We start from the raw sequence: 72,089 nt of genomic DNA, 5'->3' as shown, positions 1-72,089 counted from the left end.
AGAGATAGGTTGCAGAGTTCCAGCAGGCCTTTGATGTTCTGCTTTGATACGACGGCAAACGTCACACTCAGCAACATAACGAGCAATGTCTTGCTTCATATTAGACCACCAGAATCTCTGTCGGATGTCTTGATACATCTTTGTACTACCAGGATGGATACACAGAGGCGTATCATGAGCTTCTTTCATAACTTCCTGTGTCATATCCAGGTTTTTCTCTGCACATGGCACCACTAGGCGGCCCTTGAAGTATAGGGTGCCATCTTCAGAAATGGTGAAGAATGAGGGCTTTCCTTCTGCGAGGTAGCGCTTAATCTTGTGGGCTTCAGAGTCATACCTCTGTAGCCTTTTGATGCTGTCCTCGAGATCTGGTTTAGCAACTAGGGTATTGAGGGAACCCTGGGTAACAACGTGGAGGTTCACCTTGCCAAATTCCTTAGGAGGGGGAGCGAGTGCACCCGGAGGAACAATATGGAGGTTCAGCTTCCTGAATTCTTCAACAAGTGAGGGCTGAACTTTATGAACCTGGAGGTGGTTGCAGTAAGACTTGCGGCTCAAGGCATCAGCCATTACATTAGCCTTGCCTGGCGTATAGGAAATACCCAAATCAAAGTCTGCGACAAGCTCCATCCATCTCTGCTGACGGAGGTTCAGGTCTGGCTGAGTAAACAGATACTTCAGACTTTGGTGGTCGGTGAAGATCTCGCAACGATTACCGAGAAGGTAATGTCGCCACTGCTTCAGCGCATGAATGACGGCAGCAAGTTCGAGGTCGTGAACTGGGTAGTTCTCTTCGTGAGGGCGCAATTGTCGAGAGGCATAAGCAATCACTCTGCGGTCTTGCATTAGGACACAGCCTAATCCTTGACGGGAAGCGTCGCAGTAGATGACGAAGTCCTTCTTAGTATCAGGTGGAGCTAGAACTGGGGCAGAAGTCAACTTGTCTTTGAGTGCCTGGAAACTTTCCTGACATTTGTCTGTCCATTGGAACTTGACGCCCTTATGCAACAGGTTAGTCAGAGGCCTGGCGATCTTAGAGAAGTTCTCGACAAATCGACGGCAATAGCTGGCGAGACCGAGAAAACTTCTGACTTGCTTAACGTTCTTGGGAGGAGTCCAATCAAGAATAGCCTGAACTCGCTCGGGGTTGACGGCAATACCATCCTTAGAGATGACATGCCCAAGATAGGTGACTTCCGGTAGCCAGAATTCACATTTGGAGAACTTGGCATATAGTTGATGTTCTCGTAGCTTTTCCAGCACAAGTCGAAGATGTTCAGCATGTTCTTCTTCGTTCTTGGAAAATATCAGGATATCATCCAGATAAACCACGACGAACTTGTCGAGGTAATCCATGAATATGTAGTTCATCAGACGAGAGAAGGTGGCTGGAGCATTGGTTAAACCGAAAGACATGACGGTGTACTCGTATGAACCATAGCGAGTCACGAAGGCGGTCTTTGGGATATCCTCTTCGCGAACACGGATCTGGTGGTAGCGCAACCTCAAGTCGAGCTTAGAGAACACTGACGAACCCGCCAGTTGATCATACAGATCATTGATCCGAGGAAGAGGGTATTTATTCTGAATGGTAGCTTGGTTTATAGGACGGTAGTCTTGAACTAACCGGTTTGTCCCATCCTTCTTCTTGACAAAGAGAGAAGGTGCTCCCCAAGGAGAGCAACTTGGGCGAATGAATCCTTTGCGAAGAGACTTGTCGATTTCCTCCTTAAGCTCAAGGAGTTCATGCGGCGGCATCTTGTAGGGTCGCTTGGCTATAGGAGTGGTGCCTGGTTTCAAGTCGATGATGAATTCGACAGCTCTAGCAGGGGGAATCCCTGGAAGTTCTTCAGGGAAGACGTCGAGGAATTCACGCACGACGGGAATGTTTTCAATACCCTCGAGTGGTGCAGCGTTCAATGCATTCAATGCATAGAGCCTTGCCTCGGCATTTTGCACCAGATGGGCTTGGTAAGTAACTATCTCATCTGAAGGGTGCAGCAGATGGACGGTCTTAGTGGTGCAAACGATTGAAGCAGTATGCGCTTTTAACCAATTCATTCCTAGAATGAGATCAATGCTACAGGACTTCAGTACGATGGGAGAGACAAAAAATTCCAGTCTTTCAATTTCAACAGTAACATCGCGACTAACCATAGAGGTTTGACATTGGCCCGCAGGGGTGTGTACCACTAGCGGAGTGTTTATCTCTTCGTAATGAATGCCATGCAGGAATGCAAATTCTGCTGATATGAATGAATGGGATGCTCCTGTATCAAATAAAATGGATGCTGGTACTGAATTTACGAGGAGTGTACCCATCACAGTAGCAGGCTGGTCTTGAGCTTCGCTGAGATCAACGTGGTTGGCATGAGCGCGACCATGAGACTTAGCATTGTTGTTGCGGGGCTGGTTGTTACCACGGCCAGCTGCTGGAAGGGCCAGTTGATTCTGGTTCTGATAGCAGTTCCTGGCAAAGTGACCCGGTTGACCACACTTGAAGCACAGACCATTATCGGGAGTGGGAACAGGAGCCCCAGGTGGGGGAGCTGGTAGCTTTGACTGCTTAGATGGTGGAGGAGGCAGACGTGGTGCAGCATAAGATTTCCTGGGAGGTGCATTTGGACGATACATGCTGTTTGGGATCCATATCTTACGCTTCTGTGAGGGCGAGCCCGAAGATGAGCCCGTGTCACGGTTGCGCCTCTGAGAGCTCTGGTATTCCTGCAGACCAGTCTCGACATTGATGGCCTTATTCACCAAGGTGGCGAAATCGGCGAAGTCATGCACTAGAAGTGCGAGCTTGATGTCAGCTTGTAGTCCATCTCGGAACTTCTCCTGTCTGCATGCATCAGTTGCAATGTCTTCTTCAGCATAGCGGGACAAGTCCAGAAACTCCCGCTGATAAGCTTCGACAGTTTTGTTGCCTTGGGTGAGGTTGCGGAACTCACGCTTCTTCCGGTCCATGACTCCCTGAGGAATGAAGCGGGCACGGAAAGCAGCTTGGAAGTCTGGCCAGGTGATGATTGTTCCAGCTGGCAGAGTACGCCTGTGGCTGTCCCACCATTGAGCTGCGGGTCCCTTCAAGAAGAAGGAAGCAAAATTGACATAGCTGGCAGGGGCTACATCAGCAGACTCCATCTCATAGGTGATGTCACGGAGCCAGTCATCAGCATCCAGAGGCTGAGTTGAGCTGCGATAGATGGTTGGGTTGAGGCGTATGAAATCTTGAAGAGTCACTTGGGCTGGCTGCTGGTTCATATTGGGGCGAGGAAACTGAGCCATCATATTTTCCATGAATTGGCGGTTCAGTTCAAACTGTTGGATCATACCCGCCATGTACTCAGGTGGTGGTGGGGCATTGCCACCACTTCCACGACCACCTGGTCTAACCATCCTGCTAATATATAACAGGGGTGGTTCAGCATTGAGAAATAATTGCAAAGACAAGAATTGTTCATGATGAAACATGCATAATGAAAGGAGCACGATAGCTACTGCATAGTAGTCGGCATAACTTACAAAAGGGGTCATGCATAGAGTTCAGTACATAGAGTTTAGTACATGGACTAAAACATCATAGGCGGCACACAGGCTCGCGACGACTGAAACTAATACTACCATCAAGCCTACATCAGTCCCAAGAGGTACTGTGGAGGTAATCGTAGCCCGACAGCTGGTAGTGAGGCAACGGATAGCCCTCCACGTCAGCAGACTGGGGGCCGCGGATACTCAGGTGTAGAGCCCGGTGCTCAGGTGGCAGAAAAGGTCCAAGTGCGGGAGAGTAGCCTCCCACCTCTGGCCAACCAACACCGTGGGGCATCACGGTCCTGGCTGGGTAGATCGCAGAACGCGGTACCTGTCCAGACCGGACAAAGGGGTGCATCAGCGTCAGAGCACGGTAAAGGTGCTGACGGGTGGTGTACATCTCGTGGCGAAGAGCTCGGTTAGCTCGATCCAGCCCATCAGCATGCAGAACCAGGTGCTGATGGTAGAAGGGCTCTCGGGTGACAGTGGAGTAGGCAGCAGTATAGTATCCCTCTGCACCAACATCAGAGGCGATAGCAATGTGCCTGAAAGGGGAGGTGTCCAACTCCCGATACTCTCCACGAAGACGTGTCAGAGCAGCATAGGCTGCATCGTGGACAGCCATATCGATGGTCACACCAACACCATGTGCGGTGTGCAGCACAGTAGTGGAGTCGTACTCCCGAGAGTAGAGGTGGACGATGGCACGGTACTGCTCCTGGTTAAAGTCCTGGTACTCCTCGTAGACGGTGTACTCAGGGTGCCAGCGATAACCCAGATAGGTCATCATCTCAGCTAGCACCGCAGGTGATCCCGAGGCACCAATGGCCATCGTGTGGCGAACAACCTGCCTCGTGGGTTCCATCTGAAAGCAAAGACGTTTCAAAGGAGTCAAATGACAGTGTGTGAATTGATCAAAATACTATTCTGAGAAACATCTATGGTTTATCCATCTTTGGGGTGAACGCGGTCACGGGATCCTAGTGTTAGAGTTAGTAAATTCGTTTAACCCGAGTAGAAGAGAGTTCAGGGTCCCAGAGTACAGGTCGAGGAGTAAAAGATCCTAGTACCACCCAATGGCGACGTGGGCCCGTAAGCCGCACAGCCATGTTAGTAAACGTTTGCAATGTCTAGACTCGACTTCGGCCAAGGAGTGTGGAAGGGGGTTTCCTACAGGCAGTCGGCTCTGATACCAACTTGTGACGCCCCCGATTTGACCGTACACTAATCATGCACGCAAATGTGTACGACCAAGATCAGGGACTCACGGGAAGATATCACAACACAACTCTAAAACATAAATAAGTCATACAAGCATCATAATACAAGCCAGGGGCCTCGAGGGCTCGAATACAAGTGCTCGATCACAGACGAGTCAGCGGAAGCAACAATATCTGAGTACAGACATAAGTTAAACAAGTTTTGCCTTAAGAAGGCTAGCACAAAAGTAGCAACGATCGAAGAGGCAAGGCCTCCTGCCTGGGACCTCCTAACTACTCCTGGTCGTCGTCAGCGGCCTGCACGTAGTAGTAGGCACCTCCAGTGCCGTAGGTGTCGTCGTCGACGGTGGCGTCTGGCTCCTGGACTCCAACATCTGGTTGCGACAACTAGATAGAAAGGAAAGGGGGAAAAAGAGGGAGAGAAGCAACCGTGAGTACTCATCCAAAGTACTCGCAAGCAAGGAGCTACACTACATATGCATGGGTATATGTGTAAAGGGGTATATCAGTGGACTGAACTGCAGAATGCCAGAATTAAAAGGGGGATAGCTAGTCCTGTCGAAGACTACGCTTCTGGTCATCTCCATCTTGCAGCATATAGAAGAGAATAGAGTGAGGTCCTCCAAGTAGCATCGCATAGCATAATCCTACCCGGCAATCCCCTCCTCGTCGCCCTGTTAGAGAGCGATCACCGGGTTGTATCTGGCACTTGGAAGGGTGTATTTTATTCAGTATCCAGTTCTAGTTGTCATAAGCTCAAGGTACAACTCCGGGTCGTCCTTTTACCGAGGGACACGGCTATTCGTATAGATAAACTTCCCTGCAGGGGTGCACCACATAACCCAACACGCTCGATCCCATTTGGCCGGACACACTTTCCTGGGTCATGCCCGGCCTCGTAAGATCAACGCGTCGCAGCCCCACCTAGGCTCAACAGAGAGGTCAGCACGCCGGTCTAAACCTATGCGCGCAGGGGTCTGGGCCCATCGCCCTAAGCACACCTGCACGTTGCGAACGCGGCCGCGAGCAGACCTAGCAACCCACACGATCACGGCGGTTACGTCAAAGCGGTCCAACACGGCGCGCGCCACTCAGTCGCTGACGTCAAAAGAGCTTCGGCTGATACCACGACGTCGGGATACCCATAACTACTCCCACGTAGATGGTTAGTGCGTATAGACCAAATGGCCAGACTCAGATCAAATACCAAGATCTCGTTAAGCGTGTTAAGTATTCGCGAACGCCGACCAGGGCCAGGCCCACCTCTCACCTAGGCGGTCTCAACCTGCCCTGTCGCTTCGCCACAAAGATCCACTTGCGGGTACTCCTACGAGCCGACCCGACTTTAGTCATCTCAGGTGTCATGTATATAATATATGAGTATATGCCCGTGTCCACCGCCCAGGTGATCACGGCCCGATAGTATAGCACAGCAGACGGACAAGAATGTAGGGCCACTGATGGAAAACTAGCATCCTATACTAAGCAGTAGGGTAGCAGGTAAGGGAAACAACTGTAGCAACAATGACAGGCTATGCAACAGAATAGGATTAACCGAAAGCAGTAACATGCTACACTACTCTAATGCAAGCAGTATAGAGGAGAGTAGGCGATATCTGGTGATCAAGGGGGGGGGGCTTGCCTGGTTGCTCTGGCAAGTAGGAGGGGTCGTCGACTCCGTAGTCGAACTGGGCAGCAGCAGTGTCGGTCTCGTAGTCTACCGGAGAGAAGAGGGGGAAGAAACAGTAAATACAATGCAAACATAAGCATGACGATGCGTGACATGACAATGAGCGGTGCTAGGGGTGTCCTAACGCGACAGTAGGTGGTACCGGTGAAGGGGGGGAACATCCGGGAGGTATTCCCGATGTTTCACGTTTTCGGACAGACGGACCGGAGGGGGAAAGTTGCTAGTTCGATAGGTTAGGGAGGTGTGGTGGACGAACGGACTGCGTATTCGGATACGTCTCGTCGTGCTGAGCAACTTTCATATAGAAAACATTTTCATCCGAGTTACGGTTTAAAAGATATGAATTTTCAAAGTTTATTTGAATTTCTGGAATTATTTAATTAACAGAAAAAGGGACATGACGTCAGCATGACGTATGAGTGACGTCAGCGGTCAACAGTCCGGGTTGACTGGTCAAACTGACAAGGGGGACCCACCTGTCATAGACAGTGGGTTAACAGAGGATTAAACTAATTAGTTTTTAGTTAATTAACTACTGGGCCCACCTGTCAGTGAGAGATTAATTAAACTAATTATTTTTATTTATAAAACATTTTCTTTTTCTTTTTCTTTTTTTTAATTTTGCGGCGGGGCCCGCATGTCAGTGGCTGGGCCTGCCCAGTCAGCACGTTGACTGGGTGGACCCAGTCAACGGGGCCCACGGGCCCACTGGCAGTGGCACTGGGGGGGCCAGGCCAGCCACGTCGGCGGCCGGCGCCGGCGCAACTCCGGCGACCAAAACCGCGGCGGTCCCTTGCCGGAGTTGGCCGGAATTGCGCTACGGGGCTCGGGGAGGAACGGGGCTAGGCCCATTCGAAAGAACTCGCAGCGCCGCATCCAGGGGTGGCCGGGGCTTCGCCGGACTCGGCCGGAATCGGCGCCGGCGAGCGGCGGAGGCGGCGGCGCGCACGGGTGCCCGACGGAAACAGGGCTACGGCAGGCGGTCGAGCAAGCGGAGGGGCTGGGGAGCTTCTACGTGCGGTGGGGAGCGCTGTGAGCTTGAGCCCGTGACCATTTGGTCACCGGAGACCCGCCGGCGGCGAGCTCCGCGGCGCGGCGTTCGGGCGCGCGTGGGGGAAAAGCTAGGGAGCGTGGGCGAGCTAGCGGAGTGGGGGAGGAGGTAGAGGAGCTCACCGCGTGGCGCAAGAAAGGCCCGTGGGTGCTTAGGAGCAGCAGGTCGGCGCCGGGGAAGAAGGGGGTCGCCGGCGTCCGTGGTTGAAGGCGAGCTCGGGGAGGCCGTTGCGGTGGCTCCGAGCTTCGACGGAGAGGCGGAGGGGGTGTAGTCGAGGGCGGCGACGTCGTACGACACGGCGGGGTGGCGAGTGGGGCACGGTGGCCGCGAGAACGACGGGAACGGCGGCGAGCGCGTCGGGCGTGGGGAAGAGGGGAGCGGCGCGGATCCGGGGGAGAGGCGCAGAGGCCGAGGGAGTGAGCGGGGTGAGTGGGAGAGAGGCCCGAGGGAGCGGGGGGGGGGGGGCGCTGGCGCCCTTATCCTCTCGCGGGGTTCACCGCCGGCGAGGTGGTGCGGCGGCGGCGCGCCCCTGTTCCGACCGGGTCGGGGGAACAGGGAAGGGGCGAGGGAGGAGGTGGGCTGGGCCGGGGGCGCGGGGGTGCGGCCTAGTTTGGGCCGGGGGGGGGGGTTCGGTGCAGATGGGCCACGGGTCCAGTGGGGGGGGAAGGCCTGCTCCCCTTTTTTTTTCTCTGACTGTTTCTGTTTTCTGTTTTCTTTTTATTTGTTTATTTCCTTTTCTGTTTTATTTCATTTAAAGTATTTAGGCATTTTATAAAAAGGAGTTTTCTCCACCATAATTGCCAGTGTATTATTTAGCACCCACAGAACATTTTTGTTTGAGTTTTTGAAAACTTTTATTTTTCACTTTAAATGATCAAGCCCTGTTTAGCAACATGATTAGCTTAATCACAGGGGGTTACTGTAGCATGATTCTCAGGGTGTTACACATGGATACTAGGTTAAACATATTTACACAAACAGAACAAGTCGAGTTCATACCAGTTTCTCTTCGCCATGGCCAGTTCATCGAATATCGTCATTATTGCCTTTCACTTGCACGACCGAATGATATGAAAATAATAATAGTGCAAGAGTGCCGTGGACTAAGCTGGAATCTGCAAAACATTTTATTCAATGGGAGAAGACAAGGTAAAATGGGCTCTTTATTAGTTCACCAGTTATTCATATGAGAGCCACTCAACATTTTCATCGTGGTCTTCTCCCCGGTAAGACTTGAATAAAAAGAAAAGAAATTCAGAGAAACACACTGAAATATTTTTGGAGTTTTTGGTTTTCTTCAACAAGCAAATAAAAAGCAAAAACGAGAAAAACTATTACACGGGAAAGCTCCCAACAAGCAAAAGAAGAACAAGGAAATCTTTTTGGGTTTTCTTTTTAGTACTACTACTAAGCATGCATATAAAGTAAATTACTACAACTATTTTTTTTGGTTTGTCTAAAGTTTTTCAAACGCGCAAGAAGAAAGCAAGAAAATAAATCTAAGCATGGATGATATAATGAAAAAGTGTGAACACCGACAATGGAATGATATGTGAGCATGAATATAATGTCGGTGAGAAACACGCACTCCCCCAAGCTTAGGCTTTTGGCCTAAGTTGGTAATCAATCAGTAGCCTGGAGGGTAGTAGTCGGCATGGTAGCTCACTGAGGCTCTCGGTGCGGATGCCTCAGCACGCCGTGCCGCCAACACTGCTGCGTTGTGAGCTCGGGCCTCGCTCTCAAGAACAAAATATCTTTCCCTTCTGCTATAGTCAAAGAGAGTAGGTACAGGCAAATATGTGTCCACAACATGTGATTGGTTAAACAACAGATTATAAGTGAAGTTATCAGCCCTTCCCTTGAGAATCTTATGATCTTTTAAGGTCTCAAAATCTAAATACTGCGTGGGTAGGATAGGATCAAAGGGTAAAGGCGAAACACCCAGCCCTCGGGCTAAACGCGTGGCGTAAATTCCACCATAGAACCAGCCACTTTTGGCGTTATGCTGAAGTCTACGTGCAACAATCACTCCAAGGTTATAATTCCTTTCACCAGTGAGAGCGGTCTGAACGAGGCTCAAGTCTGGCGCACAAAGTATGCTACAGTCTTGCTTGCCTACTATGCACTTCCCGTTAAATAATGCAAAATACTGAATTGCGGGAAAGTGAATGCTCTTTATTCTTCCTTGTCTCACTCCTCTATTTTCACCGTAACAAAGGCTAGTCAAGAAGGACTCATACTCAGCCTTTGGTGGCTCATCAAGTGAACCCCAAAATGGAAGTCTGCAATGGTAAGCAAAGTTCTCTAGTGGAATAGTAAATGGATTATCATAAAGCATAAACGACACCCTAGACTCACATGGGAAATATTTAAATCCTTTGACAAATGATTCACTGAGAAGATGGCGTTGTTCACACTTATCTGAAAGGTAGGGACCAAGACCGGCATTGTGAACATATTGCTCAAATTCCTCCTTAATGCCCACTTGCATCATATACTCATCGCAAGGCCATAAGCATGTTTTGGTGGCGGCATCTCGTGTGGAACTTTCACTTGGTTCAACATAAGACCGGCGAGCAGAACTGTCACTAGAGGATGTCCCCGAGGATCGTCTCCTCGAAGAACTCCTTCCAAATAGGTTCATCATGTCCGCGTACAATTTTCTGAAAATAAAAAATTTTGGGGTGACAAAAATTTGTCAACAAAACTTTACAAAATTGATAGCAACTACTCATAGGGATACATAGAGGCCATAGCAAGCATTCAAACTACTTAGAACACTAAGATGTAAACATACAAGCTCATCTACAGCAGCACCAAGAGTAGCTAATTATTCAAAATATAAACCACTAAAAATCTAATTGGACAGACGGTGGAGTCACATACCAAGCAACAATCCCCTGAAACAGTTTCGAAAACGGAGCTTCGAGCAAAGAGATCAAAATCCACGGGTTTGAGCTCAAGAACACGGGAGAGAGAGCAATGACGATTTTTTCTGGAGGTAAGTGATGATGTGGGATGAAGAGGTAAGTGAGGGGGCCCACGGGGGGACCACAACCCACCAGGGCACGCTTGGGGGTCCTGGCGCGCCCAGGTTGGTTGTGCCCACCTGGTGCACCTCCCTCTGGTATTATTTGCACCAAAAATTCCTAAATATTCAGAAAAAAATTGTATAAAATTTTCTGGGCATTTTGAGAACTTTTTTGGGTCATTTTTTTATTGCACGGGAAATTCATAAAACAGACAAAACATGGCATTTTATTTTATTTAACTAATAAAAAGAAAGAATAAAAAGTAGGGACAGAAGGTAGTGCTTACTAAATTCATCAACTTCATACCGCTCAAAAATGATTCATTAATAAGGTTGATCAGGTCTTATTAACAACCACTTTCGATTAGCATGAAACCGAAGAACTTTCATAAATCACTAAGTTACCTCAATGGGGATATGCATCTCCCCAACAATAAGCATTTCATATTTCTTTTTGACAGTAGGTAGAGGTATTTGAAAACTTCCAACAGTGATTTTCGGAGATTTTTCAATAACATTAATACCATTCACTTGGAATTGTTTCTTTGGAAAGTGCACCGTATGCTCGTTACCATTAATATGAAAAGTGACCTTGCTTTTATTGCAATCAATAACAGCCCCTGCAGTATTCAAGAAGGGTCTACCAAGGATAATCGACATGTTGTCGTCCTCGGGCATCTCAAGTATAACAAAGTCAGTCAAAATAGTAACATTAGCAACAACAACGGGCACATCCTCACAGATACCGATAGGTATGGCAGTTGATTTGTCAGCCATTTGCAAAGATATTTCAGTAGGTGTGAGTTTATTCAAATCAAGTCTTTTATATAAATAGAAAGGCATAACACTAACACCAGCTCCTAAATCACAGAAAGCAGTTTTCACATAGTTCTTTTTGATAGAGCAAGGTATAGTTGGTATACCCGGATCTCCAAGTTTTCTAGGTACTCCATCTTTGAAAGTGTAATTCGCAAGCATAGTGGAGATTTCAGCTTTCGGTATTTTTCTCTTATTAGTGATGATGTCTTTCATATACTTTGCATAAGGAGGCATTTTCAAGATATCAGTAAGCGAGTACACAAAAAGACTGGCCTCAGCATTTCAGCAAAGCGTTCAAATTCTTCATCATCATTCTTTTTAGTTGACTTGGGTGGAAAATGCATAGGTTTTTGAACCCACGGTTCCCTTACTTTACCGTGTTTTCTAGCAATGAAGTCTCTTTTATCATACCTTTTATTTTTTGGTTGTGGGTTATCAAGATCAACAGGTCGTTCTATCTCAACATCATTATCTGGTTCTTTATTATTATTTGTTTGAGTGTCTTCATGAACCTCATCATTATCTTTTTCATTATCACTAGGTGAGTGTTCATTACCAGATTGAGTTTCAGCATCAGAGATAGAAGTTTCATTATCATTATCAAGAGGTTTTTCTATTTCAGGTTCACTAGAAGTGTGCAAAGTCCTATCATTTTTCTTCTTCCTTTTCTTTTTAGAAGGACTAGGTGCAATAATGTTGTTCCTTTGTGAATCTTGTTCAATTCTTTTTCGATGTCCCTCGGGATAAAGTGGTTCCTAAGTCATTTTACCTCCTCTAGTTGCAACTCTGACAGCAAAGTCATGCATATTATGATTCATTTCATCAAGTAATTCTCTTTGTGATTTAGCAACTTGTTCTAACTGAGTTTGAACCATAGAAGCATGTTTTCCAACACCTCTATAATCATTTGAAATTCTAAATAACAAGTCACTCAAGTGAGCAATCATATCAGAATTATATTTCAATTGTTTCATAACATTTGCATTGAAGTGATCTTGTTTTCTAATGTAGTTTTCAAACTCATAAAGGCATTGACTAGAATGCATATTGTGAGGGTTATCATTTTCATTGAACTTTATAAGAGAATTTACCTCTACCACCTTAGGCAGTGGTGGTGTATTAAGCCCATGTATTTCTTCAATAAGGAGATAAATTTTTAACATCCTCGGCTTTAATACCTTTTTCCTTCATAGATTTCTTTGCCTCTTGCATATCTTCAGGACTGAGATATAATATACCCCTCTTCTTTGGAGTGGGTTTAGGCGGTAGTTCAGGAAGAGTCCAATCATCATAATTTTTCAATATGTTATTAATAATTCTTCAACTTGAGCAATGGTTCGGTCCCTGAAAACACAACCGGCACAACTATCTAGGAAGTCCCTAGAAGCATCAGTTAGTCCATTATAGAAGATATCAAGTATTTCATTTTTCTTAAGAGGATGATCAGGCAAAGCATTAAGTAACTGGCAAAGCCTCCCCCAAGCTTGTGGGAGACTCTCTTCTTTAGTTTGAACAAAGTTAAATACTTCCTGCAAGGCAGCTTGTTTCTTATGGGCAAGGAAATATTTTTCAGAGAAGTAATAAATCATATCCTGGGGACTACGCACACAACCAGGAGCAAGAGTATTGTACCAAGCTTTAGCATCACCCTTTAATGAGAACAGAAATAATTTGAGAATAAAGTAGTAGCGTGTTTTCTCATCATGAGTAAAAGGGTGGCTATATCATTCAACTTAGTAAGATGTGCCACAACAGTTTCAGTTTCATAACCATGGAAAGGATCAGATTCAACCAAAGTAATTAACTCTGGGTCGACAGAGAATTCATAATCCTTATCAGCAATAAAGATAGGTGAAGTAGCAAACTTAGGATCACATTTCATTCTAGCATTCAGGGATTTTTCTTTATACTTTTGTAGTAATTTCTCGAGATCATCTCAATCATTGCAAGCAAGAATATCTCTAGTTGCTTCTTCACTCATAAAATAACCTTCCGGTACCTTAGCCAATTCATATCTAGCAAGGCTAGTTCTAGCAGGTGTTTCAGGAGTTTCAGTTTCAAGCTCATCATCAGATTCAACAACATCATGTTGTATTAGTCTAGCAATTTGTTCGTCAAGAAATTCACCAAGTGGCACATCATCATTATCAAGCAAGGTACTAGCATCATCATAAGCATTATCCATAGCAGAAGTAGCATCATCAATAACTTGCGACATATTAGAATTGATAGCATGTGGTTGATGACCCACAAGTATAGGGGATCTATCGTAGTCCTTTCGATAAGTAAGAGTGTTGAACCCAACGAGGAGCAGAAGGAAATGACAAGCGGTTTTCAGCAAGGTATTCTCTGCAAGCACTGGAATTCTCGGTAACAGATAGTTTTGTGATAAGGTAATTTGTAACGGGTAACAAGTAACAAGAGTAAATAAAGTGCAGCAAGATGGCCCAATCCTTTTTGTAGCAAAGGACAAGCATGGACAAACTCTTATATAAAGGAAAACGCTCCTGAGGACACATGGGAATTATCGTCAAGCTAGTTTTCATCACGCTCATATGATTCGCGTTTGTTACTTTCATAATTTGATATGTGGGTGGACCGGTGCTTGGGTACTGCCATTCCTTGGACAAGCATCCCACTTATGATTAACCACTCTTGCAATCATCCGCAACTACAAAAGAAGTATTAAGGTAAACCTAACCATAGCATGAAACATATGGATCCAAATCAGCCCCTTACGAAGCAACGTATAAACTAGGGTTTAAGCTTCTGTCACTCTAGCAACCCATCATCTACTTATTCCTTCCCAATGCCTTCCCCTAGGCCCAAATAATGGTGAAGTGTCATGTAGTCGACGTTCACATAACACCACTAGAGGAGAGACAACATACATCTCATCAAAATATTGAACAAATACCAAATTCACACGACTACTTATAGCAAGACTTCTCCCATGTCCTCAGGAACAAACGTAACTACTCACAAATCATATTCATAATCAGAGGGGTAATAATATGCATAAAGGATCTGAACATATGATCTTCCACCGAATAAACCAACTAGCATCAACTACAAGAAGTAATCAACACTACTAGCAACCCACAGGTACCAATCTGAGGTTTTGAGACAAAGATTGGATACAAGAGATGAACTAGGGTTTGAGAGGAGATGGTGCTAGTGAAGATGTTGATGGAGATTGACCCCCTCCCGCTGAGAGGATCGATGGTGATGACGATGGTGACGATTTCCCCCTCCCGGAGGGATGTTTCCCCGGCAGAACAGCTCCGCCGGAGCCCTAGATTGGTTTCGCCAGGTTCTGCCTCGAGACGGCGGTGCTTCGTCCCGAAAGCTTTCTTCTGATTTTTTCTAGGACAAAATTCTTCATATAGCAGAAGATGGGCACCGGAAGCCTGCCAGGGGGCCCACGAGACAGGGGGCGCGCCCACACCCTCGTGGACAGGGTGTGGGGCCCCTCTGGTTGATTCTTTCACCAGTATTTTTTATTAATTCCAAAAAGTGCTCCCATGAAGTTTCAGGACTTTTGGAGTTGTGCAGAATAGGTCTCTAATATTTGCTCCTTTTCCAGCCCAGAATTCCAGCTGCCGGCATTCTCCCTCTTCGTGTAAACCTTGTAAAATAAAATAGAATATGCATAAGTATTGTGACATAATGTGTAATAACAACCCATAATGCAATAAATATCGATATAAAAGCATGATGCAAAATGGACGTATCAACTCCCCCAAGCTTAGACCTCGCTTGTCCTCAAGCGGAAGCCGATAAGAAAAAATATGTCCACGTGTTTAGAGATAGAGGTGTCGATAAAATAAAATACGGACATGAGGGCATCATGATCAGTCTTACAACAGCAACTTCATTGAGAACTAACAAACTATAATCTCGGTCATTGAAGCAATTGCAATTTATCATAACATCGGAAAGAGTCAATAAGAGCTTTTCAGCAAGTCCACATACTCAACTATCATTTAGTCTTTCACAATTGCTAACACTCACGCAATACCTATGGGTATGGAGTTTTAATCGGACACAGAGAAAGATAGGGGCTTATAGTGTTGCCTCCCAACCTTTTACCTCAAGGGTAATGTCAACAATAATAGTTCATGATAACTTACATCCAATTGGATATATATATATCAGGATCTTTCCAACACAATGTGCTTGCAAAAGGATAAAATGTAAAAAGGGAAAGGTGAAGATCACCATGACTCTTGTATAAGGTATAAGACAAGAAAAAGACAGGCCCTTCGCAGAGGGAAGCAGAGGTTGTCATGTGCTTTTATGGTTGGATGCACAAAATCTTAATGCGAAAGAACGTCACATTATATTGCCACTTGTGATATGGACCTTTATTATGCATTCCGTCGCTTTTATTTCTTCCACATCACAAGATCGTATAAAGCTTATTTTCTCCACACTAATAAATCATACATATTTAGAGAGCATTTTTTATTGCATGCAACAATGACAACTTACTTGAAGGATCTTGCTCAATCCATAGGTAGGTATGGTGGACTCTCATGGCAAAACTGGTTTTAAGGGTATTCGGAAGCACAAGTAGTATCTCTACTTGGTGCAGAGAATTTGGCTAGCATGAGGGGGAAAGGCAAGCTCAACATGTTGGATGATCCATGACAATATACTTATTTCGGATATAAGAAAACACAACCCATTACGTTGTCTTCCTTGTCCAACATCAACTTTTTAGCATGTCATATTTGCTCACAATCATAAAAGATGTCCAAGATAGTATATTTACATGTGAGAACCTCTCTTTCTTTATTACTTCCTATTAATTGCAACGATGACCAAAACTATCTTTGTCAACTCTCAACAACTTTTATTCATCATACTCTTTATATGTGAAGTCATTACTCTCCATAAGATCAATACGATCTCTTTATTTATTTTTATTCTTTATTTTTCTATTATTCCCTCAAGATCATAGCAAGATAATCAAGCCCTTGACTCAAAACTAATCTTTATTATATATAGCTCACGAACTCGATTACATTAGAAGGATCATAAAGCAAAACTCAAAACTAAATCATACTAAAACTTCATTCTACTAGATCAAGATATTACCAAAAGGATCGAACTAAGAAAAAGGTAAAGATAGGAGTTTGATGGTGATACGATACCGGGGCACCTCCCCCAAGCTTGGCAGTTGCCAAGGGGAGTGCCCATACCCATGTGATTATGTCTCTTTCCTTGAGGGTGGTGATGATGGAGTTGTTGATGATGTAGGCTTGTCGTCCGTCTTCCAAGGCATAGGCTCACCATCGTAGAAGGATGATCGAGTCTCCGGGATCCTCAAATATGCAGCCAAACTCGTCCTCTTGAATCTATATTCATACTCATAGTTTTGGTTTTGCAGGTCATAGATCTGGGCTTGGAGGCGCTCAATTTTCTCATGAAGCTTGAAGATGGCCTCCCCAATGTTCATCGCACACAATGTTCTTGGCATCCAGCTTGTGGTTGTTGGTGAACTCCATGATCATTATATGATTGACGTCGAGTCCACATTCCACCATCTCCTGGCACTTGAAAACTTGTTGCTCCATTGCTTCGAGCCTTGTCTCCGTGTTTCCGGTCCTCCTTGGTCCCTCAACATCGCGGATGTGTAGCAACCCCTCAGGCATCTCAATGGTTTGAGGATGTTGCAGCACTTACGCGAGGTAGGGGTTGATGACCTTCTTGAAGAACTTGTCCTTGGGGGCACTTGGAGATGTCATGGTGATCTAGATCTGTCAGAACAACAGCTCGAAAGAAAAACAGAGGATACTTGCGTGATACGAGGGTCAAAACCTTCGGGAGATTATATAATGAATTTTTACCGAGCAAAAGAAGTATCGTGCAAGAAAACGGAGTCCGGAGAGCACACGAGGTGCCCACGAGGCAGGGGGCGCGCCCTCCACCCTCGTGGATGCCTCGTGTCCTTCCCGGACTACTTCTTATTTTCCTATTTTCTTAAATATTCCAAAACGGAGAAAAATTGCTATTAGAACTGTTTTGGAGTCGGTTTACTTACCGTACCACATACCTATTCCTTTTCGGAGTCTGAAACATTTTGGAAAGTGTCCCTTATGTATTCCTCCGGGGTTATGGTTTTAATAACATTTGTTTCAACATTTATGGGATTACCTGATATATAATGTTTGATTCTTTGACCGTTCACCACCTTCGGATTTGTGCCTTCGAAGCTGTTGATTTTTATGGCACCGGAACGATAGACCTCCTCGATAACGTAAGGCCCTTCCCATTTAGAGAGAAGTTTTCCTGCAAAAAATCTTAAACGAGAGTTGAATAGCAACACATAATCTCCTACATTAAACTCACGCTTTTGTATCCTTTTGTCATGCCATCTTTTAACTTTTTCTTTAAAAAGTTTGGCATTCTCATAAGCTTGGGTTCTCCATTCATCAAGTGAGCTAATGTCAAATAGCCTCTTCTCACCAGCAAGTTTGAAATCATAATTGAGCTCTTTAATGGCCCAATATGCCTTATGTTCTAGTTCGAGAGGTAAGTGACATGCTTTTCCATAAACCATTTTATATGTAGACATACCCATAGGATTTTTATATGCAGTTCTATAGGCCCATAATGCATCATCAAGTTTCTTGGACCAATTCTTTCTAGATCTATTAACAGTCTTTTGCAAAATTAATTTAAACTCTCTATTACTCAATTCTACTTGACCACTAGATTGTGGGTGATATGGAGATGCAATTCTATGATTGACATCATATTTAGCAAGCATCTTACGAAAAGCACCATGAATAAAGTGTGAACCACCATCAGTCATTAGGTATCTAGGGACTCCAAACCTTGGAAAAATAACTTCTTTAAGCATCTTAATAGAGGTGTTATGATCAGCACTACTAGTTGGAATAGCTTCTACCCACTTAGTAACGTAATCAACAACAACTAAAATATGTGTATAGCCATTAGAGGAAGGAAACGGTCCCATATAATCAAAGCCCCAAACATCAAATGGTTCAATAACAAGTGAATAATTCATAGGCATTTCTTGACGTCTACTAATATTACCAATTCTTTGACATTCATCACAAGACAAGACAAACTTACGGGCATCTTTGAGAAGAGTAGGCCAATAAAAACCGGATTGCAATACCTTGTGCGCAGTTCTATCTCCAGCATGGTGTCCTCCATAAGCCTCAGAGTGACACTTGCGTAGGATCTGTTCCTGTTCATGCTCAGGTACACAACGTCTAATAACACCATCTACTCCTTCTTTATAAAGGTGTGGATCATCCAGAAGTAATGTCTTAAATCATAGAAAAACTTTTTCTTTTGCTGGTATGTGAAACTAGGTGGTATAAATTTAGCAACAATGTAATTAGCATAATCAGCATACCATGGAGCAGTACAAGAAGCATTTATGACAGCTAATTGTTCATCAGGAAAGATATCATCAATAGGTAGTGGGTCATCAAGAACATTCTCTAACCTATATAAGTTGTCTACAAAGGGGTTCTCAGCTCCCTTTCTATCAATAATATGCAAATCAAATTCTTGTAGCAAGAGAACCCATCTAATAAGTCTAGGTTTAGCATCTTTCTTTTCCATAAGATATTTAATAGCAGCATGATCAGTGTGAACAGTAACTTTGGAATCAACAATATAAGGTCAGAACTTATAAATAGAACTGCTAAAAATTCTTTTTCAGTAGTAGCATATTCTCTGGGCACTGTCTAGAGTTTTACTAGCATATTGGATAACATTTAATTTCTTATCAACTCTTTGTCCTAGAACAGCACCTACATCATAATCACCAGCATCACACATAATTTCAAAGGGTAAATTCCAATCAGGTGGCTAAACAATAGGTGCAGAAATCAAGGCTTTCTTAAGTATTTCAAATGCTTCTACACAATCATCATCAAAGCTAAAAGGAACATCTTTTTGTAAGAGATTAGTTAGAGGCCTAGAAATTTTAGAGAAGTCCTTAATGAACCTCCTATAAAAATCAGCATGACCAAGGATACTTCTTATACCTTTGATGTCCTTAGGACACGACATCTTTTCAATAGCATCAACTTTAGCTTTATCAACTTCAATACCTCTTTCAGAAATTTTGTGCCCCAAGACAATACCTTCATTAACCATAAAGTGGCACTTCTCCCAATTCAAGATAAGATTAGTTTATTCACATCTCTGCAAAACTCGATCAAGGTTGCTTAAGCAATCATCAAAATAAGTTCCATAAACGGAAAATTCATCCATGAAAACCTCAACAATCTTTTCACAAAAGTCAGAGAATATAGCCATCATGCATCTTTGAAAGGTAGCAGGTGCATTACATAAGCCAAAACGCATACGTCTATAAGCAAAGGCACCAAAAGGGCAAGTAAAAGTGGTTTTTTCTTGATCCTCTTTTGACACATGTATTTGAGAGAAACCAGAATAGCCATCTAGAAAGAAAAAATGTGTATGTTTGGATAATCTTTCTAGCATTTGATCAATAAAAGGTAAAGGGTAATGATCCTTTTTAGTTGCTTTATTTAGTTTACAGAAATCAATTACCATTCTATAACCTGTAACAATTCTTTGTGGGAACAATTCATCTTTGTCATTAGGAACAACAGTAATACCTCCCTTCTTAGGGACACAATGTACATGACTTACCCACTGTCTATCAACCACTGGATAAATTATACCTGCCTTCAGGAGCTTTAATATTTCTTTTCTTACCACTTCTTTCATCTTAGGATTTAACCGTCGTTGGTGATCAACAACCGGTTTAGCATCTTTCTCCAATTTTATTTTATGTTGGCATAGAGTAGGACTAATGCCCTTAAGATCATCCAGAGTATATCCAATAGCAGCACAGTGCTTCTTCAGAGTTTTCAATAATTTCTCTTCTTCTTGCTCTGAAAGGTTAGCACTAATAATAACATGATATATCTTTTTCTCATCAAGATAAGCATATTTAAGAGTATCGGGTAATGGTTTAAGCTCAAACACGGGATCACCCTTGGGTGGAGGAGGATCCCCTAGAATTTCAACAGGCAAGTTGTGTTTCAAAATAGGTCCCTGTTTAAAGAATACTTCATCTATTTCCCTTCTTTCATTCATAAACATATCATTTTCATGGTCTAGCAAATATTGTTCTAAAGGATCATTAGGAAGCACGGCAATAGAAGCAAGACCAATAATTTCATCTTTACTAGGTAATTCTTTATCGTGGGGTTGTCTATGAAATTTAGCAAAATTAAACTCATGAGACATATTCCCCAATCCAATAGTAACAACATCCTTTTTGCAATCTATCTTAGCATTAACAGTATTCAAGAAGGGTCTACCAAATATAATGGGACAAAAGTCATCTTGTGGGGAACCAAGAACAAGAAAATCAGCAGGATATTTAACTTTACCACACAAGACTTCAACATCTCTAACAATCCCAACTGGTGAAATAGTGTCTCTATTGGCAAGCTTAATTGTAACATCAATTTCTTCTATCTCAGCAGGTGCAATATCATGCATAATTTCTTTGTATAAGAATGAGGTATTGCACTTGCACTAGCCCCCATATCACACAAGCCATGATAACAATGATCTTCTATTTTAACAGAAACTAGCAAGATGCCCATGCGTTGCACGGAAAATCAAGATGCATTTGTATGAGTACTTTATGTTGTGGGAGAAAAGGATGAACAAGAGAAGGCCTTATTTGCAAATGTGGAGAGGGGTGTGGGTATCTTTTTGCAAAATTGCCATAGTTTCCTTCCTATCTGTCAGATCTAAATCGGACGGCCTATATTGCAGGATGGCAGGCACACCATCATCACCAACTCTGTTTTTTATAATAGTAGAGATAACAGGCATGCCTACAACAGGTCTATGTTTATTTTTAGTATCGGGTCTAGCAATTCTAGTAGCTTCATCACAGAAGTAAATAACATGCCCATCAATATTATCGGCCAAGAGATCTTTAACCATAGCAATACTAGGTTCAACTTTAATTTGCTCAGGGGGTGTAGGTGTTCTAGTATTACTCTTACGAACCATAGTTGAAGCTTTAGCATGATCCTTTATTCTAATAGGAAAAGGTGGTTTCTCAATATAAGAAGTAGGAACAATAGGATCAACATTATAAGTGATAGTCTTTTCTTCAACTTTAATAGGTGCAACTACTTTTACTTCAATGGGAGGATTATATTTAAACCACTTCTCCTTAGGGAGATCAACATGAATAGCAAAGGATTCATAGAAAGAAGCTACTATCTCAGAGTCAAGTCCATATTTAGTGCTAAATTTACAGAAAACATCGGTATCCATAAAAGATTTAACACAATCAAACTTAGGTGTTATACCTGACTCCTTACCTTCGTTGAGATCCCAATCTTCAGAGTTGCGTTTAATTCTTTCCAATAAATCCCATTTGAATTCAATAGTGTTCATCATAAAAGAGCCAGTACAATAAGTATCGAGCATGGAGAGATTATTGAGAGAAAGCCGAGCATGAAAATTTTGAATAATAATTTCTCTTGAGAGCTCATGATTGGGGCATGAATATAACATTGAATTAAGCCTCCCCCAAGCTTGAGCGATGCTTTCTCCTTCGCGAGCCCAAAAATTATATATATAATTACGATCACGATGAACAAGATGCATAGGATAAAACTTCTAATGAAATTCCAATTTCAATCGGTTGTAGTTCCATGATCCCATATCATGACATGGCCTAAACCATGTCAATGCCTTTCCCTTCAAAGATAAAGGGAAGACCTTCTTCTTGATAACATCCTCGGGCATACCAGCGAGCTTAAATAATCCACAAACTTCATCCACATAGATTAGGTGCAAATCAGGATGTAATGTTCCATCTCCTGTAAAAGGATTAGCTAGCAGTTTCTCTATCATACCCGAAGGAATTTCAAAGTAAACATTTTCAGTAGGTTCAGTAGGTTGAGGAGCAACTCTTTGCTCTACTGGTCGGGGTGAAGATACCCCGAACAAGCCCCTCAAAGGATTACTTTCCATAGTAACAAGTGACAGTACATTTCAGCACACTATATAAAATTTTCCTTACCAAAGGCGCTTCACTCCCTGGCAACGGCGCCAGAAAAGAGTCTTGATGACCCACAAGTACTATCGTAGTCCTTTCGATAAGTAAGAGTGTCGAACCCAACGAGGAGCGGAAGGAAATGACAAGCGGTTTTCAACAAGGTATTCTCTGCAAGCAATGAAATTATCGGTAACAGATAGTTTTGTGATAAGGTAATTTGTAACGGGTAACAAGTAACAAGAGTAAATAAAGTGCACCAAGATGGCCCAATCCTTTTTGTAGCAAAGGACAAGCCTGAAAAAACTATTATATAAAGGAAAACGCTCCCGAGGACGCATGGGAATTATCGTCAAGCTAGTTTTCATCACGCTCCTATGATTCGCGTTCGTTACTTTGATAATTTGATATGTGGGTGGACCGGTGCTTGGGTACTGCCCTTCCTTGGACAAGCATCCCACTTATGATTACACTCTCGCAAGCATCCGCAACTACAAAAGAAGTATTAAGGTAAACCTAACCATAGCATGGAACATATGGATCCAAATCAGCCCCTTACGAAGCAACGCATAAATTAGGGTTTAAGCTTCTGTCACTCTGGCAACCCATCATCTACTTATTACTTCCCAATGCCTTCCCCTAGGCCCAAATAATGGTGAAGTGTCATGTAGTCGACATTCACATAACACCACTAGAGGAGAGACAACATACATCTCATCAAAATATCGAACGAATACCAAATTCACATGACTACTTATACAAGACTTCTCCCATATCCTCAGGAGCAAACGTAACTACTCACAAATCATATTCATGTTCATAATCAGAGGGGTATTAATATGCATAAAGGATCTGAACATATGATCGTCCACCGAATAAACCAACTAGCATCAACTACAAGAAGTAATCAACACTACTAGCAACCCACAGGTACCAATCTGAGGTTTTGAGACAAAGATTGGATACAAGAGATGAACTAGGGTTTGAGAGGAGATGGTGCTGGTGAAGATGTTGATGGAAATTGACCCCCTCCCGCTGAGAGGATCGATGGTGATGATGATGGTGACGATTTGCCCCGCCCGGAGGGATGTTTCCCCAGCAGAACAGCTTCGCCGGAGCCCTTGATTGGTTTTGCCAGGTTCCGCCTCGAAACGGCGGCGCTTTGATTAGGGCATCAATACCATTGTTACACCCACATCCCCTGCTGCTATACATACTGGACCAATTACTAGAGCTCGCGCACGCCAATTGAATTACCAGGTACTTTCGTTTCTTGGTAATGATTCTAATGTTCATGAGAATATGATGCTGCCTAAATTGGATACATTTGTTTTGCTTACAAATGAAGGGCCTGGCATGGATAAGAGGGATGGACATTGGAGCAAGACCAAGCCTGGAGATGATGGCATGCGCAAGGGGAACAAGAACGGAGTTACAAGTGATGATTTCAGGACTTTGAAGCCACCATAAGGAGTGCATGAAGCCTTGGACGAAATATACAAGATGCCACTTCATAAATTTCGTCCAGAGGCTATTCTAGGTGCTGCGTCACCTTATTATTGGGCCAGGCCCATGTAATTTCGAAATACTTAAGTATAGGCTGTTTTTATAGTCCTTATGTGTGGGGAAACAAGAGTTAGGGTTGGATTCGGACCCCTCCCACAAGGGCCAGAAAATTCCCCCCAATTCCTCCATATATACAGCCCTTAGGGCGTCGGTTAGACTTTGGGTTTTGTTTAGATTAAAGTTCGCCATAGCTACACCTTCACGTACTTCGTTTGTGTTCAACGACCAGACAAAGGCGTCACAGAACCCCACCTTGATCAATAAAGCTTTCCTATTATATTTGCAATATCCAGATTGCAATCTTAGTTTCTTGCTTGTTCTTCGTTTGCCTGCAGGAAACAGACCTTCGTGGTCAGGTTGATCGTGCTCCGGTGTGGTCAATAACCTCTCGGAGTTGGTTTAGCCATTGCTAAGGCGCGACGTCCTCGCACGTTCGTAGTCGGATCGTCAAAGTCGACTTCCTCCAAAATGATAGCCACCATCTCAACGAAAGACATGACACCTTTGCCCCTATCAAGTGGTATCAGATTTCCAGGTTTCTTGGTGAGATTTTACAGTTTTTCGTAGTTTAGATTGAGTCTGTTCTTCATACCTATAGTCCACGAAAAAAGCCAAAAAAAATTAGGGTTAGTTCATCTTATCCGAACCAATCTGAGCCGTTGCATAATCTTTTCTGTATTATCTTTGTTGAATTTGCGGTTGCATCGTCGTGTCAAGTTGCTGGTCTTAGCGTCTGGTTTCCCTTAGAGTTTTGAGTTCTGTTCACAAGTTGTCACGCCGCCGCGGCACCATCGTCGTTGTTCCTACCATATACCACCACCACCAACAAATTCCTTACCGCTGCCATATACATCCGCCTGTCCACCACCAATCCGAGTCCACATATACATCTGCTTGTCCACCACCAATCCGAGTCCACATATACATCCGCCTGTCCACCACCAATCTGAGTCCACATATACATCTGCTTGTCCACCACCAATCCGAGTTCTTTTCATATTAGGTTTGTTTTCGAGATCCATCCAGTTTTCGTTTTGTGTTTCCTTGCCTGAGTAGGTCTCGAAAAAAAAGAGTCTGGAGACCCCATGGCAGTTTTTAGGCCAAATTTTCGGCGACCAATTTTTTTTCCTATCCTATTTTTAGGTCCCAGGGAGCGTTTTGAGAAACTCGCCATCTTAGTGATTTTTTGTCGCACCTTTTCGTCCTCGCTGCCCTGATTTCCAAAAAAAATGTCAAATTTTTTTACTCCCATCCTGTCAGTTTGACCTGGGAAGAGTTTTGAGACACTTGCCATTATAGTGATTTTACGCAAAAAAAGAGGATCACAAAAAAAAAGAGCGCAAAAAAAGAGCGAAAAAAAAATTCTAGAGTGTGCTTTTCCCTTGTTTACGTGCAGCGCCGTGATTTTGTTTGTGTTCTAGGCTCGCGTCTCTAGCACGGTCTAGCCTAGGACCAGCACAGTACCGTCGTTGAGCGTTTATTCAACTTTGCATATCTGAATTGATTATTGCTGACCCTTTTTGCTACCATATTATAAGCCTTCCCAGCTCCACATACATCTACGTCGTGCGTTTGACTTTCCCTGGCAATCGCTCTATCCAAGCTTTGAGAGTTTTGACTACAACGGTTGCTGGTCGCCACCTGCTGCTTGGTAAGAACTGGTAAGAATTTGAGTTTTGATTGACGGATTTGTGACACCCACCACCACCACTTGTTAGTAGTCTGTAGGATCATATTCTTGTGTGTTTCTATTGCTGCTAACCATGCCAGGATCACAAGCCGACGAGATTGACTGGGAGAACTTAACGAACAAGGAGCTTCATGATAAGTTTCAGCAAATGATGACTGAACAGGTGCAAGATGTGCTGAACAATTTTGAAGAGGCCATGGAGAAGATCACTTGCCTTGAGAAGACGTTCGAAACAAAGCTCGATAACAGATTGAATGAACTGCTTGCGCGTCTTCCACCACCGGTTGCACTTGCCGCACCTCTGCAACAACAACAACAACTACTACCACCACGTCGTGAAATAGCCCTCCGCCGAGCGAGCCGTGTCCTTCTTTAGCCAGGCCAAACTGTTGGTGCTGCTGTTGATACTTCTGTGGCTCCTGCTGCTGATGCGGAGGATGATTATGCGGGAGATTACGAGGATGAGGTTGATCAAAATCAGAACTATGTGCAACCACCAGCACCACAACCACCAGCGTCCACATGCAAATAATCACAATGGTAGGGCTCTCCCTTAGGTACGAGATCATGACCATGTTCCTAAACTGAAATTGAATATTCCACCATTTGAGGGTAGATATGTTCCTGATAGATATCTCACTTGGGAGTTAGAAACTGAACAACGATTTACATGTTTACAATATCCTGAGGAGAGACGTGTTCCTGCTGTTGTTTGTGCTTTCACTAGCTTTGCATGTGTTTGGTGGTCTGGACATTGTAGATTATATCCTATTCCAGCTACCTGGGCTGCTTTGAAAACTGCTATGCGTACTCGTTGGGTTCCACCATATTATCAACGTGAATTAATTCAAAAATTGCAGCGTTTGAGACAAGGAAACATTTTTGTAGAAGAATATTATCAGGAATTACAAACTGGCATGATTAGATGCGGTATTGTTGAGGAGAATGAAGCTATGCTTGCACGTTTTATGGGTGGATTAAATAGAGACATTCAGACAATTCTAGAGTATAAGCAGTATAATAATATCACTCGTTTATTCCATCTTGCTTGTAAAGCTGAACGTGAAGTGCAGGATCGACATGCATTGGCCCGAACTAACTTTTCTGCAGGTCGACCTTCATCATGGACACCACGTGCATCCTCTACTTCCACTGTACCATCACCTCCAGCAGGTGCCACCTCAAGCCGTGATACAAGAAAGCAGGCACAACCACCACTCTCTGCCAAGAGCACACCTGCCCGCCCTGCGCAGAGCTCTTCTTCTTCCATGGCGTCAACAGGGCACACAAGTGATATTATTTGTCGTCGTTGTAAGGGAAGAGCATATTTTGCGAGAGAATGCAAATCTCAGTGTGTGATGATTGTTACCGAGGATGGTGGGTATGAGTCCGCTAGTGACTATGATGAGGAGACTTTGGCTCTTATTACACATGAAGAACACGGTGGAGATGATTCTGATCATGAGACACAATACATGGCTGCTGAAGATGCTGACAGGTATGAATGTTTAGTTGCTCAACGTGTTTTGAGTGTGCAGGTTACACAAGCTGAGCAAAATCAGAGGCATAATTTGTTCCATACAAAGGGAGTTGTGAAGGAACGTTCTATTCGCGTCATCATAGATGGAGGGAGCTGCAACAATATGGCTAGCATAGAGATGGTGGAGAAGCTATCTCTCACCACAAGACCACATCCGCATCCTTACTACATCCAATGGTTCAACAACAGCGGCAAGAAGGTAACACGTACTGTTCGTGTGCATTTTAGTATCTCTACATATGTTGATTATGTTGATTGTGATGTGGTACCTATGCAAGCATGTTCCTTATTACTTGGTAGACCATGGCAATTTGATAAAAATTCTGTACACCATGGTAGAAACAATGAGTATACTCTTGTTCATAAGGATAAAAATATTACTTTGCTTCCTATGACTCTTGATTCCATTTTGAAAGATGATATTAATAGAGCTAATAAAGCAAAACAGGAGAAAAATAAGAGTGAAAATCAGATTGTGGCAAAAGAATTTGAGCAACAAATGAAGCCTAATAATAAACCATCTAGTGTTGCTTCTGAAATTAAATTGAAAAGTGCATGTTTACTTGCCACCAAATCTGATATTGATGATCAAGATTTTAGCAAATCTGTTTGCTATGCTTTTGTGTGCAAAGAAGCATTATTTTCATTCGAGGACGTGCCTTCCTCTTTGCCTCCCGCTGTCACTAACATTTTGCAGGAGTTCGCTGACGTCTTTCCACAAGACGTGCCACCGGGATTACCACCTATTCCAGGGATTGAGCATCAAATTGACTTAATTCCCGGTGCATCATTACCCAACCGTGCACCATACCGTACCAATCCAGAGGAGACAAAGGAGATTATGCATCAAGTACAAGAGCTGCTCGACAAAGGTTATATACGCGAACCCCTTAATCCTTGTGCTGTTCCTATCATTTTAGTGCCAAAAAAGGATGGTACGTCGCGTATGTGCGTTGATTGTAGAGGCATTAATAATATTACTATTCGTTATCGTCATCCTATTCCTAGGCTAGATGATATGCTTGATGAATTGAGTGGTTCTACAATATTCTCCAAAGTTGATTTGCGTAGTGGATACCATCAAATTCGTATGAAATTGGGAGATGAATGGAAAACAACATTTATTTTGGATTATATGAGTGGTTAGTCATGCCTTTTGAGTTAACTAATGCACCTAGTACTTTCATGAGACTAATGAATGAAGTTTTACGTGCTTTCATTGGACGATTTGTGGTAGTCTATTTTGATGATATACTTATTTATAGCAAATCTTTGGAAGAACATTTGGAACATTTACGTGCTGTTTTTATTGCTCTACGTGATGCACGTTTGTTTGGTAACCTTGGGAACTGCACCTTTTGCACCGACCGACTATCTTTTCTTGGCTATGTTGTTACTCCACAGGGAATTGGAGTTGGTAAAGCCAAGATTGAAGCTATTGAGAGTTGGTCGCAGCCCAAAACGGTCACACAAGTGAGGAGTTTTCTTGGCCTCACTGGATTCTATAGGCGTTTTGTGAGAGATTTCAGCACCATTGCTGCACCTCTCAACGAGATTGCAAAGAAGGATGTGCATTTTGTTTGTGGTACCGCACAGGAAGAAGCCTTCACGGTATTGAAAGATAAGTTGACACATGATCCTTTACTACAACTTCCTGATTTTAATAAGACTTTTGAGCTTGAATGTGATGCTAGTGGAATTGGATTAGGAGGTGTGTTATTACAAGATGGCAAACCTGTTGCATACTTTTCTGAAAATTTGAGTGGGCCTAGTCTGAATTATTCTACTTATGATAAAGAATTATATGCTCTTGTTCGGACTTTAGAGACATGGCAACATTATTTATGGCCCAAAGAATTTGTTATACATTCTGATCATGAATCTTTGAAACACATTAAAAGTCAAGCAAAACTGAATCGTAGACATGCTAAATGGGTTGAATTCATTGAGACTTTCCCTTATGTCATTAAACACAAGAAGGGTAAACAAAATGTTATTGCTGATGCATTGTCTCGTCGCTATACTATGCTTTCACAACTTGACTTCAAAATATTTGGTTTGGAGACCATCAAACATCAATATGTGCATGATGCTGATTTTAAAGATATAATGCAGAATTGTAAAGAAGGAAGAACATGGAACAAGTTCGTTATTAATGATGGCTTTGTGTTCCGTGCTAACAAGCTATGCATTCCAGCTAGCTCTGTTCGTCTTTTGTTGTTGCAGGAGGCGCATGGAGGAGGATTAATGGGACACTTTGGGGTGAAGAAGACAGAGGACGTACTTGCTACACATTTCTTTTGGCCAAAGATGAGACGGGATGTGGAGCGGTTATTTGCTCGCTGCACTACATGTCAAAAAGCTAAGTCACGACTCAATCCTCATGGTTTATATATGCCTTTGCCTGTACCTACTGTTCCTTGGGAGGATATATCTATGGGCTTTGTTTTACGTTTACCTCGAACAAATAAGGGGCGAGATAGCATATTTGTTGTCGTGGATAGGTTCCCGAAAATGGCACACTTTATACCATGTCATAAAAGCGATGATGCTATTAATGTTGCTGATTTGTTCTTTCGTGAAATTATTCGCTTGCATGGTGTGCCTAATACTATTGTTTTAGATCGTGATACTAAATTTCTTAGCCACTTTTGGAGATGTTTATGGGCAAAGTTGGGAACTAAACTGCTTTTTGGTACTACTTGTCACCCCCAAACTGATGGTCAAACTGAAGTAGTCAATAGAACATTGTCTACTATGCTTAGGGCTGTTTCGAAGAATAATAAGAAAATGTGGGAAGAATGCTTGCCTCATATTGAATTTGCTTATAATCGTTCGTTCCATTCTACTACTAATATGTGCCCTTTTGAAATTGTGTATGGTTTCCTACCTCGTGCACCCATTGATTTGTTGCCTCTTCCATCTTCGGAGAAGGTTAATTTTGATGCTAAACAACGTGCTGAATTGATCTTAAAAATGCATGAGTTAAGTAAGGAAAACATTGAGCGTATGAATGTTAAATATAAACTTGCTGGAGATAAGGGTAGAAAACATGTTGCCTTTGCACCTAGAGATCTTATTTGGTTACATTTGTGTAAGGATAGGTTTCCTAATTTGCGCAAATCAAAGCTAATGCCACGTGCTGATGGTCCTTTTAAGGTGTTAGAGAAAATAAATGATAATGCATATAAACTTGAGCTCCCTGCAGATTTTGGGGTTAGTCCCACTTTCAACATTGCAGATTTGAAGCCTTATTTGGGTGAGGAAGATGAGCTTCTGTCGAGGGCGACTTCATTTCAAGAAGGGGAGGATGATGAGGCCATCAATACCATTGTTACACCCACATCCCCTGCTGCTATACATACTAGACCAATTACTAGAGCTCACGCACGCCAATTGAATTACCAGGTACTTTCGTTTCTTGGTAATGATTCTAATGTTCATGAGAATATGATGCTGCCTAAATTGGATACATTTGTTTTGCTTACAAATGAAGGGCCTGGCATGGATAAGAGGGATGAACACTGGAGCAAGACCAAGCCTGGAGATGATGGCATGCGCAAGGGGAACAAGAACGGAGTTACAAGTGATGATTTCAGGACTTTGAAGCCACCATAAGGAGTGCATGAAGCCTTGGACGAAATATACAAGATGCCACTTCATAAATTTTGTCCAGAGGCTATCTAGGTGCTGCGTCACCTTATTATTGGGCCAGGCCCATGTAATTTCGAAATACTTAAGTATAGGCTGTTTTTAGAGTCCGTATGTGTGGGGAAACAAGAGTTAGGGTTGGATTCGGACCCCTCCCACAAGGGCCACGAAATTCCCCCCCTATTCCTCCATATATACAGCCCTTAGGGCGTCGTTTAGACTTTGGGTTTTGTTTAGATTAAAGTTCGCCATAGCTGCAACTTCACGTACTTCGTTTGTGTTCAACGACCAGACAAAGGCGTCACAGAACCCCACCTTGATCAATAAAGCTTTCCTCTTATATTCGCAATATCCAGATTGCAATCTTAGTTTCTTGCTTGTTCTTCGTTTGCCTGCAGGAAACAGACCTTCGTGGTCAGGTTGATCGTGCTCCGGTGTGGTCAATAACCTCTCGGAGTTGGTTTAGCGATTGCTAAGGCGCGACGTCCTCGCACGTTCGTAGTCGGATTGTCAAAGTCGACTTCCTCCAAAACGATAGCCACCATCTCAACGAAAGACGAGACACCTTTGCCCCTATCAAGTGGTATCAGATTTCCAGGTTGCTCGGTGAGATTTTACAGTTTTTCGTAGTTTAGATCGTGTCTGTTCTTCATACCTATAGTCCACGAAAAAAGCCAAAAAAAATTAGGGTTAGTTCATCCTATCCGAACAAATCTGAGCCTTTGCATAATCTTTTCTGTATTTGCTTTGTTGAATTTGCGGTTGCATCGTCGTGTCAAGTTGCTGGTCTTAGCGTCTAGTTTCCCTTAGAGTTTCGAGTTCTGTTCACAAGTTGTCACGCCGCCGCCGCACCATTGTCATTGTTCCTATCATATACCACCCCCACCAACATATTCCTTACCGCTGCCATATACATCCGCCTGTCCACCACCAATCCGAGTCCACATATACATCTACCTGTCTACCACCAATCCGAGTCCACATATACATCCGCTTGTCCACCACCAATCCGAGTCCACATATACATCTGCTTGTCCACCACCAATCCGAGTTCTTTTCATATTAGGTTTGTTTTCGAGATCCATCTAGTTTTTGTTTTGTGTTTCCTTGCCTGAGTAGGTCTCGGAAAAAAAAGAGTCTGGAGACCCCCGGGCAGTTTGTTCGGCCAAATTTTCGGCGACCGAAAATATTTTTTCCCTATCCTATTTTTAAGTCCCAGGGAGCGTTTTGAGACACTCGCCATCATAGTGCTTTTTTGTCGCACTTTTTCGTCCTCGCTGCCCTGATTTCCGAAAAAAATGTCAAAAATTTCGTGCCCATCCTGTCAGTTTGACCTGGGAAGAGATTTGAGACACTCGCCATTATAGTGATTTTTCGCAAAAAAAGGAGTGCAAAAAAAGAGCGAAAAAAAATCCCAGAGTGTGCTTTTCGCTTGTTTACGTGTAGCACCGTGATTTTGTTAGTGTTCTAGGCTCGCGTCTCTAGCACGGTCTAGCCTAGGACCAGCACAGTACCGTCGTTGAGCGTTTATTCAACTTTGCATATCTGAATTGATTATTGCTGACCCTTTTTGCTACCATATTATAAGCCTTCCTAGCTCCACATACATCTACGTCGTGCGTTTGACTCTCCCTGGTAATCGCTCTATCCAAGCTTTGAGAGTTTTGACTACAACGGTTGCTGGTCACCACCTGCTGCTTGGTAAGAACTGGTAAGAATTTGAGTTTTGCTTGACGGATTTGTGACACCCACCACCACCACCACTTGTTAGTAGTCTGTAGGATCATATTCTTGTGTGTTTCTATTGCTGCTAACCATGCCAGGATCACAAGCCGACGAGATTGACTGGGAGAACTTAACGAACAAGGAGCTTCATGATAAGTTTCAGCAAATGATGACTGAACAGATGCAAGATGTGCTGAACAATTTTGAAGAGGCCATGGAGAAGATCACTGGCCTTGAGAAGACGTTCAAAACAAAGCTCGATAACAAATTTAATGAACTGCTTGCGCGTCTTCCACCACCGGCTGCACCTGCCGCACCTCTGCAGCAACAATAACAACAACAACTACTACTAGCTCCATGTCACGAAACATCCCTCCACCGAGCGAGCCGTGTCCTTCTTCAGCCTGGCCAAACTGTTGGTGTTGCTGTTGATACTTCTATGGCTCCTGCTGCTGATGCGGAGGATGATTATGCGGGAGATTACGAGGATGAGGTTGATCAAAATCAGAACTACGTGCAACCACCAGCACCACAACCACCAGGTCGTCCACATGCAAATAATCACAATGGTAGAGCTCTCCCTCAGGTACGAGATCAAGACCATCTTCCTAAACTGAAATTGAATATTCCACCATTTGAGGGTAGATATGTTCCTGATATATATCTCACTTGGGAGTTATAAACTGAACAACGATTTACATGTTTACAATATCCTGAGGAGAGACGTGTTCCTGCTGCAGTTTGTGCTTTCACTAGATTTGCATGTGTTTGGTGGTCTGAACATTGTAGATTATATCCTATTACGGCTACCTGGGCTGCTTTGAAAACTGCTATGCGTACTCGTTGGGTTCCACCATATTATCAACGTGAATTAATTCAAAAATTGCAGCATTTGAGACAAGGAAAAAATTCTGTAGAAGAATATTATCAGGAATTACAAACTGGCATGATTAGATGTGGTATTGTTGAGGAGAATGAAGCTATGCTTGCACGTTTTATGGGTGGATTAAATAGAGACATTCAGACCATTCTAGAGTATAAGGAGTATATAAATATCACTCGTTTATTCCATCTTGCTTGTAAAGCTGAACGTGAAGTGCAGGATCGACAGGCATTGGCCCGAACTAACTTTTCTGCTGGTCGACCTTCATCATGGACACCACGTGCATCCTCTACTTCCACTGCACCATCACCTCCATCAGGTGCCACCTCCAGCCGTGATACAAGAAAGCAGGCACAACCACCACTCTCTGCCAAGAGCACACCTGCCCGCCCTGCGCAGAGCTCTTCTTCTTCCATGGCGTCAACAGGGCACACAAGTGATATTATTTGTCGTCGTTGTAAGGGAAGAGGACATTTTGCAAGAGAATGCAAATCTCTGTGTGTGATGATTGTTACTGAGGATGGTGGGTATGAGTCTGCTAGTGACTATGATGAGGAGACTTTGGCTCTTATTACACATGAAGAACACGGTGGAGATGATTCTGATCATGAGACGCAATACATGGCTGCTGAAGATGTTGACAGGTGTGAATGCTTAGTTGCTCAACCTGTTTTGGGTGTGCAGGTTACACAAGCTGAGCAAAATCAGAGGCATAATTTGTTCCATACAAAGGGAGTTGTGAAGGAACGTTCTATTCGCGTCATCATAGATGGAGGGAGCTGCAACAATTTGGCTAGCTTGGAGATGGTGGAGAAGCTATCTCTCACCACAAGACCACATCCACATCCTTACTACATCCAATGGTTCAACAACAGCGGCAAGGTTAAGGTAACACGTACTGTTCGTGTGCATTTTAGTATCTCTACATATGCTGATTATGTTGATTGTGATGTGGTACCTATGCAAGCATGTTCCTTATTACTTGGTAGACCATGGCAATTTGATAAAAATTATGTACACCATGGTAGAAACAATGAGTATACTCTTGTTCATAAGGATAAAAATATTACTTTGCTTCCTATGACTCTTGATTCCATTTTGAAAGATGATATTAATAGAGCTAATAAAGCAAAACAGGAAAAAATAAGAGTGAAAATCAGATTGTGGCAAAAGAATTTGAGCAACAAATGAAGCCTAATAATAAACCATCTAGTGTTGCTTCTGAAATTAAATTGAAAAGTGCATGTTTACTTGCCACCAAATCTGATATTGATGATCTAGATTTTAGCAAATCTGTTTGCTATGCTTTTGTGTGCAAAGAGGCATTATTTTCATTCGAGGACGTGCCTTCCTCTTTGCCTCCTGCTGTCACTAACATTTTGCAGGAGTTCGCTGACGTCTTTCCACAAGACGTGCCACTGGGATTACCACCTATTCCAGGGATTGAGCATCAAATTGACTTAATTCCCGGTGCATCATTACCCAACCGTGCACCATACCGTACCAATCCAGAGGAGTCAAAGGAGATTATGCGTCAAGTACAAGAGCTGCTCGAAAAAGGTTATATACGCGAATCCCTTAGTCCTTGTGTTGTTCCTATCATTTTAGTGCCGAAAAAGGATGGTACGTCACGTATGTGCGTTGATTGTAGAGGTATTAATAATATTACTTTTCGTTATCGTCATCCTATTCCTAGGCTAGATGATATGATTGATGAATTGAGTGGCTCTACAATATTCTCCAAAGTTGATTTGCGTAGTGGATACCATCAAATTCGTATGAAATTGGGAGATGAATGGAAAACAACATTTAAAACTAAGTTTGGATTATATGAGTGGTTAGTCATGCCTTTTGGGTTAACTAATGCACCTAGTACTTTCATGAGACTAATGAATGAAGTTTTACGTGCTTTCATTGGACGATTTGTGGTAGTCTATTTTGATGATATACTGATTTATAGCAAATCTTTGGAAGAACATTTGTAACATTTACGTGCTGATTTTATTGCTCTACGTGATGCACGTTTGTTTGGTAACCTTGGGAAGTGCACCTTTTGCACCGACCGAGTATCTTTTCTTGGCTATGTTGTTACTCCACAGGGAATTGAACTTGATAAAGCCAACATTGAAGCTATTGAGAGTTGGCCGCAGCCCAAAACGGTCACACAAGTTAGGAGTTTTCTTGGCCTCGCTGGATTCTATAGGCGTTTTGTGAGAGATTTCAGCACCATTGCTGCACCTCTCAACGAGCTTACAAAGAAGGATGTGCCTTTTGTTTGGGGTACCGCACAGGAAGAAGCCTTCACAGTATTGAAAGATAAGTTGACACATGCTCCTTTACTCCAACTTCCTGATTTTAATAAGACTTTTGAGCTTGAATGTGATGCTAGTGGAATTGGATTAGGAGGTGTGTTATTACAAGATGGCAAACCTGTTGCATACTTTTCTGAATAATTTAGTGGGCCTAGCTTGAATTATTCTACTTATGATAAAGAATTATATGCTCTTGTTCGGACTTTAGAGACATGGCAACATTATTTATGGCCCAAAGAATTTGTTATACATTCTGATCATGAATCTTTGAAACACATTAAAAGCGAAGCAAAACTGAATCGTAGACATGCTAAATGGGTTGAATTCATTGAGACTATCCCTTATGTCATTAAACACAAGAAGGGTAAAGAAAATTTTATTGCTGATGCATTGCCTCGTCGCTATACTATGCTTTCACAACTTGACTTCAAAATATTTGGTTTGGAGACCATCAAACATCAATATGTGCATGATGCTGATTTTAAAGATATAATGCAGAATTGTAAAGAAGGAAGAACATGGAACAAGTTTGTTATTAATGATGGCTTTGTGTTTCGTGCGAACAAGCTATGCATTCCAGCTAGCTCTGTTCGTCTTTTGTTGTTGCAGGATGCGCATGGAGGAGGATTAATGGGACACTTTGGTGCTAAGAAGACGGAGAACGTACTTGCTACACATTTCTTTTGGCCAAAGATGAGACGGGATGTTGAGCGTTTTGTTGCTCGCTGCACTACATGTCAAAAAGCTAAGTCACGACTCAATCCTCATGGTTTATATATGCCTTTGCCTGTACCTACTGTTCCTTGGGAGGATATATCTCTGGACTTTGTTTTAGGTTTACCTCGAACAGAGAAGGGGAGGGATAGCATATTTGTTGTCGTGGATAGGTTCTCAAAAATGGCACACTTTATACCATGTCATAAAAGCGATGATGCTGTTAATGTTGCTGATTTGTTCTTTCGTGAAATTATTCCCTTGCATGGTGTGCCAAATACTATTGTTTCAGATCGTGATACTAAATTTCTTAGCCACTTTTGGAGATGTTTATGGGCTAAGTTGGGGACAAAACTGCTTTTTAGTACTACTTGTCACCCCCAAACTGATGGTCAAACTGAAGTAGTCAATAGAACATTGTCTACTATGCTTAGGGCTATTTTGAAGAATTATAAGAAAATGTGGGAAGAATCCTTGCCTCATATTGAATTTGCTTATAATCGTTCATTGCATTCTACTACTAAGATGTGCCATTTTGAAATTGTGTATGGTTTCCTACCTCGTGCACCCATTGATTTGTTGCCTCTTCCATCTTCGGAGAAGGTTAATTTTGATGCTAAACAATGTGCTGAATTGATCTTAAAAATGCATGAGTTAACTGAGGAAAACATTGAGCGTATGAATGTTAAATATAAACTTGCTGGATAAGGGTTGAAAACATGTTGTCTTTGCACCTAGAGATCTTGTTTGGTTACATTTTCGTAAGGATAGGTTTCCTAATTTGCGCAATTCAAAGCTAATGCCACGTGCTGATGGTCCTTTTAAGGTGTTAGAGAAAATAAATGATAATCCATATAAACTTGAGCTCCCTGCAGATTTTGGGGTTAGTCCCACTTTTAACATTGCAGATTTGAAGCCTTATTTGGGTGAGGAAAATGAGCTTCCGTTGAGGATGACTTCATTTCAAGAAGGGGAGGATGATGAGGACATCAATACCATTGTTACACCCACAGCCCCTGCTGTTATACATACTGTACCAATTACTAGAGCTCGCGCACGCCAATTGAATTACCAGGTACTTTCGTTTCTTGGTAATGATTCTAATGTTCATGAGAATATGATGCTGCCTAAATTGGATACATTTGTTTTGCTTACAAATGAAGGTCCTGGCATGGATAAGAGGGATGAACACTGGAGCAAGACCAAGCCTGGAGATGATGGCATGCGCAAGGGGAACAAGAACGGAGTTACAAGTGATGATTTCAGGACTTTGAAGCCACCATAAGGAGTGCATGAAGCCTTGGATGAAATATACAAGATGCCACTTCATAAATTTCGTCCAGAGGCTATTCTAGGTGCCGCGTCACCTTATTATTGGGCCAGGCCCATGTAATTTCGAAATACGTAAGTATAGGCTGTTTTTAGAGTCTGTATGTGTGGGGAAACAAGAGTTAGGGTTGGATTCAGACCCCTCCCACAAGGGACACGAAATTCCCCCCTATTCCTCCATATATATACAGCCCTTAGGGCGTCGGTTAGACTTTGGGTTTTGTTTAGATTAAAGTTCGCCATAGCTGCAACTTCGCGTACTTCGTTTGTGTTCAACGACCAGACAAAGGCGTCACAGAACCCCACCTTGATAATAAAGCTTTCCTCTTATATTCGCAATATCCAGATTGCAATCTTAGTTTCTTGCTTGTTCTTCGTTTGCCTGTAGGAAACAGACCTTCATGGTCAGGTTGATCGTGCTCCGGTGTGGTCAATAACCTCTCGGAGTTGGTTTAGCGATTGCTAAGGCGCGACGTCCTCGCACGTTCGTAGTCAGATCATCAAAGTTGACTTCCTCCAAAGCGATAGCCACCATCTCATCGAAAGACGGGACTCCTTTGCCCCTATCACGCTTCGTCCCGAAAGCTTTCTTTTGATTTTTTCTAGGACGAAAGACTTCATATAACAGAAGATGGGCACCGGAAGCCTGCCAGGGGGCCCACGAGACAGGGGGCGCGCCCAGGGGGTAGGGTGCGCCCCCACCCTCGTGGACAGGGTGTGGGCCCCTCTGGTTGATTCTTTCGCCATTATTTTTTATTAATTCCAAAAAGTGCTCCCGTGAAGTTTCAGGACTTTTGGAGTTGTGCAGAATAGGTGTTCCTTTTCCAGCCCAGAATTCCAGCTACCGGCATTCTCCCTCTTCGTGTAAACCTTGTAGAATAAAAGAGAATAGGCATAAGTATTGTCACATAATGTGTAATTACAGCCCATAATGCAATAAATATCGATATAAAACATGATGCAAAATGGACGTACCAGTGGTGGTGTTGCAAGTTTACTCATAACAGAAGGTGAATCTAAGGCAGAACTGGATGGCAGTTCCTTACCTCCCCTCGTCTTTGAGGGAAATATCTTAGTCTTTGGATACTTCAGATTCTCCATAGTGATAAATTGAGAATAATCCCAAGTGACTCAACAAATATAGCTATGCTCCCCGGCAACGGTGCCAGAAAAAGGTGTTGATTACCCACAAGTATAGGGGATCGCAACAATTTTCGAGGGTAGAGTATTCAACCCAAATTTATAGATTCAACACAAGGGGAGCCAAAGAATATTTGAAGGTATTAGCAGCTGAGCTGTCAATTCAACCACACCTGGAGATTAATTATCTGCAGCAAAGTGTCAGTAGCAAAGTAGTTTGATAGTTTTGATAGTAGTGACAGCAGCAACGGTAACAGTAACAGTGATACGAGTAATTTGTAGCAAGTGTAACAGTAATGATAGTAATAGTAACGCAGCAAGATCAATAAGGATAAATTCGTAGGCATTGGATCGGTGACTTGTTGGATGATATTCATCATGTGGCAGTTATAACCTAGGGCGATACGGCACTAGCTCCAGTTCATCGATATAATGTAGGCATGTATTCCGTAAATAGTCATACGTGCTTTATTAAAAGAACTTACATGACATCTTTTGTCCTACCCTCCCGTGGCAGCGGGGTCCATATTGGAAACTAATGGATATTAAGGCCTCCTTTTAATAGAGAACCGGAACAAAGCATTAACACATAGTGAATACATGAACTCCTCAAACTACGGTCATCACCGGGAGTGGGCCCAGTTGTTGTCACTCCGGGGTTGCCGGATCATAACACGTAGTAGGTGACTATAACTTGCAAGATTGGATCTAAAACATGGATATAATGATGAATTCATAAATGGTTCAGATCTGAGTTCATGGCACCCGGGCCCAAAGTGGCAAGCATTAAGCATAGCAAAGTCATAGCAACATCAATCTAAGAACATAGTGGATACCAGGGATCAAGCCCTAACAAAACTAACTCGATTACATGATGAATCTCATCCAACTCCTCACCGACCAGCGAGCCTACGAAGGAATTACTCACTCCTGGTGGGGAGCATCATGGAATTGGCGATGGAGATGGGTTGGTGATGACGAAGAACGAAGATCCCCCTCTCTGGAGCCCCAAACGGACTCCAGATCTGCCCTCCCGAGGAAGAACAGGGCTTGGCGGCGACTCCGTCTCGTGGATCGCGATAATTCTTTCTCCCTGATTTGTTTCTAGAATAATGTGATTTTGTAGTGTCAGGGGGGTCATCAGCGGGGCCACCAGGTGGGTACAACCCACCTGGGCGCGCCAGGAGAGGGGGCGCGCCCTGGTGGGTTGTGCCCAACCAGGGGCCCCTCTCTGGTGCGTCTTGGCCCCAGAAATTCTTATTATTGATATAAAAAATCCTCACAAAGTTTCGTTCCATTCTGGGAACTATTATTTCTGCACAAAAACAACACCATGGTAGTTCTGCTGAAAACAGCATCAGTCCGGCGTTAGTTTCATTCAAATCATGCAAATTAGAGTCCAAAACAAGAGGAAAAGCGTGAGAAAAAGTAGATATGTTGGAGACGTATCAGACAACATAAAGTAAATTCATTTTTCATTTCGGGACTGGGCATCCCTAATACCTTTGTTGTACTCTCGTGCAATGACAAGTGAATAAACACTCATCTTGAGAATAACACATCTAGCATGGAAAAATATCAGCCACCCCCTACCGTTTCATGAGCGGTACGAGCACACAAAAAGGAAATTTATTTTGAAGATTAGAGATGGCACATACCAATTTGCTTAGAATGGCACGAAAATACCGCATATAGGTAGGTATAGTGGACTAATATGGAAAAACTGGGCTTAAGGATTTTTCATGCACAAGTAGTATTCCTACTTAGTACAAGTGAAGGCTAGCAAAAAGATTGAGAAGCATCCAACCAAGAAACGAAAAATCTCATAAGCGAGCATTAAGCATAACTAACACCGAATAATGCACCACAAATAGGCTGTAATGTCATTGCATAACTATTCACTTTTGTGCTTGCATAGGGAATCAAAAACCTTAACACCAACATTCTTACTAAATCACAATTACTCATCAACATGACTCACATATTATATCATCATATCGCAAAACTATTACAAAGAATCAAGTTTAATTTGTCCAATGATCTTCATGAAAGTTTTTATTATATCCCTCTTGAATATCTGTCACTTTGGGACTAGTTTCGTATGTTGCAATTTCTTTTTGACAAGCTCAAACAAATTTAAGTGAAGAACATGAGCATAAAATTTTTCATCTCTCAAAATAATATAAGTGAAGCATGAGAGAATTGACAAACTACTCCAAAAAGATATAAGTGAAGATCAAATGAGTAGTTGAGTAAATAGGTAGCTATGTGAGGACTCTCTCTTATTTAAAAGTTTCAGATCTAAGCATTTTATTAAAACAGCAAGCAAAACAAAATAAAATGGCATTCCAAGGATAGCACACATCATGTGAAGAAGCAAAAACTTAGGCTCAACCGATACTAACCGATAATTGTTGATGAAGAAAGGTGGGATGCCTAACGGGGCATCCCCAAGCTTAGATTGTTGGGACTTCTTGGAATATTATCTTGGAGTGCCTTGGGCATCCCCAAGCTTGAGCTTTTGTGTCTTCTTCATTCCTTTTATATCACGGTTTCCCTAATTCTTTAAAACTTCATCCACACAAAACTCAACAAGAACTAGTGAGGAAGGTTAGTATAAATCAATGCAAAACCTTATCATTCTCTACTATAGCAAATCACTAAAATTATTATTTAACTTTACATACTAAATGCCTCTGCATATTTAATAGTCATATCCTCAAATAGAATAATTAAACAAGCAAACATATGCAAACATAACAGCAATCTGTCTAAACAAAACAGTCTGCAAACAGTGCAGTATTCATAATACTTCCCTAACTCCAAAAATTCTGAAACATTACCACACTGTAGAAAATTTATTATAGCTTACTATGCAAAAAGTTTCAACATTTTATCACATTCTGAATTTTCTAGAGAATTTTTGCAACAATGATAAACTTTCTGTTTTGAAACAGCAACTCATATACTTGCAAAATAAGCATGGCAAAGGCTATACTTGACATTTTTATTGAAAAGAAAGATGAAAAACATTATTCTAAGTAACAGCAAGCAAATCCTAACAAAAAAATGACGCTCCAAGCAAAACACATATCATGTGATGAATGAAAATATAACTCCAAGTGAGGTTACCGATAATGTTGGAGACGAAAGAGGGGATGCCTTCCGGGGCATCCCCAAGCTTAGTTGCTTGGACTTCCTTGAATATTACCTAGGGGTGCCTTGGGCATCCCCAAGCTTAGGGTCTTGTCACTCCTTATTCTTCTCACATCGACATCTCACCCAAAACTTGAAAACTTCAATCACATGAAACTTAACGGAACTTCGTGAGATATGTTAGTATGATAAAGAGCAAACCGTTTCACTTTGGTACTGTCAAAGACAAGATCCATAATTGTTTCCACACAATGCCTACTGTAGCATATCATTTCTAAAATTTATATTGATCAATATAAGCCATAGAAACTAGAAAACAAGTGAACTATGCATTGAAAACAAAATATGTCAAAAACAGAAGAGTCTATAATGATCTGGAAAACAACCATACTTCTGCTACTCCAAAAATTCTAAAAAATTAGGACAACGTATGGAATTTGTATATCTATCACCTGTAAAAAATTCAGATCAAAGTCACGTTCCAGTGAATGTTTTAAATTCCTAGACTGAGCACAAAATTTTCTGTTTTTGCACAGATTCAAGTCAACTATCATCCACACTATCCCAAAGGCTTTACTTGGCACTTTATTGAAACAAAAGTAATAAAAAATGATTAATACTGTAGCATAATCACGCGAACACACAAAAATAGTAGGTAAAAGTGTTTGGTTGTCTCCCAACAAGCGCTTTTCTTTATGCCTTTTTAGCTAGGCATGATGATTTCAATGATGCTCACATAAAGATAAAGAATCGAAACATAACGGAAGCATCATGAAGCACATGGCAAGCACATTTAAGTCCAACCCACTTCCTATGCATAGGTATTTTGTGATCAAACAATTTATGGGAACAAGAATCAACTAGCATAGAAAGGCAAAACAAGTGCAACTTCAAAATTCTCAACACATAGAGAGGAAACTTGATATTATTGAGATATGTAAAAGCATATGTTCCTCTCTCATAATAATTTTCAGTAGCATCATGAATGAATTCAATAATATAACCATCACATAAAGCACTCTTTTCATGATCCACAATCAGAGAGAATTTATTACTCTCCACATAAAAAAATTTATTCTCATGAATAGTAGTGGGAGCAAATTCAATGAAATAACTATCATGTGATTGAAACTTAAAATCATGATGACAAGTTTCATGGTTATCATTATTCAATATAGCATATAGGTCACCACCATAATCATCATAGATAGCAACGTTGTAGTCATAGTCTATTGAAACCCCTTCCAAAATAGTGGATTCATCATTAAATAAAGTCATGACCTCTCCAAATCCACTTTCATCAATATAATCATCATAAATAGGAGGTATGCTATCATTATAACAAATTTGCACATCAAAACTTGGGGGACTAAAAATATCATCTTCATCAAACATAGCATCCCCAAGATTATGGCTTTGCATATCATTAGCATCATGGATATTCAAAGAATTCATACTAACAACATTGCAATCATGCTCATCATTCATGCCAATCATTTTATTGAATTCTTCTTCTATCAATTGAGCACAATTTTCCTTTCCATCATTTTCAAGAAAGACATGATAAAGATGAACAATATGAGACCACCTCAATTCCTTTTTTTTGTAATTTTCATTTTATAAACCAAACTAGTGATAAAACAAGAAACTAAAAGATTCGATTGCAAGATCTAAAGATATACCTTGAAGCACTCACCTCCCCAGCAACGGCGCCAGAAAAGAGCTTGATGTCTACTACGCAACTTTATTCTTGTAGACTCGTGTTGGGCCTCCAAGCGCGGAGTTTTGTAGGATAGTAGCAATTTTCCCTCAAGTGGATGACCTAAGGTTTATCAATCCGTGGGAGGCGTACGATGAAGATGGTCTCTCTCAAACAACCCTGCAACCAAATACAAGAAATCTCTTGTGTCCCCAACACACTCAATACAATGGCAAATTGTATAGGTGCACTAGTTCAGCGAAGAGATGGTGATAAAAGTGTAATATGGATGGTAGAAATATATTTTTATAATCTGAATAAAGAAAAAGAGCAAGGTAGCAACTGATAAAACAGAGCAGAAACGGTATTGCAATGCTTGAAAATGAAATCTCAGCTTCAGGTATCTTTCTCTTATTTGTAACAATATCTTTCATATACTTAGCATAAGGATTCATTTTGAGCATATCAGTTAATCGCATACACAAAAAGATAGGTCTAATCATTTCAGCAAAGCGCTCAAAATCCTCATCATCCTTTTTCTTGGATTGTTTGGGAGGAAAAGGCATGGGTTTCTGAACCCATGGTTCCCTTTCTTTACCATGTTTCCTAGCAACAAAGTCTCTCTTATCATAACGTTGATTCTTTGATTGTGGGTTATCAAGATCAACAGCAGGTTCAATTTCTACATCATTATCATTACTAGGTTGAGCATCATCATTAACATTTTCATTAGGTTCATGTTCATTACCAGATTGTGTTTCAGCATCAGAAATAGATATATCATTTGGATTCTCAGGTGGTTCAGCAATAGGTTCACTAGAAGCATGCAAAGTCCTATCATTTTTCCTTTTCTTCTTTTTAGAAGGACTAGGTGCATCAATATTATTTCTCTGAGAATCTTGCTCAATCCTCTTAGGGTGGCCCGGTGCGGTCACCTCCACATGTCACGCCGATCTTCTTCTTTTTACCGAGGAAACCGATGTTCTGGAGGGTGCAGGCTTGGACGAACCCTTGGCCAAATTGTTGACTGTGTTGCCGTGGCCGTATGTCAGTGGAGGGGAAGCAGATACGAGGCGGCGAAGGACGGCGTAGCAAGAACAGCTCCGGTGCGGTGGAGGGTGACGAAGTTGGAGCAGCAGCGGTGAGGCGCAGGACGGCGTGGTTGAACTGGCTCGGGTACGGACGGCTCGGCCTCGGCTTCAACTACTAGCCGTGGAGGGCATTGCGGTTGAGGTTGCGGTGGACGACGACGTCGGGGTATCGGCTCCGGCGTGATGGAGGAGGGCGGCGGTTGATGGGTGGGATGGGGTGGCAGACGGAGGACGCCGGGGTTTCGCGGCTGGTGGAGAGGTAGTTTTGGCGCCCACAGAGTACGAATGGGGAATCGGACGGGTGGGGGGAACCATGTTTCGGTCTGGGACGCGCTTGTTTTGGCTTTTTTTGAACAGAAGATGGGGCGCGTTTGTTTGAAATTTGGGGAAAGTACAAACTTTGCCCCCCTCTTAAATTTCGGACCTACTGTGGGTCGGGGGTAGGATGGTAATCCCAGGTGTCCCAAATAGTGGGCGGGAGCGATTTCGGCCGCGTGCATGTGTGCTTAGGCGGCCATTGTGTATGAATGTGTTTCGGATGCGGTTGCGTGGCGTCTAGATGAAGCTACAAACCTACCCCGGTTTAGACCTTTGGACGTCGGGCCGGTAGGTTTCACGGGTCGGAGTTATTAGAAAAGTAATTTCCTTGTACTACCACACATTGGTCTCACGCGGTTTCGGGCGAGTAGAGGCTCTTTTGGCGCTTCGTTCGAAATTTTGAAACACAAGCGTTCACGTTTAGAGTACTCTTGAACTATGAGGATTGACCTAAATAGACAACGTTATATTTGACCTTGTATGTTTGAAAACCTCATTAAATTATCCGCTTCTTTTTGAAATTTTGACACTTGAAAATCCTATAACTACGATTATTTTGGAATGGAGGAGCTAAATTTGAATCTATTTTGTACACGACTACATATGCTATTATGTACAAAATCAGAGCAAAGATTGGTACCCCCATAATTTAGGTATGGTTTACAAATGCCATGATATCAAATTCAAATAATTGAATGGACTTCATGTTGAATTCAATTTTTTTAAACCACCTTAAGTTGAATTCAAATGTATGCTAGTTCATAGGTAGCTATTTATAATGTCCATTGTGTAACTTCTGTATGTATAATGTGCTTTAAACACACAACATGAACTATACTCAAGTTTATATTCGATTGCTAAAGCGATGCATTGTCTGGAGTTCAAAATACTAACTATGTGGATCAATTGTGTCGAATAATAACATAGACATGCTCAAATTCGATAGAATCTAGATGTCTGATGGATCAATGACCGCTCCTTACGTGAATTGCAAATATCATGATCCCATCCTAATAATTGGATACAATTTATATCTTTAATCAATGTATAGAGCAGTCTTTTACGTGTAGTTTCACTCTCCATCGGTGGTCTCTCACACAGGCTCACACACTCTCTCCCGAGGTGTCTTTCTCGCACACATGCTCTATATATAACCCTCCCTCCCTCTCGTAACCATTTACAACTGTTTTCACTAACCTTTATCACAAGCACTCTTCCTCTCGCAAACATACACACGCACAATCCTCATCGACCCTTTCTATATACATGGACCTGCCTACGTGTCTCATGTACACACATTATCTTTACGCCTGTCTCTCACGCATTGTCTCACACATCTCTTCCTAATCGACGAGTACGATTCTAGCAGAGCATTCTGTAGGATGCCCCTTAAAGTTAGGTTGGATGAATAGTAATATCAGAGATAAAGGGGTTACCTTAGTCCGAGAACCTAGGGTTACAAATCCTAGCTGGCTTTGTCAGTGGACACAGAGTCCTTCACAATTCTGCTATCTTTGTCTTGTACGACTAGTCATCCATGGGTCTTCCTAAATGCGTCACGGGCCGACCAATGTGCCGCAGGACGGAACCGAACGAAGGGCCTCACCTCGACCCACCGGACCTCACGCGGTGACACACCCTCTGCCCCCACGTCTCATTATCTTCTCACACCCACACATACCAACACAAACACCACACACACAGAAAATTTCTCCTGGTGCCTCTATTCCCTCCCCCCTTGCATATACACACTCAAGGGAATGGAATCTCTTGCCGTGACGTCATATTCGTCTCTCTCTCTAGACCACTCTCATTTCTCGTGCTATCTCTCCCACGCCCCCCCATCGGCCCCTATATCCATGCCTCTCTCGAATACGTAATACACACACATACCTCTCTAGGCCCCGCCAAATGCATCAACTACACATTCACACATGTTACATCACGTACCCCATTGATCTAAAAAGCCCTCTCTTCACGTTTATTTCGCATACAACATTCCTTTTGAATAAAGTGTGGCCAAAAATTATTTTAGAGTTTCTACATATATACAACATTACAAAGTTATATGGAGGAGTACGAACGCTAATTTGTATTGCATGCATGGTGCCCACAATGATATTTATTCCGCACTGTGAATTTGTATATTTTTATACTATATACAAAGTTAGTCATAATAAAGAGAAACGAAGAGCATCTCTCTCTCCATCGCATACCCCCCCTGTACGCCCCTTTCACGTATGCACACAAAACTATCTCCAGGTCCTCTAAAAGTAAGCCCCCAGAAAATTCACGCATGTTTCATCTTTCTCCCGCGATATATGCAATGACGATCATTGTATTTGAAGGGAAAGCACGATACGTACATTGGACTTCAGAATCCACTCATTACGGTCACCATTTACGTTTAGTGGTTATTATACAGTCACGGGCTCACCGTACAACTCTGTATTTGCTCATGACATGACTAGTTGACCAGTTAAACGCTCCACGTGGCACCTCTAGTGTTGCATCACATTATCTCACTACCATCGTGCACACCTGTCGACTTGTATCTACTCTACATCTACACTCTTATAAAATAGATAAAATACACTCTTATAAAAAACAGAGTTGGTGATGATGGTGTGCCTGCCATCCTGCAATATAGGCCGTCCGATTTATATCTGACGAATAGGAAAGAAACTATGGCAATTTTGCAAAAAGGTACCCACACACCTCTCCACATTTGCAAATAAGGCCTTCCCTCGTTCATCCTTTTCTCTCACAAGATAAACAATTCATACAAATGCATCTTGATGTTACGTGCAACGCACGGGCATCTTGCTAGTAAGAATGAAAACAAACGACAAAAAAATATTTGGACGGTGGTTCGAAGTCATGACCGCGGGCACAACGGACAAGGTGGCCTTGTATTGGTATGCTGAGCCGCCTGTTTTAAAACACGGGAGCTGGTGTGGTGATTATACACACACGCATGCATGCACACGAACTGCATCCACACAACACTCACACAAACACATGCACCCACGCACGCACGCAACACTCACACGTACACACGCAGCCACGCACGCACGCAACACTCACACGCACGCACGCAACACTCACACGCACACACGCATGCATGCATGCACACACCAGTACACCACACGACCAACACACACTCTCACGCTCAAGTGCTTAACCTACACGTGCATGCGCACACATCAAGCCCTGACAGACACATACACAACCAGGTGATTCCCGCGCACGGGTTGGAGCCTTGTCGCGCCTGTGTAAATTTGTGTTTATTTGACATTTTGCCTATGCGAACTGACAGGTGGGGCCCACAAGGAACGTGGTCAATTTAACTAGTCAACATGGCGCCACGCAGACTATTTGGCCGGTCAACAGAGTGCAATCCGATGCTGAACTGTGAGCAAGTGACCGTATAATTAGTGCAAAACGTATATAGTGACCATAATCAGCTTATTCTGAAGTTCGGTGACCGTATTACACTTTTCTCTCTGTAGGCCCTCCAAAACTACATCTCTACACGTTCTTGCATGTTACATCTAACAACTATGCAATACAGCACTACTACTACACTCTAACACAATAAATCATATGTGTTTTTAGTTTTACTAGATATCATATTGTTACTTATAATTATTCAGTTTGCATACATTAAAATTGCCTTTGAAATGTATGGCCAGTATCATCTACCGCGCGGGAAAAATCCCGCCCTTTCCTGTTTAATCGGGTTTGTATCAATGGATCATGCGAAACAACAAAACTATAGTACTATACAGTACTACAAGTGACAGTTCACTGGACCGTCCTGTCGTCTACTCCTCCATCGTAAGAGTGGAGTGCTCGCTTTCATAAATCTTCTAGTCCCTTTCACCGACATGTGGGACATCAAGCTACCGGGTCCACGTGCCATACCGGAATACAGTGCAGAGCAGCCGGGGTGAAGCACCCCAGTCATGGCGCCGGCGTAGTAATGAGAAATGAGGCGTCAAATCACAAAGCTGCACCTTTCCCGCAGTTAAGTTGGAGGGACGAAGCAACCATCACATCATTTCACTCGTTGCTGAATCCGCTTCTCCCTCATCTTCTTCAACTTAACCACGTGTTGCTTCTGTCGTTGTTCTGCCTCATGTGGGATGCAGATCGGCTTGGTAAAGCACTGACACATGGGACCGCATGTTAGCAAACCGCCAGGACAACGTCCTCCGAAAATAAGAAGCCTAATCCTAGACTTACAAAGGGCTACATAGCTGCTACGTATACTTTCCATCTAATCTATATATGCCCCCCTGATTTTCAGGTGGGGTGGGCCTAATCCTCTCCTTTAATCCAATCAAATAGTCCCACATCACATCAGTTCGTAACTTTACGTAAACCATTACGTGGATGTAGCATTGCTCAAATAAGAAACCTCCCCCGCCATCCGCGCGGCAAAATCACCTCCTTTTTACTAATCTTGATTCTATAATTTTTTAGATCAATATAATTGAGATTTGTATAGATAGCACACAGGAGCAAAACCAAGTGGTACGGTTAAGGGCATCCACAATGTGTAGCCAAATGTGAAAATAGCTTTTGGCATCGTGGGAACCATTGTGGACGGTGTTGCCAAAGCCAAAAAGATGGAACCGAAGCTCCCTGATTGATTGATTGAAGGAATAGAAAAATGCAACGTCTCTCCTCTTTCTCCCATGCTTGGACGCATGTAGTACAGTATAGAGCACAGAGTCTACTCCCCTGTCCCTTCTATCACAAATCACAAAGCAGTGAGGCGTCAAATCACAAAAGCACGGACGAAGCAACCATCATTTCACTCTTCGCTGACTCCGCTTCTCCATCGTCTTCTTCGAGAAACCATCTCACCGCACTAGTACTCCTAGTAGTACTAGTAAAGGACTTCCTGGATGCAAATAAGGCGGTTGTCTCGGCTTGCAGGCGGCACTTGCGAACAACTTACCGTGGTCTCCCTCAATGGTGTTCTCCGTCGAACGCACTTCGCCAAACCACCCAAAAAAAGATATCGTCGACGTCACCGCAATGGGGAAGGAAGTCAAATATAGTTACTACCTCCATTTTTTTGTACACAAAGCCAGTATATCAAAATTACAATTTGCAAAGGGCCACTAACACTAATCGAGGAAAAATTGATGGGGTTACCAACCAAGGACATTAATATCCCCTGCATGCATGTGGAAGTGAGAAGGTTGGTTTGCATGGCGCTGCATTAATCAAGCGATGAGGAGTGAGATGGTTAGCTCTTTGGTCTTTGGAGAAAAAATACGCATTAATTGATACGTGAAACGAGGATTTGTATCAATTAAATCCCGCGAAGGAAAACCCCGCCTTTCTTTTTTAACACTAGTACTCCTAGTACGTACGTACTTATCCTGTTTGGGTCTAGGCCTTGCATTGCCAAACTTCGCCACACATTTTTGCCAAGCTTGCCTAAAGTTTTCAAAATGAGAAGGTGGTACACTTGCGCACGGCTGTCGCGGTCGCGACGCACCCTCACACGGTCGCTCCTGCACGCCGCGGTCGCACCGCACCCTCACACAGTCACTCCTGCACGCCGCAAACCCAACCAAGGGAACGCACCCTCACTGACACGTGTTGTCGCATGTGAACAAACCAAACTCAGTTATCCTATCGCTGACACATAATTTTCGTTCATAGAGTATGTTTATCCAACCGCATGTTGGGGAGTATCCGTACGGCCCGTGCGGTGGTCTGTTGGGGAAGAAGAAGAGGTGAGGAAGAAGGAAAGAAGGGTTAGGAGACATAGGATATTCATCCAACCGCCTGAAATGGTAGACTGACCCAAGTCAGGTGACTTGCATAACAAATATATGTTTTTACACAGCAAAAGATCCATAAAAACAACAACATAAAGAAAAACTATCACTGCTCGCGGAAAGAGACGGCCTCGTCGTCTTTGGCTGCCGGCGCGAACCAGCCATCGCTGCCGACATGTGTCTCCGCACCGTGGTTGTCCTCGGCCTCCAGCTACTCGTTCAAGCAGAGCGTGTGGGCGCTCTGCACTGACGAGAGCACAGCCCGGTTCAAGTCGAGGACGTCCGGTTCCGCCTGCAGGAGGGCCTCGATGGCAGCGCTATCCGCGCGCTCCGCGTCGAGTTGAGCCTCCGCCGCCCGGTTCAAGTCTAGGACGTCCGGTTCCGCCTGTAGGAGGGCGTCGATGAGAGCGGCATCCGCACGCTCTGCGTCGAGTTGATCCTCTGCCGCCTGGTTCAAGTCCAGGACGTCCGGTTCCGCCTGCAAGAGGGCCTCGATGGCAGCGGCATCCGCGCGCTCCGCCTCAAGTTGAGCCTCCGCCGCCCAGTTCACATCCACGACATCCGGTTCCGCCTGCAGGAGAGCCTCGATGGCAGCGGCATGCGCGCGCTCCGCGTCGAGTTGAGCCTCTGCCTCCCGTTCCTCATTTAGTATCGCCATGTTGAACTGCTGGTCCGCCTGGACCATGGGGGACTCGGACGCCGGCACAAAGTTGACGTCCATCGTCTCATACCCATCGGGGGCCTTCTGCGCCGCGACCTTTGCCATGAACATTGGATCGGCTTCCTCCTCCTCGTAGCTTGGCTCCAGAGAACTCGGGGATTGGCCCGCCGCAAAGCGAGCTTGGGAACGGAGGTCTGTGGCGCCGACCGCCGCCGTGATTTCTGTGCGGCGCTCCGGCGTCAGCATCTTGTAGTAAGTGATCTTGCGGCGCACCATGGCTTTCCAGCGAACTAGGGGACGCTTGATGCGGGCTAGGGGATCGAAAGGTGGGGGAATGGGCTGGAGATTTGGTGTGGTTTTAGGGCAGTGGCTGGTGTAGGCCGAGCAGCGAAGGTTCTGGTGTGAATAGTGGTTCCGGTGACGACCGGTCAATCGGTTTTGACTGTACATCGCTCTTGTCGCGTTCGCGTTGCAGCCCGGCATGCTGGACCCTCGACGTCGCTCACCAAATGGAAAGCGCTTCGTCTTGCATTTTTGCTCGCTTGTGGGACCGCAGTTGAGAGCAAACCGACGTCCCTCCCCCTCCGCCGCCCGCGTCATTTATTATACCACCACTCCCTCCGTTTTATGCGGAGTAAATAAAAACAGAGGGAGTATACTACGGATGAGGATCCCCTGACATGGCCGAACCCATTGAGTAACTAACATGCAGGGCCTAGCAAGCATGGGGTCGGCTAGTAAGTGACCGAAAGGGAGGGTAAGGCAGGGATACCTACGTCAGAGGATCCACTTCCACTATACTACTTTGACCAAATGTTAGAGTAATTAGATATGACATGCAACTTACACAAATGTTAGAGTAATAATATATGAGATGCAACTTACACAAAGCATACAGGGTCTAATGCGTTTTTCGAGGCTAACTTTGACCAAATGTTAGAGTAATAATATATGACATGCAACTTACACCAAGCATACAGTCAAATTTGTATGTGAAAGGAGTTTCCAATGATATAATTTTCACATTATACATCTCATGTACTATTAATCTTGTCAATAGTCAAATTGGAAACCATCTCGAGTACAAATCTAGGAGTACGTACGAATCTAACAATATTGATTGGGCGTTGTTGAATGTTGATACCTTTTTGATCAAAGTAGAGATACTTTGACTACACATAAAACTTATATGTAAACTAGAAAGGATAGGGGGAGTATATTGTACGTTCAAAAACGAAACGAACATTGAATACCCTTTATATATGATTTGCGGATGCTATGATCACCGGTTCAAATTTTTGAATCCGCCTTAGGTATCACGTGCCCCCACTCGTTCCCTCTCGATTTCATCTCGGGGTCCGAAGATCTATTGAAAGAGGACTAGGGTGGGTACATGCGAATGATACTCGGCGGAATGTTCAAATGAGGCATGCGGGAGGATGGACTCGACTAGAGGGCGACATGATCGATGGAGAAGAGGGTTGGAGAGGAATGAGAAATAAGCAAACGCCACATGATTATACTTGAACGGCTCAAATAAACAATAAGTTGTCTCGCTTGGCCTACATAGTGAAAGGCCTAATGCGCAATGCGGAGCACTGACACTCGAATATGGCCGGGAAAACAGGGAAACCGACATGTGGGGCACACCCGTCGGGACGACGTAGCGCAGACTAGTCCAATGGAGGAGCTGGCCCACGACCTCCTCGCCACCGACAACCGTTCATGTGGGTCGTTGGGGCCAACAACGAGGCGCAGCTCCAGCACCGCCTCTGGACACGGCGGCCCGGTGAGCGACACACTCATATCGTCGCTAGACACGGTCGGTTTCAGCGTGCCGAGGGTGGCGTTAGTGCTGTGGCACGACCAACGGTATGTTTGGTTTGTGCCCAAGGTTGCCCCATCAAAGCATTGGGTAGCCAAAATTTTGGTTGAGGTATTGGTTGCCCATGATTTGGCCGACATTGGCAAGAAAAAAGAACTAGAGTTGGCTAGAGTTCATTGGCATGCCAAAGAAATGGCAACCATCCAAACAAAGACCAATCTTTGGGTCATGACCAAAATTTTGGTTGAGGTATTGGTTGCCCATGATTTGGCCGACATTGGCAAGAAAAATGAACTAGAGTTGGCTAGAGTTCATTGACATGCCAAAAAATGGCAACCGTCCAAACAAAGACCAATCTTTGGGTCATGACCAAAATTTTGGTAAGGTGCACTTTGGCCACAATCCAAACACACCCCAACACCCGGCTCGTCGAGGATGCACGGGGCGCCGCGACGCGTCCGCGGAGTGGTGTAGCGCGGCCAACTGCATCCTCTGGACCTGAGACCATGCCGGGTCGTCTTGCTTTTTCAATGACATGCGGGGATCGCATGTGAGCAAAGGGCATCTCCAACGTTGCCACGACCGCAGCTGACTACCCTGGCACACCAAAACCCTCATCCCTTGCGCCATCGCGCGGTGCGTTCCCAGCCGGCGCCAGCTGCCCGCATTCATGCCGTCCGTTTGTATGTCGTCGTTAAGAGGCTCGGTGCCCAAGGAACCAACTCCGGCGACTTAAAGACGCACCCGGACGCTTGGCCTCACCGGAATGCGCTACTTAAAGCGGCAACGCCCAGCTAACCTCCACACCATAGCGCATCGTCCTCCTACCTGGCACCACATCCGCCATGACTGCAAGTGCGAACGCTCTGCGGGAGAGCTTGTCTTCAGGGATGAAGCTCGAGGTCGCCGCCCTCGCTGAAGTCGCCTCTCGCGACGCAATAGCGGCGTAGCCGGACGCGGACGCGACCGCACAAGCGGTGGCCACGCTGGCGGCCGACGACGGGAGCACCGTCAGCCACGATCCTACTTGCCGCCGTCCAACGTCCGACACCGCCGAGGTCGGGGACTCCTCCGAGGATGAGTAGGGCATGGAAGGCGGCAGGGCATGGTGTGCCAACTGGCCGGTCCATATCCCGTGTTCTACTCTTCATCGCCGGAGACCGCACCTTCACTTCACGGGTCTTGAACCCCGCCCCCGTACATAGAGATCGCAGATGGAGGACGTCGGTCGCCGCCGTAGAATAGGTTTAGGGTCGGGTTTCTTTTATTTTTCTGTCCTATAAAAGTTCGAAATGTAATGAAAATCTGCCGTGTTTGCATTAATCTCGGCCAGTGTATATGAACTTTCACAATAATATACATATTGTAGGAGTACTAGCAAGATGCCCGTGCGTTGCACGGAAGATCAAGATCTTGTGGGAGAAAAGGATGAACGAGGGAAAGCCTTATCTGCAAATGTGGAGAGGAGTGCGGGTAAATTGTCATAGTTTCCTTCCTATCTGTTAGATATAGATCGGACGGCCTATATTGCAGGATGACAGGCACACCATCATCACCAACTCTGCTTTTTATTGAACCGAGACAAATCTAACATGCGAAGTAAAATAAACACATAGGGTCTATACATACACAAATTATCTTAGGCACTCCAATAGTACGTCCACTACACATTCACGCATTTCACATCTTTCTACATCTACGGGAACCTATGAAAGGGTTAACGTAAATTGCCTCTCTCTCTCCTCCCCTGATTTTCATGGTGGTGGGCCCCTCCCTCCCCCAATCTACAATCAACAGCTCACACGTTTCACATTACATTAATTACCTAACTGGGATTATGTAGGTGTAGCATTACTCGTCCTAAAAAACCCAACTAAGCCAACCTCCCAGCATATCGCGCGGGAAAAGACCCGGCCGCGCCGTTTTAGTCGGGATTACTGGATTACTAGTAGTAGTATCGATGGATTGCGCGAAGCAACAAATTTTTCTTTTTGAGGGGGCGAAGCACCTAATTTAAAAGGAAAAAAGGCGGTACACTCACAGCACTCCTGTCGCGGTCGCATTGCACCCCACACACGTTCGGTCCTGCACACGGCTCACGCAAACGGACCGCACTTTGGCTTGCCTCTTCACTGACCCGTGGGACTGGACTTGGAGAAACCGACCATGCGCCAAACTCCCCCCGCGCGAAAATCCTCCCCCCCCCCCCACACACCCAAAAATTCCCCCCAAATCTGATTCAACCGCCCTTCGGCCAACTAGCCAATAATATTCCCCAAACCCCCTCCCCCCTGTCCCCCTCCACTCCATTCGCTCCGCCAAAGCCGCCCTCCCCGCCGCGCCGATGCGTCGGTCCCGCGTTTCGGCGATCCTCTCGCTCCCACAGTACGCTCTCGTAGACTGCCGTCCTCTAGCCGCGCCGCCACCTCTGGCTACGTTCTTGTGGAGGCGCACGGCGGTCAGCGCCGCCACCGCTGGCGACGTTCGTGTGGAGACGCACGGCGGTCAGCTTCTCCCACGGTACGCGCATTCTAGACTGAGGCCCCGTTCATGTCGGTGTAGCGCTGAATGTTAGCTGATAGACGCTGTTAATCTCACTGTTTGCCGAAGTAGTTTACTGTCAATATGCTCTGCTTAAGAAGCTTCCTTGCCCTATTCTGCACTCAATCTGCTTAGCTGAGATGGCATGCCATGGCCGATTAGTTGCTAAAATATCCTGCCATATATTTATTGTGACGTAGATTGCCATGGTCTAGTAGCCAATCTGTTAGGTGAAATAGCTCTACACCGTTTTATACTCGATCTTTGTTGCTGCGATGGCCTTCGATAGTTCGATGGTTGTGTGCTCGACCTCATTGACTGCTGAAACAGCCTGCCATAATTTGGCACTCAAATCTGTTTGCTGAATTAGCTTTACATATATTTCGTTACTTAGATCTGCTCGTCCAAATATCTTGCCATAGCTTTAGACATCGACCTAGGTATTTTTTTCTGGACTTCAGAAAAAAGCATATATGTTTTTCTTGTAATATCTAGTAGAAGAACTAATTTATATGTCTAACAGATGGACAGGACTTAGATAACTTCTGCTCGAAGATTCTCTGTTGCATATGTCGAGGGGGTTGAAAACTTCATGAACTTTATCAGAGCTAAGTACGGTGGTCCGAAATCAGATGTGCTCTGCCCGTGTAGCAGTTGTATGAATTCAGTTACAAGACCCCAGTCAACTGTGCAAAATCATCTACACTTGTATGGGATGTCGGTCACATATACTAGGTGGGTTCATCATGGTGAAGCTGTGAACGTCAATGTTATTGACTAGGTGGAAGCAGCAGATCACCATCTTGATCTGCCTGATGCTCAGGTGGAAGAGGAGGAGGAGGTGGTGGTGGTGGAGCCAGTGAGTTTGACCAACATTGAAACAATGCTACGAAATGCTCATGCATTCTGTGAACTTTCACCTGCAGAAGAAAAATGGTGGGCCCGCATGTTGGAACAATGCAACGTTGCTGTCACCCCAGGAAATAAGTTGTCAGTATTCTCAGCTATGGTCACCTTTCTTCAGGTGAAGACATCTGAGCGGATGACCAACAAATCATTTGATGCGATGTTGGCTGCTTTCCGCAAATCTTTCCCAGATGCGTCTGAGCTGCCACACACCTACAGTAAAATGAAGAATTTCCTTCGTGCAGTTGGAATTGGATATGATATGATCCATGTTTGTAAGAATAATTGTGTTCTGTTCCGGAAGGATTATGCCAACTTAAGTGAATGCCCGAAATGCAAATCATTAAGATGGAAAGATGGCGATGCTGTGAAGAGGATTCCTCATAATGTTCTGAGACATTTTCCAATTACACCAAGATTGCAGAGGTTGTTTCATGATGCTGAAACAAGAGAGGATGTACTGTGGCATTCTAGGAACTAGGAGTACAGAGATTAGAATGTAATGAGCCATCCATCTCATGGTAGTGAGTGGAAAAGCTTCAATGATAAACACAAAGAGTTTGATGCTGACCCGAGAAACATTAGACTTGGCTTAGCTTCAGATGGATTTAACCCATTTGGCCACCAGAGCTCCACATATAGCATGTGGTCAGTGCTTGTTATCCCTTACAACATGCCTCCAAATGTCTGCACCAAAGAATCAAACTACATGATGGCCTTGCTCATCCCAGGTCCAAAAAGTCCTGGAAAGGATTTTGATTTGTTCATGGAGCCTCTTGTGGAGGAACTTCAACAGCTATGGAAGGGTGTTCTCACTCGAGACCTATATAGCAGCCCACCAGCTGATTTCTTTCTGCGTGCTGTCATAATTTGGTGCATCCATGATTATCCGGCTTTGGGCACTATGTCAGGGCGAACGACACATGGTTACAATGCATGTGTTCGTTGTGACAGAAATCCGCTGTCATACGCAATACTTAGCAAGATCTGTTACATTGGACACCGCCGTTTCCTTGCCAAGGACAAGCCGCATCCTAGAAAATACCGAAGACATGTGTTCAATGCAAAGCATGAAAACCGTGATGCGCCAAAGAGGCTCACCGCCAATGAGTTGCAAGTGGAATTAGAGAAGGTCAGGCATATTACACCAGGAAACCATCCTGGTAATGGTAGCAGGAAAACGAAGCGTGGCAGGGTAGAAGAGAGATTATTGTTTACCCGCAGGTCCACTTTGTGGGACTTGGAGTATTGGAAAGATTTGGATCTGCGGCATAATCTTGATGTGATGCACATTGAGAAAAATATATGCGACAGCATTATCGGCACACTTCTTAATATTTAAGGCAAGACGAAAGATACCTTAAAATCTAGGATTGATTTGACACACCTGGGTATCAGAAAGGATTTGCAGGTGCAAGATGAAGGTAAACCACGGGATATGGCACCAGCTGTGTACGTCTTGGACAAGGTAAAAAGAAAAGAATTCTGCGAGGTCCTGTCACGTGTGAGATTCCCACATGGATTTGCTTCCAACCCTGAAAGGAGAGTCAGTGCAGATGGAAACAAGGTACAAGGGTTGAAAACTCATGACTGCCACGTCCTACTTCAAAGGGTTTTAACTGTTATCCTTAGAGGATTGGGTCGCCCTGACTTATACAGAGCAGTTGCAGAGTTGGGACAATTCTTCAGGGAACTCTGCAGTAGGAATATCAGGATAGATGCTTTGGAGCGTCTTAGAGACAAGATACCAACTATCCTATGCGACCTTGAGAAGATATATCCTCCAGCCTTCTTTGATGTGATGCTGCATTTGGCTATTCATCTACCTGATGAGGCACTACTTAGAGGTCCAGTACAGTATGGCTGGATGTACCCTATTGAAAGGCGGTTAGGCACTTTCAAGGGCTATGTTAGGAACAGAGCTAGACCCGAGGGTTCCATTGCAGAGGCCTACATTGCTACAGAAGCGTTGACATTCTGCTCAAATACATTGAAACAGCTGATCAGCTTAGCAAAGAGGTGGGTGAAGACAATCCCGGGCTCAATGTTTTCGATTATTCTGTTCGAGTTACAGGGAAGAGTCGACAGGAGGACAAACCTAAAGATTTGGACAAAATGGTTTGGTATGTGTTGAATAACTGTCCTGAGATACTACCTTATATCAAGTAAGTGCAGTACTGCAGCTTATACATCGTAATCTACTAAACTTGCAACACATTCTTATATATTTAGATGTTTGACGCGATCACTATGTTGTGCAGCATCTACAAAGAGGAGTTACTGCCGCAAAATCCAAGAAACATTGACAAACTGGTTATGGCAGGATTTGCGAAATGGTTCAAGAACCATGTAAGCTTTTGAAGTGCACTGTCAGTTTTTTAATATATTGAGTACATAAGATGATCAGCTTGTCTATTTTCTAACCATAGGTTAAGAAGATGCGGGAGGATGGGCAGGCAGTTGATGATGCCCTTTACTCACTAGCAATGGGTCCTGATACTCGGGTAAGACATTATGAATCTTGCGTTGTTGGAGATGTGCGCTACAACACCCTTGCACGAGACGAAGGCAGGAAGTCACAAAACAGTGCCATCATGAGCACGGATACGTATGACAAAGAGACAACTGCAATGTATGCTAACATAACAGACATTGTTCAGTTGCAGTATATCTCCAGTTTCGAGGATCATCGGTGTGTGGTTCTGTTGTGCTGTCGTTGGTATAACCTGTTTTCCAGGATCGCAAAACCCAGAGCTGATGATTATTTCAGATCCATCAATGACAAGGCGGCGTACCAGACCAACGAGCCTTTTATTTTGGCAAATCAAGCAACACAGATATTTTTCTTGGAAGACACATTTGCACATAGCGATGACTGGAGAGTATTGCAAAGGTTTGAGCAGAGGAATTCGTTTAATGAAGTTGCACAACAAGATGATGCTTACACTGCTCCTGATGTACAAGATAACACAGATGTTCCTAATATCTTTGAGAACCATCACGTCAATGACGCCGGCGAAAATATTGCCTGTCGTGCTGTGGACATATAAGAGTTGATCAAGAAGAAGCCAACGTTCGAGGACGTTGAGGACGAAGAAGAAGACGACATCGTAAGGAATTACCGTTCAGACTGATACACATGGCGAAGATGTTGACGCTGCTGCTGCGGATGATGATTACATTGCTTTTGTCGTATTTGCCTGTCAGAAGACGTTTTTTTATCTACTATGTGAAATTGTGTTTGCTATGATAACTGAAACCTGATGAACATGTTGTTTAGTATTTTGCTGTGAGAACATCACTTGTTATGTATGCTGATTTGTGTTTGGTGATTGTATGACAACTAAAACATGATGACATTGTTGTTTAGTTGTACTCATATTTGGCTGTGAAAGTTGAATTTGATGACATAGTTTGCTGTTGGACTGCAATTTGCTCGACGTCTTCGAATGAGAACAAATCTGACCCGACAGGGCCTCTCTTATTTATTTATTTATATGAGCAAAAGGGGATACCCCCTGATTTCCGTTAATAGAAATCATTAGATGTTCACAACACTACGCCCAGCCTGCTACACAGGTTTCATTCATTACTAATTTCAGCAAAGTGCTCATGTCGTAGCCACTGAATACATCACGAGTGCTACATACACTGCAAATAAAGAGACAATCATCCTACAGAGCACATCGATTTTGCCCATTATCTTCACAAGCTCTTTCATCTCCTCATTGCTGTCAAGGCCGTTCAGCAGCTGTTGCTTGGCCATGATCAGAGGAACTGCATCTTTAACCTTCTGCTATGCATCTTCCTCTTCTGCCATTCCTTCAGTTACTTGTCCAACACCCCAACCTGCTGGTATTGGGATTCCTCGGCTAACCAAATAATCAGCGTAGTTGCATTCCCCCACATCACCAACTTCCCAGAAATATAAATCACACGAATCTTCCCTTTTCTGCACGAATCAAATTGGAAGATCATCAACCAAACTATTAAAAAATCAGCAACTGAAAGCAGCAGAACAACACTTAAACATATTATTACCCCATGATTCGGGCATTTGTAGAAGACTCGGCCAGGGTTGCGGATTGTGGTTGAGACGGGACGGATGACTCTGCGTGATTTGCAGCAGTGGCACCACACCAACGGCAGCGGGTTGCGATGAGCAATCGGCTGCGGTGTGCGTGCCGGCGGGGGTGTGATGAGACCCAGAGGCGATGGTATGGGTGGCGACTTGGCGCATATCTGGTTGTTGCCTGCTGAAGAGCAGGTGGACGAGCAGCCAACGGACATGGTTGCTGCGGCCAGAGCTTCTGATGCTAGGCAGAGTAAGTAGAGAAGAGGAGAAGCGAACGTTGGATATGTCAGTTTCATTACTTGCAGAGTAGCATAGCACCATATATAGTCATAGTCTAGGTTTGGATTCGAACCAGCTACAGGAGCACATCTTTCTTTTTTCTAAAACTCGGCAACGTCTCTTTACTGATACAGTAGCTTGTTCTGTACGCCTTCCCAAGTCTTTGATTTTCTTTCCCTTTTTTGCGAGGAAGGAAGGAGGACAAAATTGAGAGTTCCTGGGACTTGAACCCAAGACCTCTCGGTTGAAAACCAAGGGTGCTAGTCACTTATGTGGCGAACGTTCCCTGTGAGGAGGACGGCAGACGAACGCATTTTCCTCGCAGTTTTCTTCCTATATATAAAAAAGTATGCTACTTGGTGTCCGCTTAGTCAACAAACGATTGTACCAACCTTGACCGTTGGATTGACATTCAACGTCTGTCGCGTTTCTTCAGTCACTTCTTCCTCGAGCCGCCAAAGCCAGACCAGCGCCGGCGGGACCGCCTGCTCCCGCCTCCCACGGCTGGCTGTGATCTTCCCCGGCTCCTGTTCGTTCCCGTCCGAGGCCTCACCATTGTCCTCCGCCTTGGTTCGCTCGCCGCGGCGTCGCCCTCCGATGTTGTCAACATGGTCAACAACCGAGAGGAATAAGGAGATGATTGTACATGGTGAGGATGACAGTAGGGACCCAGCAGCGCGCGCAGTAATTTTGTTTTTTCGGGACGGAGAAGGGTATCAACTGGGTTGTGCGGGACCCGTGGCCCGTCTAGCCCAGGCTTTTATTTCATATGTTTAGCACATGACCAGCCCAGTTTGTTTTTTTCCTTTCTGAAAATGGCTAGCCAGCTATTTTGTTTTTTGCAGAATAACCAACGTAGGCCTACTTGCTTTTCTACACCCTGCTGGGCCGGAAATCTTTCAAGACGAGGAGGGATGCATTTTGCCCAGAAAATGGGCTATAAGTAATAAGAAATGGGCTATAAGTAATAATAAATGGGCTGTAAAATGAAAAAATACAGCAAACAGACAATTAGTTCCAAAATACTGTTTTCTTTCGGATTTTGATATTTTAAATTTCATTGTTTTTGTGCGGGTAAAATTTCATTGAATTTAAATTAAGGTATATTTAGATTTAAAATTAAAATTAATTTGAATCTGGCTAGAAATTTCGGGCTGTATGCTGTTTGGGACAGATTTGGAGGCTGACTTGTGGGTCTACTAGGTTGACGTGTACTTTGGCTTTGTCAACTTAGTCCACAAACGATTCTAGCAGCAGTGACCGTTGGATGTTAATCCAACGGCCGTGCTGCTTCTTCAATATCTAATCTTCTTGCTCCAGCCGCCCAAACCAGCTCCGGTGGGACTGCCTGCTCCCGCCTCCCGTGGCCGGCTGTGCTGCCGCACAGGCCGCACTGCCCCACCCTACTTCATTGTTGGCCAGGCCATTCCTCTACTCACCCACACCTCCTGTTATTTTCCGGTGATGGCAGCCGGACCAGTAAACCCTCGTACTCCCCACCGCATGGGCAACCATTGCCGAGTCTTCCCCGGCTCCGTGTTGTTCCCTTCCTAGGCCTCGCCGTCGTCCACCGCCATGGTGCTCTCGGCGCGGCCTGGTCAACATGGTCAACGAACGACATCCATCGGCCGTGGACTGTATGCGCAAAATAATGATTCCTCCACCTGACAGCTGGGACCCACTGGAAGGGCCTCTGTATTTTGCGAAAAAAACGTTCCCCCCACTGACATGTCGGACCCACCAGCTATATCTTCGCACGCAAGGAAGTGCCTCCTTATTACGCACAAAAAAATGAATACCCCCCTGCTAGCTGGGACTCACCATAGTGGGAGGATGACTTCTGGGCCAACTAAGTTGACAGGGATGGAGGGCTTTGTCAACTTAGTCAATATGAACGATTCTAGCTCCAGTGACCGTACGATGTCCATCCAACGGCCGTAGTGCTTCTTCAAGCTCTGGTCTTCTTGCTCCAGCCGCCCACAGCAGCGTCGGTTATGCAGCATGCTCCTGCCTCCCGTGGCCGGCTGTGTTGCCGCGAAGGCCTCACCGCCCCTACTATTCCCACCGCTGGCCAGGCCCTGCGGCAACGGCAGCCTCACACCGCAGCCGAACCAGTGAACCCTCATACTCCTCTCCGCGCGGGCTTCCACTGTCGCGTCTTCCCCGGCTCCACGTCGTCCCCTTCCTAGGCCTCGCCGTCGTCCACCGCCATTGTGCTCTCGGCGCGGCCTGGTCAACGTGGTCAAGGAACGACTTCCATCGGACGTGGACTGTACATGGAGAGGCTGACAGCTGGGTCCATGGCCGCAGCAAGGAAGTGCCTCCTTATAACGCGGAAAATAATGATTCCTCCACCTGACAGCTGGGACCCACTGGACGGGCCACTGTATTTCGCGGAAAAAACGTTTCCCCCTGACTGCTGGGACCCACCAGCTTCATCTTCGCACGCAAGGAAGTGCGTCCGTGCAGAAAAAACGATTCACCCCCCTGACTGCTAGGACCCACCAGCTACACCTTCGCACGCAAGGAAGTGCATCCGGGCAAAAAAACGATTCGCCCCCTGACTACTGGGACCCACCGGCTACATCTTCGCACGCAAGGAAGTGCGTCCGGGCAAAAAAACGATTCGCCCCCCTGACTGCTGGGACCCACCAGTTACATCTTCGCAGGCAAGGAAGTGCCTGACAGTCGGGACCCACCTGGTCGAAGCGTACGTAGCGTTGTCATTCTGGTCGCAAACGTGTACGTACATAGTGGTCGATGTAGAGGCGCGCACGTGTCGTAGTAGAGGCGCGCACGTGTCGTAAGTAGAGGCGAGCACGTAGCATGTACACGTACGTACAGCGGCCAGGGTGCAAGAAAGAAAATACGGCCACGTATGTGTACATACGGGCGGGGTCTCAAACGCCTACTCGCGCATACGTACGGCCAGGGCTCGTGTACATGGCTGGGTTGGAACGGAGAAACATCGTCGTCGTCATGTTCATGAGGAGGCAACGGAATGCGTCGTGTTCATGGGGAGGCAACGGAATGCGTCGTGTTCATGGGGAGGCAACGGAATGCGTCCTGTTCATCGGGAGGCAACGGAACGCGTGGGAGCCAACCGGCTGGGTCGGAACGGAATGCGTGGTCATGTTCATCGGGAGGGCTTGGACGGAACAGGCAATGGAAACGAGGCCTGGCGTACCGCAAAATGGAGGAAACGGACCTCCTACGTTCGGAACGGGGTCCTATTGATCGGGAGGGGCGTGGCGTACCGCAAAACGGAGGAAACGGACCTCCTACGGTCGAAACGGGGTTCCTGTTGATCGGGAGGGGTGTGGCGTACCGCAAACGGACGAAACGGACCTCCTACGGTCGAAACAGGGGTCCTGTTGATCGGGAGGGGTCTGGCGTATCGCAAAACGGACGAAACGGACCTCCTACGGTCGAAACGGGGGTCCTGTTCATCGGGAGGGGTGTGGCGTACCGCAAAACGGGACTCCACGGGATACTATTCATCTCCACCGTCGACCTCCTCCAGCCTCCATGGGCTACCATTGACCTCCTCCAGCCTCCATGGGCTCCTGTTCATCTAGCCTCCACTGCGCGCTACTCCACCGGCTACTGTTCAACCACCCCTCCACGGGCACCCCTCCACCGTCTACTGTTCATCCAGCCCTCCACACCACGGGGTCCTGTTCAACCACCCCTCCACGGGCACCCCTCCACCGTCTACTGTTCATCCAGCCCTCCACACCACGGGGTCCTGTTCAACCACCCCTCCACGGGCACCCCTCCATCGTCTACTGTTCATCCAGCCCTCCACACCACGGGGTCCTGTTCATCCAGAGGCAACGCCACCGCTCACTGTTCATCCAACCCCCCCCCCCGCAACGCTCACTGTTCATCCAATCGATCGACTTCAGTTAGCAGCAGTAGCGAAGGAATCGCTCGATCGGGTTCAGTTAACAGCCATCGATCGATCGCTCGGGTTCAGTAACGCGTAGCCTGCAGTGCAATCGCTCGGGTTCAGTTAGAGCCCAACGCCTCGCTCGGGTTTAGTTAGAGCCAATGCCTCGCACACACGCGCGCACGTGTACGAGAGAAACGCGCATCACTCGGCCCCCGACCTCCCACCGTAACCAGGAACTCCCCGAAATTTTCCTCCCCCTCGCTTCTACCACGGTTTTTTCCATCATGGACGGCCCAAAGAATGTCATGCAGCTGCGTCTCCGGCCCGCCCAGGACGAAAAGCCCATTTTCTGTCATGATTTTTTGTCATAGAAGTAGGACCCACCACATCTATGATGATACCGGGTTTTGTCACAATTATCGTCATAGAAGTGTCATATGTATGACAGAAAAAAAATTCGTTCGGCCCAAAATGTCACGGATGTGTCTTTTTTTATAGTGCAAGTTAGAGTCCAAAACAAGGGCAAAAGTGTTTGAAAAAGTAGATACGTTGGAGACGTATCAACTCCCCCAAGCTTAAACCTTTGCTTGTCCTCAAGCAATTCAGTTGACAAACTGAAAGTGATAAAGAGAAACTTTTACAAACTCTGTTTGATCTTGTTGTTGCAAATATGCAAAGCCAGCATTCAAGTTTTCAGCAACGATTATGAACTAACCATATTCACAATAACATTTAGGTCTCATGTTTACTCATACCAATGGCATAATCTACTAGCGAGCAATAATAATAAATCTCGGATGACAACACTTTCTCAAAACAATAATAATAATATGATATAACAAGATGGTATCTCGCTTGCCCTTTCTGAGACCGTGAAACATAAATGCAGAACACCGCTGAAGATCAAGGACTGACTAGACATTGTAATTCATGGTAAAAGAGATCTAGTCACAGTCATACTCAATGTAAATTAATAGCAATGCATACGAATGACAGCGGCGCTCTCCAACTGGTGCTTTTTAATAAGAGGATGATGACTCAACATAAAAGTAAAGAGATAGGCCCTTCGCAGAGGGAAGCATGGATTTGCAGAGGTGCCAGAGCTCGAGTTTTGAAATAGAGATAAATAATATTTTGAGTGGCATACTTTCATTGTCAACATAACAAGCAAGAGATCTTGATATATTCCATGCTACACACATTATAGGCGGTTCCCAAACAGAATGGTAAAGTTTATACTCCCCCACCACCAACAAACATCAATTCATGGCTTGTCTGAAACAACGGGTGCCTCCAACTAACAACAATCCTGGGGGGGTTTTATTTGCAATTATTTTGATTTGAGCATGGGACTGGGCATCCCGGTTACCGGCCATCTTCTCGTGAATGATGAGCGGAGTCCACTGATCGTGAGAATAACCCACCTAGCATGGAAGATATAGACAGCTCTAGTTGATACATGAGCTATTCGAGCATACAAAACAGAATTTCATTTGAAGGTTTAGAGTTTGGCACATACAAATTTACTTGGAATGGCAGGTAAATACCGCATATAGGAAGGTATGGTGGACTCATATGGAATAACTTTGAGGTTTATGGAAGTGGATGCACAAGCAGTATTCTCACTTAGTACAAGTGAAGGCTAGAAAGAGACTGGGAAGCGACCAACTAGAGAGCGACAACAGTCATGAACATGCATTAAGATTTATCAACAATGAGTGCAAGCATGAGTAGGATATAAATCACCATGAACACAAATATCGTGGACGCTATGTTGATTTTATTTCAACTACATGCGTGAACATGTGCCAAGTCAAGCCACTCGAATCGTTCAAAGGAGGATACCACCCTATCATACCACATCACAACCATTTTAATAGCATGTTGGCACGCAAGGTAAACCATTATAAACTCGTAGCTAATTAAGCATGGCATGAGCAGCTATAATCTCTAAATGCAAACATGTTTCATTCATAATAGGCTGAATCGGGAACGATGAACTACTCATATTTACAAAAACAAGATAGGTCGAGTTCATACCAGCTTCTCTCATCTCAATCAGTCCATCATATATCGTCATTATTGCCTTTCACTTGCACGACCGAACGGTGTGGATAATAATAATAGTGCACATGCATTGGACTAAGCTGGAATCTGCAAGCATTTAATACAAGGGAGAAGACAAGGTAATATGGGCTCTTGGTTAAATCAACAATAATGCATATGAGAGCCAATCAACATTTTCATCATGGTCTTCTCCTCTCGACCCCAAATAAAAGAAAAGAGATAAAATTATTTACACAGGAAAGCTCCCAACAAGCAAAAGAAGAACGAGAAATCTTTTTGGGTTTTCTTTTAATTACTACTACTACAGGCATGAAAAGTAAACTGGCTAAAAGCTACAACTAATTTTATTGGTTTTTCTTAAGGTTTTTCAGACACACAAGAAGAAGACTTAGAAAAGAAAATAAACTAGCATGGATAGTACAATGAAAAAGTATGAGCACCGACAACTGGAATGAGTGTGTGAACATGAATGTAATGTCGGTGAGAAATACGTACTCCCCGAAGCTTAGGCTTTTGGCCTAGGTTGGTCTAGGGCCACGGCTGGCCTGGCGGATATCCAAAGTCGTAACTGGGGTTGTACTGAGATGCAGCAGCTACTGCCTGACGAGCTGCAGCTTGGGGGCGAGCTGCCTCCGCACTCCTCTCATACTCGTTCGCCTCCTCCCTGGTTATAACATATCTCCTTTTTGCCTAAAAGTTAAAGAAAGTAGGAGCAGGGAGGGCAATATGGACAGTGCGCCGTCTGTCAAAGATTAGTCGGTACTGGAGGAATTGTTCATTCCTCTCAAGAAACTGATAGCGAACCATAGCATTATAATCTAGATAAGCATGAGGCAACTCTATATCATTTTCATGTATGGGTACATCAAGATAATTAGCTACACGAGTTGCATAAATACCACCAAACAAATCTCCACTTATACCGTTAAGATGCAACCTACTTGCAACAATGGCCCCCAAGTTGTATTGTTTATCTCCTAATACCACACTCTTGAGGACACTAAGATCTGGAACGCACATGTGACAAGCCTCATCTTTACCGTTAATGCATCTACCTATAAGAGAGCAAAATAATGTATGGAAGGGAAATGAATGCTCCCTATGGTAGCTTGTGTGATTTCTCTAGATTCCCCCACAGTGATACTAGCAAGAAAGTCTTTATATTCAGATTTGCGAGGTTCACTAACATTGCCCCACTGCGGGAGTTTACAAGCAGTATTAAAATCTTCTAGGTCCATGGTATATGATTTATCATAAAGATCAAATAAAACAGTGTGAGAATTGTGCGAGGATGTAAATTTAAACCTTCTCACAAAGGAATCAGTTAGGTAGTAGTATTGTGGGCACTTATCTGACACGAAGCCCTCAAGATCAGCGTTACGCACATACGCGTCAAATTCATCCTTGATGCCTGCTTGGACCATAAACTCCTCCGACGTCCATTCACAAGGCTGCACTTGAGCTTCCCTCGGTGGTTCATCGTCTGGCTCACGTATCGCGAGCCTTGGTCCTTGAGGATCCACCTTGGTACATTTTCCTAAACATTTTTCTTTCTCTGAAAAATTCCTAAAATTTTAGTGACTCAAAATAAAAGTGAACCAAACTCAACAAGATTGATAGCAACTACTCCCACAAGTGCCTAGAGGCTATATAATGCATTAAAACTACTTTGGACCATATAAATTTGACATGCAAGCTCAAGAACAGGGTCACCTTAGCAGCAAAAATTTGCAATAAATAAAGCACCAGAACGAAAACTAATTGGACCATTGGAGGAGTCACATACCGATGAACAATCTCCCCAAACAATTTTGTGAATGGAGCTTTGAGCAAGGAGATCGAAAATGGCAGCAAGATGAGCTAGAACACGGGTTTGAGCTATGGGAGGATTTTTTTTCTAGAGGAAGACGAAGTGAGTGGGTGCTGGAATAAGTAAAGGGGTCCACATGGGGCCCATGAGGCAGGGGGCGCGCCCCAGGGGGGTGGGCGCGCCCTGTGCCCTCGTGGCCAAGTGGTGGCCCCCTCTGGTGTGTTCTCAGTGCCAGTTATTCTTAAATATTCTACAAAAAATCATATTTCATTTTCAGGACGTTTGGAGAACTTTTATTTTCTGGGTATTTTTATATTGCAAGGATAATTCAGAAAACAGACAGAAAATACTATTTTTGCTTTATTTAATCTGAACAACAGAAAGTAAAAGGAGGGTACAGAGAGTTGTGCTTTCTAACTTCATCCATCTCATGCTCATCAAAAAGGAACCCACTAACAAGGTTGATCAAGTCTTGTTAACAAACTCTTTCCGAATCGCATGAAACCGGAGAATTTTCGAATAACACTAGGTTACCTCTACGGGGATATGTATGTCCCCAACAATAAGAATATCATATTTGTTCTTGACAATAGGAAGAGGAAATTCAAAACCTCCGATAGTAATCGTTGAAATGTTTCCAATAGAATTGATACTATGGACTTGAGATTGTTTCCTCGGAAAGTGTACTGTATGCTCATTACCATTAACATGAAAAGTGACATTGCCTTTGTTGCAATCAATAACAGTCCCTGCAGTATTCAAAAAGGGTCTACCAAAGATAATAGACATACTATCGTCCTCGGGAATATGAAGAATAACAAAGTCCGTTAAAATAGTAACGTTTGCGACCACAATAGGCACATCCTCACAAATACCGACAGGTATAGCAGTTGATTTATCCGCCATTTGCAAAGATATTTCAGTAGGTGTCAACTCATTCAAATCAAGTCTACGATATAAAGAGAGAGGCATAACACTAATACCGGCTCCAAGATCACATAAAGCAGTTTTAACATAGTTTCTTTTAATGGAGCATGGTATAGTTGGTACTCCTGGATCTCCTAGTTTCTTAGGTATTCCACCTTTAAAAGTATAATTTGCAAGCATGGTCGAAATTTCAGGTTCCGATATCTTTCTTTTATTCGTAACAATATCTTTCATATATTTAGCATAAGGTTTCATTTTAAGCATATCAGTCAAACGCATACGCAAAAATATAGGTCTAATCATTTCAGCAAAGCGCTCAAAATCCTCATCATCTTTTTCTTGGATGGTTTAGGAGGAAAAGGCATCGGTTTCTGAACCCATGGTTCTCTTTCTTTACCGTGCTTCCTAGCAACGAAGTCTCTCTTATCATAACGTTGATTCTTTGATTGTTGGTTATCAAGATCAACAGCAGGTTCAATCTCTACATCATTGTTATTGCTAGGTTGAGCATCAACATGAACATCATCATTAACATTATCACTAGGTTCATGTTCATCGCCAGATTGTGTTGCAACATCAGAAATAGAAATATCATTGGGATTCTTAGGTGTGTCAACAACAGGTTCACTAGACGCATGCAAAGTCCTATCATTTTTCTTTTTCTTCCTCTTAGAAGGACTAGGTGTATCAACATTAGTTCTCTGAGAATCTTGCTCTCTCTTAGGGTGGTCCTCAGGATACAAAGGTTCCTGAGTCATTTTACCCCCTCTAGTCATAACTATAACAGCATTATCATTTTTCTTATTATTTAATTCACTGAGCAAATCATCTTGTGCTTTAAGCACTTGTTCTACCTGAGTGGTGACAATAGAAGCATGTTTACTAATAAGTTTAAGGTCACCTTTAACTCTAGACATATAATCACTCAAGTGTTCGATCATATAAGCATTACGTTTCAATTGTCTACCAACATAAGCATTAAAATTTTCTTGTTTAACAATAAAATTATCAAACTCATCCAAGCATTAGCTAGCAGACTTATAACGAGGAATATCACCTTCATCAAATCGATAGAGAGAATTTACCTTTACTACCTGTGTCGGGTTATCAAGACCATGTATCTCTTCAATAGGTGGTAAATTCTTAACATCTTCAGCTTTAATACCCTTTTCTTTCATAGATTTCTTTGCCTCTTGCATATCTTCAGGACTGAGAAATAGAATACCCCTTTTCTTCGGAGTTAGCTTAGGAGTTGGTTCAGGAAGTGTCCAATCATTACCATTACTCAATATATTATTCAATAGAAATTCAGCTTGCTTAACAATCCTTTCTCTGAAAACACAACCAGCACAACTATCCAGGTGGTCTCTTGAAGCATCGGTTAATCCATTATAAAAAATATCAAGTATTTCATTTTTCTTGAGAGGATGATCAGCCAAAGCATTAAGTAATTGGAGAAGCCTCCCCCAAGCTTGTGGGACACTCTCTTCTTCAATTTGCACAAAATTATATATTTCCCTTAAGGCAGCTTGTTTCTTATGAGCGGGGAAATATTTAGCAGAGAAGTAATAAATCATATCCTAGGGACTACACACACAACCAGGAGTAAGAGAATTAAACCATGTTTTAGCATCACCCTTTAATAAGAACGGGAATAACTTAAGGATATAGTAGTAACGAATTTGTTCCTCATGAGTGAATAGGGTGGCTATATCATTTAATTTAGTAAGATGTGCCACAACAGTGTCAGATTCATAGCCATAAAAAGGATCAGATTCAACCAAAGTAATTAACTCAGGATCAACAGAGAAAGCATAATCCTTATCAGAAACACAGATAGGTGAAGTAGCAAAAGAAGGGTCATATTTCATTCTAGCATTCAGAGATTTTTCTTTCAGCTTAGCTAACAGTTTCTTAAGATCGTATCTATCTTTGCAAGCAAAAAAGTCTCTAGCAGTTTCTTCATGCATAACATAACCCTCAGGCACATCAGGCAATTCGTATCTAGGGGGAGAATCTTCATCATCACTTTCATCAATATTATCAGTTTCAATAATTTCATTCTCTCTAACCCTAGCAAGTTGTTCATTAAGAAA

Source organism: Aegilops tauschii, chromosome 2 (assembly GCF_002575655.3).
Source record: "Aegilops tauschii subsp. strangulata cultivar AL8/78 chromosome 2, Aet v6.0, whole genome shotgun sequence".
Lineage (NCBI taxonomy): Eukaryota > Viridiplantae > Streptophyta > Magnoliopsida > Poales > Poaceae > Aegilops > Aegilops tauschii.
This window is presented reverse-complemented; position numbering follows the sequence as displayed.